This window comes from Coenobita brevimanus, chromosome 110 (assembly GCF_032717465.1).
Source record: "Coenobita brevimanus isolate Jiangsu-jjx chromosome 110, ASM3271746v2, whole genome shotgun sequence".
In the NCBI taxonomy this organism is placed as follows: domain Eukaryota; kingdom Metazoa; phylum Arthropoda; class Malacostraca; order Decapoda; family Coenobitidae; genus Coenobita; species Coenobita brevimanus.
Genome location: NC_137063.1, coordinates 34,660,256 through 34,732,344, shown reverse-complemented (window position 1 = coordinate 34,732,344; position 72,089 = coordinate 34,660,256). Strand labels below are relative to the sequence as shown.

General features: G+C 42.2%; 2 protein-coding genes across 2 annotated transcripts in view; one reads left to right on the top strand and one right to left on the bottom strand.

Annotated features, from left to right (window-relative positions):
* The window catches only part of LOC145417542 (uncharacterized), a 104,761-nt gene extending 98,558 nt beyond the window's left edge, over positions 1-6,203 (bottom strand). Inside the window, exon 1 of the mRNA XM_080286252.1 lies at positions 6,046-6,203. Coding sequence (XP_080142378.1) covers positions 6,046-6,203 — 158 coding nt within the window. The remainder of the gene's footprint in view (positions 1-6,045) is intronic.
* Positions 6,204-41,205: 35,002 nt separating this feature from the next.
* Positions 41,206-58,068, top strand: LOC145417541 (ATP-dependent RNA helicase DHX33-like). The gene is made up of 6 exons (XM_080286250.1): positions 41,206-41,321; positions 41,947-42,193; positions 50,624-52,222; positions 55,879-56,043; positions 56,821-56,957; positions 57,725-58,068. The coding sequence occupies exons 1-6, from the start codon at positions 41,206-41,208 to the stop codon at positions 57,975-57,977; spliced, it is 2,517 nt and encodes an 838-aa protein (XP_080142376.1). The 3' UTR covers positions 57,978-58,068.
* Positions 58,069-72,089: the final 14,021 nt, after the last annotated feature.

Here is a 72,089-nt window from a genome sequence, read left to right as displayed (position 1 = left end):
TAAAAAATCAAAAGAAAAAAAGAGATTTGTTGTGGAATAGATACAGAAGACACAATAGTGAAAGGGCATATAATAATTACAAACAGGCAAGAAACGATTATACAAGAATAAGGAGGAAAGCCAAAAAACAGTTTGAGGAGGATATCATAAATAAAAGCAGCGATCAACCGAAGCTATTTTACAGCTACATCAGAAGCAAAACCAAAGTAAAAGATAAAATACAATCCATTACGGACGAGAGAATCACCTATACACAAGAGAAGGATATTTGTGAAGCACTAAACAAGAATTTCCAATCAGTTTTTACAGAGGAAAACAATTTTGAGAGGGATTATGTGGAACATGCATGCCCACACATACTGCCAGATATACAAACATCAGAAAAAGTAATACAGGAGGAGCTAAGTAAATTAGACAAAGGAAAAGCAAATGGTCTTGATGAAATTTCATGCTGGGTGCTATGTGAATGTGCAAAGCAGTTAAGTAAACCATTATTTTTAATTTTCAAGAAATCCTTGAGTCAAGGTAAACTACCTGATATTTGGAAGAAAGCAAACATTGTTCCCTTATTCAAGAAAGGGAATAGACAAAATCCACTCAACTACCGACCAGTATCACTAACCAGTGTTGTAAGCAAGGTATTAGAAAAGCTTATAAGAAAAGCTTGGGTAAATCATCTAGAACACAATATGATAACAGAGAGACAGCTTGGTTTCAGAAAAGGAAAATCATGTGTTACTAATCTGTTGAGCTACTGTTACAGAGTAACAGACACATTACAGGAAAAAGAAGGATGGGTGGACAGTATCGATTTATATTTCAAGAAAGCATTTGACACAGTACCACACCAAAGACTTTTATGGAAACTGTACCATCAAGGAGGAATTCGAGGCAAACTGTATTGTTGGATGCAAGATTTCCTCATAAAAAGAGAAATGAGAACAGTACTAAGGGGAAATTACTCATCATGGAAAGAAGTGACTGGTGGAGTACCACAGGGCTCAGTGCTGGCACCAATCATGTTTTTAGTGTATATAAATGATATAGACAATAACACTGGAAATGAAAGCTATCTAAATATGTTTGCAGATGATGCAAAAATACAATGGAGAATTACTAACACAGACTCTTGTAAAGAGCTACAAGAAGAATTAAATAAACTTCATGAATGGAGTAATACATGGCAAATGGAATTCAATGTGGACAAGTGTCATGTAATCAAGTTTGGTAAAAGTGGAAAATGATCTGATTGGGATTATACATTAGGAAATACAACTCTACACACATCAGAAAGAGAGAAGGACCTAGGTGTGATTGTCAATAACAGACTATCTCCGGCTGACCACATCAGTGAGAAGGTACGGAACATGTACACACTGCTTGCAAATATGAGAATAAAGTTCACATACATAAATGAAGACATGCTAAGAAAGATAACAACATCATTCATCAGACCAACCCTGGAGTATGCATCAGTAGTCTGGAGTCCTCATCTCAAAAAACACATGGACAAGATTGAAAAAGTTCAAAGGGCCACTACAAGATGGGTACCAAGCTTAAGGGATCTAAGCTATGAAGAAAGACTAAATAAACTGAATCTACCATCACTACAGGAGAGAAGGAAAAGAGGTGACATGATTATGCTATATAAATGCATATCAGGGAAGGAGAAAATAGACATAAATGATTACTTAACCTATGGGGAAGCATCAGCACGAGAACACTGCAAAAAACTGCATAAGAAGAGAGGTGATAAAGACGTAAGGAAATTTAGTTTCCCAAATAGAGCAATTCCTCAGTGGAATGCACTACCAAATGAAATAGTGTGTGCCAAAACAATTCACAAATTTAAGGATATGTACGATAAATATGGTTTAAGACACGGGACAGTACAAGCTTGACTCATTCCTGTAAAGATACAATTAGGTAAGAACACACGTAGTCTATCATTGCCTATCGTTCAACAAGTTCACCATCCATCCTCCTCATGACTCTCCATGAATACCTGAAGATCATCTTATGCCAAATGTAGGTGTTGGCTATTGTCAACCCCTTACCAGCACAGATGTCCACCAAAGCACTACCATTCCCATCTACTGCGGCTGGCACACCACAATGACCAACCACACCATCCACTCGTACATTCCCAACTTTGCCATTCATGTCTCCAATCAAAAACACTCTTTCGCTCCTCTCAAACTTGTCCATACATGCTTCCACATTTGCCCAAAACTCATCTTTCATTCTTGCTACTCGGTCCTCTGTTGGCGCATATGCACATGCAATCGCCCACGCTTGTATACCTACTTTCATCCTCACCCATACAATCCTTGCACCCACTGTTCCATACTCTCTTATATTCTCCTTCCACTTTTTGCTTATCATCAGACATACTCCCTCTCTTGCCCTTTCATTCTCATTAACTCCCGCACATATTCCTAAACAGTATTTCCATTCTCTCACCCTTTCACCTTTCCATTTAGTTTCAGTAAAGCCACATACATCCACTCTTGCATTCTCAAGCACCTGAACAAACTCTCTCTCTTTCACTTCATCATTCACTCCTCTCACATACATATGAAAAAAATGCAACTAATTTCTCAGCCTGGAGATTCTGGCATATGATCAGGTGGGATGCTGCCCACCCACCCCACAGCCCAGTCAGTCCATCAGTGAGGTTTGAGACCTAACATGGGGGTTATGTACACACGATCAAAAAAGTATCGCGCAGGAGGGGTACGATGATATCTGAAATTATCAATATAGCTTGTGTAGTCCCTAGAAAATAAATTAATTATTATCTGAATATGGCTAAAGTAACAATATCAACCATAAATTGTCATATGAAACCTATCTATGACATACTTATGTAAGCATGTTTGAGAACATGGGGGACAATAATCAAACATTTCCAGAGTCCATTGTCCGTGGCATCAAATTGTTTCGGCCCAAATGTGCACCGATACTTTTTTGATTGAGTATAAAGTATGTTGGTCCTCACTCTCATTTAGTCACACACTTTGGAGGGTCCAATAAATAGAGCAGAAAGCTGTACTTGCCAATAAATGAATATACAGAACTATAACATTGGTTTAACATCCACTAAACATGTACCACCACTTCAATGCACTATTTTAGAAATGAAATGCACTTCTAATTTGGAATATAGGAAAACCAATGACAGGATGAACTTCAATGTCCCATTGTGAGCCATTTCAGTGCTAATTAAGGGAGTGGGGGAGCCATTTAAACAAATGGAAACACTCAGACTTCATCCATCAGCAAACAGTAGATCACAAAATTCACTGTTAAAGAGAAGAAACGTTCAATTGTTAAACCAAGCTGACAGCAACTTAGATCAGAGGTATAAATGTTGGGTATATCTCTTGTTGTTACTGATCAATCTCCATCTGTCTGACTGAGCAGACCCACTAATCCCAGGCAGGCATCTGTCCCTGTTGGACCGTCCCATACAATGAACCGATGTTCCCTTGCAGCTAAAGGCACCTCACCACAACAAGGTGCAGGGAATGGTGAGGAAGCTTGGTTCCTGGATGGATGCTGCATTTGCTTCTGTCCTCCCAGATGACATGGATATCACAGCAGGCTCCACTTCACCCCTTAATTTAGTTATATGGTTTCCATCCTGCACTGTAAATAATTTCCTGGATTACAGGAAACCATTAGGCTTGTCAGTCAGTGTAAAGCCACCTGAAGTGGAAAGAAAGATAATAAAAAGTAACGGGAAGGAAAGAGAGAAGTCAGAAGAAAGGAGGACAGACCCAGAGTTAGAATGATAATGGTGATGCATGCGGCAGGCAGCTCATCAAATGAGTGGATGATAGTTGCCATTACCTACTGCATAGGGTGTACCTGTAATTAATGCTTTCATGTTTGGTTTAATATTAAAGTTAACCCTATCAGGTTTCTGGGCAAGGCAGATTATGTCCGTGCTAGGATCGGCCACTCTAAACACTGCCCCACATCTCTGTCACCGAGATATTTTTCTTTGACCACTGTGTGACAGAACATTGGTTTCATGTCATTTTAAGCTGAATACAGTGGTTGTTCTTTATCACAGTATGTTAAAAAAATGGAAAACAAAGAAAATAAAAGGTCAAAATGACAAGCTGAAGTTAGGCAAAAATCAAAAATTTTATACTTGCCACAGAAAAATATTTGGCAAAAAAAAAAAAATAATAAATAATAAATAAATAAATAAAATAAGAAAAAAATAAATATATAAGTCTGATTTAAGCCATGCAAAACTACCATAAACTAGAATGGCACTCAGTAGAGTGCACACCTCCGCCAACGCCTTACCTTGCAGTGTTAAAGAAAGTGAAAAAAAATTCCTGGATCCGCACCAAAATTTAATGAAGGGTATTCTGGGCCAAGGCCCATTCTTCTCCTAAGTTTCATGGAAATTCGTTCTGTAGTTTTTGTGTAATCTTGCTCACCAACCAACCAACAAATGAACAAACAAACAGACAGGGATGAAAACATAACCTCCTTGGAGGAGGTAATAACCTTTATAATGATTTATAGACCATGGTTATTTCTGCATTTTACTGCACAATAAAGCAAAAGCAAAAAGATGCATAATTTTTTATGATTCTTGCCCACATATTCACTTCGCGATCTTTTTCTATGATCAGTCAGCGTAAATACAGTTTTTTAGATAGGATGCTGGTTGTGGTGTTACTCTGAAGCTGAACAGTTGTACTTTACCACAGTATGTTCAAAAAAGGAATACAAAGAAAATAAAAGTCAAAATGACGTGTTGAAGTTAGGTGAAAACCAAAAATTTTATACCTTGTAGAAAAATATTAAGAAAAAAAAATAATAATAATAATACTAAAGATATATAAATCAGGTTTAAACCACGCAGAATGCAAAGACCAAGCATTCCGTGACATCATGCCTGAGTCTCTTTGTTATGATGCGTACATGTGATTTATGGTGAATATTTTACAAAAGTATCTTAAAATGACAAATAAATTAAGTCATCGGAATATCAGAATTTCTGAGATTAGATTTGAGATGAAGCCAAAATGTGTCACCAAAATCTCAAAGAGTTAAGTCAAGTCTTACTTTCACTTTCATGTTCTCTCCCCATTTTCTGTTTCTGTCTCACCCTTAGGCAAAGACTTGTTGTATAAAGTTATATTCTTGCTCAGTTTGTTCATTTTTTGTTTTCCCACAAGCTCCTCTTTTTTCTTTGTGTTCCTCCTTCCTTGGTCTCTCTTTAACCTTGTTTTTCTTTTCTTTCCATCTTCTATCTCCCTTTCTCTCAGCAGCTACAGTGTTTCTTTTCCTATCCTCCTCTTCATCCCTCCTTTCCCCCTCTTTCAAATCTGTCTCCCTTTCTCTCAATACAGTGTATCTCCCCCCTCTCGACTCTTCATCTTCTCCTCTCTTTACCCACCCTTCCTTTTTTATCCTTTATCTCTTTCCCAGTCCTTTTTCTTTTACACACCCATAGGGATAGTCAAATCCAGTCTATGTCCCTAAACTGTCACTCATTCATTGAGTCATTGTACAGGATGGAATCTGGCAAGTCACAACCACAGAGCTTTATGAATGTCACACCTTCACTTCCATCTGAAGTGTGTCTGATGGGTGCATCCAATGATAAATGACACCCTTAAGGATGTGTTGGGGTGGTGGATACGATGTGGGTGGGTGCAGCTCTCAAAGGTAGTCCACTTTTCTTAGTCCCTCTATTGCCTTTCCTAGATTCTTCTTCTTTCTTCCTTCATCACCATCACTTATAAGCATGGAACTACCACATAAAGTCCCTGAGCATGATGCAGATGTTGAAAAAGGCATATACAATCTACCAGATACTGAGAATGAAGTCATGAGCCTTCGCTGCATCCTAGTGGTAGCATCTTTCCCTCCCTACTCCTCTTCACCCTCTCCTCTCTCTCTCCTTCCCTCCCTCCATCCCTCTTTTCACTTCTCCACCTGCTCCTTTCTTCCATTCCTCTTAGTTCCTTCCCTCCCCCCGCTCTAGCTTTCTCTCACCTCATTCTTCCTCACCTGTAGGCACGGATCTGCTGCATAAAGTTCCAGATCATGATGTTGTGGTCAAGCGAGGCGGATACCAGTTGGCGACCACTGGGGCTAAAATTGAGGGCTGTCAGTGCATCCTTGTGGCCCCGGAAGTGCCGCTCCAGTGTAGGGTCCTCACCATTCATGTTTCCTCTTGGGAGATAGAGTTGCTGGAAAGACTGCTGTGTGATTATTGTAATACTGTATTATCCCAATCATCTTAGCTTTAGGCACTTCACTATCTCTATCTATCTATTGCCAGATGCCTCAATCCCGTTTGGGGTGGCCACAAACAAATCGCCTCAAAGTCGCCCTGTCCTCCGCCATTTCACTGCCCTGCTCCCAACTCACACCCCCCTCTCTCATATACCTCTCCACCCCATCCCTCCATCTCATCCTCGGCCTCCCCCTCCCTCTTCCCCCCTCCACCTCACTCACATACACTCTCTTCGTCAGTCTTTCACCCTCCATCCTCTCCACATGGCCAAACCACCTCAGTGTGTTCCTCATAACGCTTCCTATCACATCCACATCAACACCACAATGCTCCTTTATATCCTCATTCATCAGCCTGTCTCTCCAAGTGACTCCACAGGCTCCTCTTAAACTCATTTCCACTGCTCTCACTCTTGAGACTTGTGTCCTTCCAACAATGTCCAAGCTTCACTTCCGTATGTAAGAGTTGGTATCACAATACTGTCATGTAGTAACTTTTTCACTTCCATGCTCACTTCCCTCTTTCTTATCACTGCTTTCAATGAACCAGCAACCTTTCTTCCCTGCTGTACCCTTTCAAGCACTTCACCCTTCAAACCTCCATCCTTACTCATCACACTACCCAAGTACTTAAACATACTCACATTTTCCAATTCCTCACCATCCAACCTCGCTGTACATTCACTGACTTCACCTCTCTCAAAGACCATCACTTTGCTCTTCCCTACATTCACCTTTAGATTCCATTTCTTACACACTCTCCCAAACTCATCCACCAAGCCTTGCAGCTCCCCTTCGTCTTCACTCAACAACACAGTATCATCTGCAAACAACAGCACAGGGAGTTTCCAAACACTATCCTCTCTCACCAGGGCCACTCCAACATCCACTACCCTACCTTGTACCTCTTTTATTACCCCATCCATGTACAGATTGAACAACCATGGAGACATGACACATCCCTGTTTCAAACCAACTTTCAAAGAGAAAAATTCACTTAGTTCACCATCCACACGCACTGCAGCCTTCGCACCATCGTACATACTCTTCACAGCATTCGACAACTTCCCATCTACTCCATATACTCTTAACACTTTCCACAATCCTTGTCTATCCACCCTGTCATATGCTTTCTCCAAATCCATGAAAGCCGCATACAACTTCTTTCCCTTCTCTAGAAACTTTTCCACTAAAGATCTAAGAATGAATATCTGATCTACACAACCTCTTCCCTTCCTAAAGCCTCCCTGTTCTTCTCCAACTATTTTCTCTGTTCTTTCTCTAACTCTGTCAATAAGTATCCTACCATACACTTTTCCTATTATACTAAGAAGACAAATGCCCCTATGATTACTACACACTTCTTTTTCCCCTTTTCCTTTGTACAAGGGAATAATTATACCTGACTTCCAATCCTCCGGGACTTTACCTTCCTCCCAGGCAAATCTGCACATCTTCCACATCCATTCTACTACTATCTCTCCCCCGTGCTTCAGCATTTCACCACACACTCCATCAATTCCTGGGGCTTTCCCCGATTTAACTTTCTTCATTGCTTCCACAACTTCTCTCCTACTGATTTCTTCCTGTCTTCTCACCTCCCTCCTTCTCCCAGCCATTCCCCAGCCACTTATACTCGCATTTCTTCCATCCTCTACGTTCAACAATTCCTTAAAGTGTTCTCTCCATCTGCTCACTTTTTCTCCCTTCTCCACTAGTAATCTACCATTTTTATCTTTCACTCCCCTGCTAACTTCACTTCCACCCTGTCTTACTCTTTTCACCTCTTTCCAGAACATTTTCTTACAGTCCCTCCACTTTACACTCAAATTCCTTTCAAATTCCTCATCCACTCTCTTCTTACTCTCTCTTACTAATCTTTTCACCTCTCTCTTTCTTTCTACATATAACTCTCTCTTCCGCCTCTCAACTTCTTCCACGCCCCTATTTCTCATCCATTCATTGTATGCTTTCTTCTTTTGTGCCACAGCCTGTTTCACCTCTTCAGTCCACCACGCTGTTCCTTGCACCCCCCTCCGTCTTCTCTTCCTTCCACACACCACATCACATGCTGCATATATTTCTTCTGTAAACATCCTACACACACCTTCCACGTCTCCCATCTGCTCCAATTCATATTTGCCCAATCGTTCCTCCACTTCTCTCTTATACTCTGCCTTTTTCTCATCCTCTTGTAACCTTTCCACTCTCCTTGCAACTACAGTACTTCTTCCTCTCGTCTTTCCCTTCTTCTATTCCTCCATCTTACTTGAATTCTAATTCTGGCCACCACCAAGTAGTGGTCAGAAAGTCCACTCCCCCAACCTCTATAAGCTCTTGCATCCATTACACATCTTCACATCCTTTCATCCACACACACATAATCAATCATTGCCTTCCTTTCATTCAGTTCACCACCCACCCTTCTCATCACTCGCCATGTATACCTGTGGATCATTTAATGCCTGAAGAGGGTATTGGCTATCACCAACCCCCTCCCAGCACAAATGTCCACTAACGCACTCCCATTCTCATCTATCTCAGCAGGCACACCCCACTCACCAACTATTCCATCCACCTTCACATTCCCAACTTTACCATTCATATCACCAATCAAAAACACTCACTCATTCCTTCCAAACTTTTCCATGCACACTTCTACATTTGTCCAGAACTCTTCTCTCACTCTTCTAGCACGATCTTGCATTGGCGCACACACACACAATTGCCCACATTTGTATTCCAACTTTCAACTTTACCCACACAATCCTTGAACCAACTGATCCATACTGTCTTATGCTCCTCTTCCATCTTTTACTCACAACTATACATACTCCTTCCTTTGCCCTCTCATTCTCACCTACTCCTGCACATATACTCCATCCATACTCCCATTCTCTCACACTTTCTCCTCTCCATTTTGTTTCAGTTATTCCACATACATCCACTTTCGCACCCTCAAGCACCTGTACAATCTCTCTCTCTTTCACCTCATCATTCGCTCCCCTTACATTCCATGTTCCGATAACCATGTCCTTTGTCCGGTCCTTGGTCGTCATCGTTTAGTCAGTCCTTGTCCGAGGCTTATTGTTTGTTTTTTTAGTTGTTTTTAGGCACTTCACACTTAACTTTATTTTTGAAACCTCCAGACTACGTTACTGGAGAAACTTTTCAAACCAAGAATTAAACACTGTCTTCAGTAACATGAACAACCAGATGTTTGTCTCAATCTGAATAACAGAATCTGGAAATAGTAAAATATAAAATGAAAAATGGACCACAAAAAATACTATAAAAAATGTGCGATCAGAATGAAAGGGACTGTAACTATTGTTGTTGCTCACGCCTAGTCTGTCTGATCGAGCAGATCCATCAACTGCAGGTAAACAACTGTCCCTATGGGGTTGCCACATAGGTTCCCTACATTGCTTATGTTGTTTGCATATTAATATAACATGTGCTGTGCTGTACTCCATTACGTGTGTTATATTGTGTGGGCCTATACTACAAGCTGGACACATGTCATGTGTGATTCCACCCAATCCAAATCTAAGCTGGAAGCTCAGGAGGGCTGGGTAATGCTCTGCTCTATGCCTAGACAGGAATTCAATCAACTCTGAAGACACCCCCAATGAGTAATTGTCAGGGGGAGGGTCTGTAGTATGGCACTGTGATCACGGTGTTGTATTGCCTGCACATGAAATGAGTATGTTTGTATTTCTTCACTGATTGTGTTGGAATATCTGGAGGTGGGATATTGTTGTAGTCTGATAATGTTTGTATGGTGATTGTTTTATGTGCCTATGTGTGTTATGTGTGTCTGTCATACAATGACAGGGGTCCTGTGTATTGAACTCAAAGGAGTAAAGCTGTTTTCTCTACTCCTTTACAATAAGAATGAATTCTTTAAAATTTTATTCTCACTATATCCAGATTACTGTGTTTCATTTCTTATATCAAAGGGGCTTATGACGTTTGTTCATATCCCTTTAACAATCAGACATCTGTCCTATACAAAACAAATTTGTCCAGCAGAAGCAAGAACATAAGAGTGGCTTGAAGTACTGTGCCACTGTGACAGACCTAAATCATTATCCTTGACACACTGTGCATCCTCACTAACCCTTTCACTATCATATAATGATGATGTCATCTTGCCAACATAAAACATTTTTATTCAGCTGAAGGGGTTGATTAGGCTTCATGTAACATATGTAGTGGCTTAAAAAAAAACTGGTTCCAAGATTAACACAACACTTTGAAAGTCATCCTAAAGAAGAGTTAAAGTTGTACTGAATCATCAAAACCCTTCAGTCTTATGACATTTTTCATTTTATTCAGCTCAGGAGCAACTTATAACTGGAAGGGCTACTGATGGTATAGCATTCAGTAATACCTTCACTATAAGAGGTCTCATTTAAGGTAATGAAAATCCTCAAAGCAGAATCAATAAAATACAAAATATGTTATCAGACAGAAGGAGCTTCACCCTTCCTCTGACTCACTGTAATGAATAAACTTCCAGCCAAAACAAATAACAGTCACTAAAGGCAAATGACTGTAAATGTGTTTGTTTTTATGTGTATTGAGTAACCCTAGTCGGTCTGACCAACCTGACCCATCAACCCCAAGCAAACAACCATTCCTGCAGGGCCATCCCATGCAGTGAACTGATTTTCCCTCATGGCAGATAGCGCTTCATTGTGGCAAGGCACAGGGAGGTGTGTGGAGGTTTGGTTCCCAGACAGATGCTGCATTTGCATCTCTCCGCCCAGTTAACAAAGGCACCAAAGTACTGCAGAGTAAATTCTCATATCTGTCGAGGTGAAGAGAGATAATCGAGATATTATAGGTGAGCAGTATGTGAAGAATGATGAAGGAAGGGTATTGGTTACAGTGGGAATATTAAAGATGCACGGAGACAGCATTATAGCCGGTTGTTGAATGAGGAGTTTGACTGGGACAGGGAAGGTTTGGAGCCAGCAGATCCAGTGTTTGGCCAGTGACCTTTGACTGGTGCTGCTTCTATGAGAGAGGCAATAGGCAGGATGCAGATGGGAAAGGCAGCAGGTGTGTCTGGATTGACTGCCGAAATGTTGAAGGCCTCAGGGGATATAGGGGTGAGGTTATTTGATGACCTGATAAATATGATTATCTATCTATCTATCTATTGCCAGATGCCTCAATCCCGTTTGGGGTGGCCACAAACAAATCGCCTCCAAGTCACCCTGTCCCCTGCCATTTCACTGCCCTGCTCCAAACTCACACCCCCCTCTCTCATATACCTCTCCACCCCATCCCTCCATCTCATCCTCGGCCTCCCCCTCCCTCTTCCCCCCTCCACCTCACTCACATACACTCTCTTCGTTAGTCTTTCATCCTCCATCCTCTCCACATGGCCAAACCACCTCAGTGTGTTCCTCATAACGCTTCCTATCACATCCACATCCACACCACAACGCTCCTTTACATCCTCATTTGTCAGCCTGTCTCTCCATGTGACTCCACAGGCTCCTCTTAAATAACTCATTTCCACTGCTCTCACTCTTGACTTGTGTCCTTCCAACAATGTCCAAGCTTCACTTCTGTACGTTAGAGTTGGTATCACAATACTGTCATGTAGTAACTTTTTCACTTCCATGCTCACTTCCCTGTTTCTTATCACTGCTTTCAAAGAACCAGCAACCTTTCTTCCCTGCTGTACCCTTTCAAGCACTTCATCCTCCAAACCTCCATCCTTACTCATCACACTACCCAAATACTTAAACGTACTCACATTTTCCAATTCCTCACCATCCAACCTCGCTGTACATTCACTAACTTCACCTCTCTCAAAGACCATCACTTTACTCTTCCCCACATTCACCTTTAGGTTCCGTTTCTTACACACTCTCTCAAACTCATCCACCAAGCCTTGCAGCTCCCCTTCGTCTTCACTCAACAACACAGTATCATCTGCAAACAGCAGTACAGGGAGTTTCCAAACACTATCCTCTCTCACCAGGGCCACTCCAACATCCACTACCCTACCTTGTACCTCTTTTATTACCCCATCCATGTACAGATTGAACAACCATGGAGACATGACACATCCCTGTTTCAAACCAACTTTCAAAGAGAAAAATTCACTTAGTTCACCATCCACACGCACTGCAGCCTTTGCACCATTGTACATACTCTTCACAGCATTCAACAACTTCCCATCTATTTCATATATTCTTAACACTTTCCACAATCCTTGTCTATCCATCCTGTCATATGCTTTCTCCAAATCCATGAAAGCCGCATACAACTTCTTTCCCTTCTCTAGAAGCTTTTCCACTAAAGATCTAAGAATGAATATCTGATCTACACAACCTCTTCCCTTCCTAAAGCCCCCCTGTTCTTCTCCAACTAATTTCTCTGTTCTTTCTCTAACTCTGTCTATAAGTATCCTACCATACACTTTTCCTATTATACTAAGACGTATATTGTCCCTGATGACTGACTGAAGAGCGTAATTGTAAATGTGTATGAGGGGAGGGATGATGCATTGGAAAGAGGAAATTATATAGGTATAAAGCTTTTAGAACAGATAAGGAAGGTAATGGAGAGAGTTCTAGAAGGTATGATTAGAGAGAGTGAATACTGATGAGATGCAGTTTGGGTTTATGCCAGGCAGGGGGACCGCTGATGCCATACTCACTGTTTGACAGCTTCAGGAAAAATGTATAGGAAAGAAAAGGAAACTGTACTATGTTTTTGTTGATTTGGAGAAGGCCTTTGACAGAGTCCCTAGAGAGGTAGTGAGGTAGACAATGAGAAAGGCTGGGTTGGAGGAGTGGCTGGTTAGGATGGATGGCCATGTGTGTGGGTGCTCACACCCAGGTAGGAGTGAAGGGAGATTTGAGTGATGAGTTTTCCATGAATGTTGGTGTGCATCAGGGGTCAGTTTTGAGTCCCTTGTTGTTTATCATGGTATGTACTTGAAGCCCTCTCATGTGACTTCAGAAATGGACTCCCATGGGAGATGTTATAAGCTGATGATTTGACACTGACTGCAGAGAATGAAAGGGAGGCAGAGGAAAGATTTAGGAAATGGAGAGATGGTATGGGGAACAAGAGCTTAAGAGTTAATGCAAATAAAACAAAAGTGATGATATCTAGGGTTGGTGACAGTACTGTCTGAGAAGAAGGAGAGTCATGTGCGATTTGCCACAAGGGCGTGGGAAGTAATTCCATCTTGTGCAGTGTTTGTGACAAATGGGTGCACAAGAGATGTAGTGGTATCAGAGGTATACTGCGAGATAATGCTGATTTTATGTGTGCGGTATGTCGGGGAGAGCAAGTGGAGATTGTCGGGTGTGAAAGGACTGAACTTGTCAGTGAGTCTCTTGAGTGTGTGGAAGAGTTTTGTTATTTGGAAGACATGTTATGTGCTGGAGGTGGGGCTGAAGCTAGCTCTGTGGCTAGGGTGAGAGTGGTTGGAAAAAGTTCAGAGAGCTGTTGCCTCTCCTGACACTGAGAGGACTCTCCCTACATGCTAAGGTGTCTTTGTATGCTGCATGTGTTAGGAGTGTAATGCTATATGATAGTGAGACCTGGGCAGTAAAGGAAGAGGATATTCGCAGGCTCAACCGTACAAAAATGACAATTATTAGGTGGATGTGCAGTGTGTCTCTGCATGCAAGGCCTGGGGGGGCTGGGGGGCTAGGTTTACAATGGAAGAGTTGAGAGGTAGGATGGAACTGGAGTGTATTGGTGCTGTGATGAGAAGAGGTAGATTGAGATGGTTTGGGCATGTGGAGAGGATGGAGGATGATAACTGGGTGCAGAAAGTCTATCTATCTATCTATCTATAGCCCGACGCCCTAATCCCGCAAAGGGTGGCTGCAGACAAAACGCCTCCAAGTCGCTCTGTCACCCACCATTTGACTACCCTCCCCCCAACTCACCCCCCCATCACATACCTCTCAACTCCATCCTTCCACCTCAGCCTCAGTCTTCCCCTCCCTCTCCCTCCCTCCACCTCACCTACATACACACTCTTAGTCAGTCTTTCATTCTCCATTCTCTCCACATACCCAAACCACCTCATTGTATTTCTCCTAATCTTCTCAACCACATCCAACCCACAACATTTCTTCACTTCTTCATTCGTCAACCTGTCCCTCCATGTCACTCCACATGCTCCTCTCAAGTAACTCATTTCCACTGCTCCCACTCTTGACTTGTTCCCCTCTTACAAGGTGCACGCCTCGCTTCCATATGTCAGGGTAGGGATCACAATACTATCATGCAGTGACTTCTTAACTTCCATACTCACCTCCCTATTTCTCATCACTGCTTTCAGTGAACCAAAAATTTTCCTTCCCTGTTGTACCCTTTGAAGCACTTCTTCCCCAAAAGTACCATCCTTACTCATCACACTATCCAAGTACTTGAATGCACTCACATTCACCATATCCTCACCATCCAACCTCAATGTGCATTTTGTGACTTCATTCCTCTCAAACACCATAATGTTAATACAGTACAGTACTGTAATCCCTTTAAGACCCAGATGCCCAAGACCCAGACATTCTGGGCTTGGGTCCATTAGTCCAAGTCTTAGATTATTCCCTAAGATATCCAGACATTTGGGTCACACACACACACACACACACACACACACACACACACACACACACACACACACACACACACACACAAAACCGATAGGCAATCATCCCTACTCTAAATTTGCCGCATGGTGATGAACAGCTGTGTTTTGGCGTATAGTTCCAGCAACATCTGTTGGAGTGCCCCTACATCCTCCCCATTACCTGCCTACCTACCGTCATGACTGCACGCTCATCGCCATGGCTGCCCATATGCTCGCTTTTGTGAATAAACAGTCAATAAATTGCAATATCTCGCCACTAGACCACATGGGAATTTACAGATTGTGCAGTGTTAAGAAATTAAAATTCAGAGTCCAAAGGATTAAGTGCACAGTGCAACACTGGCATGTTGCAACTGGCATGACACAAATAAGAACAAGCAGTGTTAAACAATTATAATTCACAGTGCAAAGAATTAAATGCAGTGCAACACTGGATTACTGTATAGGTTTCATGTACACCTTCACCACTGTCAGAGCCATAGAAGCGGCGAGTTAAATTTCACGACGGCCACGGACATGTCGTAAGTATGGTACCTTGTACACTGCTAAATATTTTCCTTACTCACTTCTAATTTCTCATTCTCTTGTTCCTTTTCATTTATTTTATGGTTTCTGTCCCTTATTTGTGTGAAAACGGTCTTAAATAGGTGCTGTACATGTCCAGTAGGGAGTTATTTAGGTGGCTTTCAAAGTTAGGTTGGGTTGAGGTCTATAATTACCTGTCCAGGGGCATTTTTCCCAAGTCCCAGACAAGACCAAGTCTCAGACATTGCTTGGGCTCTATTACATCGGATTTTGGAGGGATTGCTGTACTGGGGGTGGAGTTGTGAGGGGTAGACCGAGAAAGACGTGGGACGAAGTCATTAAGTGTGACCTCAGACTTAAAGAACTGAACAGGGAGGCAGATAGAGCAGCATGGACAGCCGCCATTAGGTGACCAAGGCTGACGCATGCAAGCTTGTTGGAGCCTTCATAAATGAAAACGAAACGAAAACATAGCTGCAAATGCCAGCATGCATCATTGTTTATCACAGCAAATGGGGACCTTTTTTTTCTTTTTTAATTTTTTTTTTTAAACTGTGGGATTGTTTTTAGACACCGGGGGGGGGGGGCATTTATACACGGGATCAGCATGGATTCCCCATCATCATCATTGTCCTTATCACTCTAATTCTGAATGATGCCATGAACTGGCATATAGACAAAGAAAATAAAATCTGAAAATGTATACCTGTAAATCTGACACAGTCCTTCCTGTTGTCCTCAAGAACTGTGGTTCTGTGCTTACACCCTGTCTAGGTAAACTCTTTCACCTTTGTCAACTTCTACCACTCCTTCTCGCTGGAAGTTTGCTTTCATTCAGCTTGTTCCAAAGAAGGGTGACCATTCCCAGCCATCTTATTATCGCCCAACACCTTTAACATCTTGTATTTCTAAAGCTTTTAAATCTATTCTTTAAAATAAAAAAAAAAAAAAAAAAAAAAAAAAAAAAAAAAAAAGCATTTTTCCAATCACAACCTTCTTTCCAATCATCAGTATGCGATCCACCAGGGACACTCCACTGTGATCTTCTCACCTTCCTTTCGAAACTGGTGAAAGCTTTGCCACTGCACTTGGCATCTCAAAGGCTTTTGACTGAGTCTGCCACAATATTTTAATTTCCAAACAGCCCTCTTATGGTTTCTATCCTCCTATCTGTGCCTTCATCTCTAACTTCTTTTCTGGGCATTCTATGGCTACTGTTGTGGATGGCTACCATTCCTCTCCTAGAGCTGTCAACAGTGATGTTCCTCAGAGCTCTGTCATATCACCAACTCTCTTCCTTCTATTCATCAATGACATTCTGAGATGTTCACCTAACCCTATCCATTTAAATGATGATGACTCCATCCTTCTACCTTCCATCTACTTCTTGCAGTGTCCATCTCAGAAATTAGTTCAACAAACAAGGGATAAAGCAATGGCACAAGTAATGTCTGACTTGGCTCATATTTCTGACTGAGGTAAAAGTAATCTTGTTTTTTATCCATCCATCCATCATCCAATCCTGTCGCCTCATATGAAGCATATGAACCCAAGTCTAGGCAAGTTGGTCCTGACATTTAAGATGAGAGTGGCCAGCCTCACTCATCCCTGAGTGGCATTATGTGAGCAATAAACCCCAACCACCACTTCGATATAAGCCTACACAGGCTCAACCCGATTGGGGCACCTTAATTACCCACTAAACCACCAGGTGCCATAATTTGGTTATATGGTTACCACCCAGCATAGTAAATGGTTTCCTGGTGTACAGGAAACCATTTGGCTTGTCACTCTGTGTAGTCACCCATAGGCAGAAGGAATAGGAAAGAATGAAGGAAAGAAAGACAGAAGAGGGAGTGTAAAGTCACCCATAGGAACAAAAAAGAGGAAAGAAGGAAGGAAAGAAAGGCAGAAGAGGAAGGATGAAAGACAGGAAAGTGGAGACACCCAAAGCAGCACTACCTTGAGTGAGTGGATGGTGAGCGTAATCTTGTTTTTAATGCATCAAAAACTCATTTCTTACATTTTTCAATCCATTAAAATCTTCTGAAGAAGTATCCTCTGATTTTATACAATATCCAACTCAACCCTTCATCATCTTTGAACATAAGTGGGGTTTCATTCTGTCGGGATTTATCTTGAAAAGATCATATTACCTCTCTCGTAAAATCTGCTTCCAAGAAATTAGGTGTGCTAAGCTGACTCTGTCCCTTCTTTATCTCTGCACAGCTGTTGATTTTATACAGAGGTTTTATTTGCCCCTGTGTAGGTACAACTCTCATGTATGGGGAGGCCCCCTACATACAGCTCTTCTCAACAATGTGGAGTCAAAGGCCTTTCATCTTATTAACTCTGCTCCTCTTACCCCCGTCAACCTCTGTCTCTTCGCCAAACTGTTGAACCTTTTTCTCTTTTCTATTGCTGCTTCAATGGTTGCTGTTTCTCTGGACTGTCTGCTTGCATCCCTCCACCACTAAGGCAGGCACTTAACACCCATCTACCAGGGGGAGGCGGTGGCTCAATCGGTAGAGAGTTGGCCTGCAGTCCTGACGGACCCAGGTTCAAATCCCGCTGAGGCAGGGAACAGTTTAAGGATTTGAATTTCTTAAAATCAGACTTTACTGATCTACCAGAAGACCCGCCGACATGTCGTAAAAATACCCCCGCTAATACCAATACACCAGTCCTGTATGAGACGGCCCTAGCACGTATTCAGTATGGACGGTGGGTGTTAGCGCCGAAGTGGTGACATGTAGAGGTGTGCGTACGTAGGAGGACTACTGGGCCTTGAAAGCAGGCTGTGAAGCCTATGCCCAGAGTCGGTCACATTAAAAAAACAAAAAAAAAAAAAAAAATCTCATCCCTTTTCTGCCCAACTCTCTAATGCAAGAATTAAAAGTTACCTACCCCCAGTCCTTCATGTATGTAACAAGTCAACTCTGGAAATGTTTTCCTCTGTTTGTCTTTCTTACTGCCTATGGTTTCCAGTCTTTCAAATACAGTGTGTCCCAGCATCTCAAAATGAACGGAGCTTGTATTTGCCTCTCTGTTATCTTTTTATTTTTTCTTGATGGGAACAATAATGCAAGCTTGTAGCCTTTGGTTCCTTCTTCCTTACGATAAATAAATCTATCTATTGCCAGACACCTTAATCCCGTATGGGGTGGCCACAAACAAATCACCTCCACGTCGCCCTGTCCCCCGCCATTTCACTGCCCTGCTCCAAACTCACACCCCCCTCTCCCATATACCTCTCCACTCCATCCCTCCATCTTGTCCTCAGCCTCCCCCTCCTTCTCCCCCCTTTCACCTCACTCACATACACTCTCCTCGTCAGTCTCTCACCCTCCATCCTCTCCACATGGCCAAACCACCTCAGTGTGTTCCTCCTAACGCTTCCTATCACATCCACATCCACACCACAATGCTCCTTTATATCCTCATTTGTCAGCCTGTCTCTCCATGTGACTCCACAGGCTCCTCTCAAATAACTTATTTCCATGGCTCTCACTCTTGACTTGTGTCCTTCCAACAACGTCCAAGCTTCACTTCCATATGTTAGAGTTGTTATCACAATACAGTACTGTCATGTAGTACCTTTTTCACTTCCATGCTCACTTCCCTGTTTCTTATCACTGCTCAACCTTTCTTCCTTGTTGTACCCTTTCAAGCATTTCACCCTCCGAACTTCCATCCTTACTCATCACAATCCCCAAGTACTTAAATGTACTCAATAAATAAATAATAAATATAAATAAAATAAATGTTAACAAAATGCATGCCATTCTACTAGTAGATTATAGACTCCATCATTCAATGCCACTGCTTTTTTGTTTCAAAACTGCAACTGGAACCACTCCATTTATGGGGTTTTGGTGGATACTTGCAGCGCAACACCCAGCAACAGCCAGCCATCATGATGGCATTCCATTTTCCTTAGTATCTTCTGTCTCTTTCTTATCCTGATGAAATCTTTCACCTTGCTCTTCACTCAAAGCTCACACATTTTCCAGAAAATAGTCCTAATGAGCACTCAGAAAATGTACTTTGAAACTCGCATTACTACCAAGGGCCATGAATTTTTCCATCATCCTGCTTACTATGCCTCTGTAGTTTGGATCATTATACAGTAATCCCTCGATTATCCAACACAACAGAACCATCACTACACCTGGATGCAGACAAAATCCGGGAACGAAGCAATATCAACCTATACCTTAAATATACATACAGTACTCCTCCTAGCTGTGACAGTGTTCTTCAGTCTATCTGTTATTTAAACATCAAAACACACATAGGAATATCCAATATAATACTAGACACTAGGAAAACAAAGTATAAACAAAAATCCAAAAATAAATGTATGAAGACAATGGTTGCAAAATGAATTTTAATAAAGTACAGTACTGTACAGTACTTACCACCCAGTGAACAGTGGACAGGCATCGTACCCCACTAGCCTCTAACTGGTGTACAGTAATCCTGTGAGGTCTGGTGGCTAAAGTAATCGCTAGTGGTGGCCGTATCTATCTATAGACCGATGCCCAAATCCCGCAAAGGGTGGCTGCAGACAAAACGCCTCCAAGTCGCTCTGTCACCCACCATTTGACTACCCTCCCCCCAACTCACCCCCCCCTCCCTCATATACCTCTCAACTCCATCCCTCCACCTCATCCTCGGTCTACCTCTCCCTCTCCCTCCCTCCACCTCACCTACATACACCCTCTTAGTCAGTCTTTCATTCTCCATTCTCTTCACATGTCCAAACCACCTCAGTGTATTTCTCCTAATCTTCTCAACCACATCCACATCCACCCCACAGCGTTCCTTCACTTCTTCATTCGTCAACCTGTCCCTCCACGTCACTCCACATGCTCCTCTCGAGTAACTCATTTCCACTGCTCTCACTCTTGATTTGTTCCCCTCTTGCAAGGTCCATGCCTCGCTTCCATACGTCAGGGTAGGGATCACAATACTATCATGCAGTGACTTCTTAACTTCCATACTCACCCCCCTATTTCTCATCACTGCTTTCAGTGTACCAACAACCTTTCTTCCCTGCTGTACCCTTTCATGCACTTCATCCCCCAAAGTTCCATCTTACTCATCACACTACCCAAGTACTTGAATGCACTCACATTCTCCATATCCTCACCATCCACCCTCACTGCATACTCTGTGACTTCATTCCTCTCAAACACCATAACTTTACTTTTGTTTACATTAACTTTCAGATTCCTCCTCCTACACACTGTCCCAGATTCATTCACCAAACCTTGCAACTCCCATTCATCTTCACTCAACAGTACTGTATCATCAGCAAACAGCAACACCGGAAGCTTCCAAATCTCACCCTCATTCATTAGAGCCACCCCAACATCCACTGCCCTACCCTGCACCTCCTTTACAACCCCATCCATGTATATATTAAACAGCCATGGAGACATCACACAACCCTGTTTCAGTCCCACACTGAGATCAAAGAACTCACGCAGCTCACCATCCACTCGCACCGTAACCCTCGCTCCCTCGTACAAACTCTTCACAGCACTCAACAATTTCCCCTCTACTCCATATATTCTTAATACCTTCCACATACCTTGCCTATCTATTCTGTCATAAGCTTTCTCCAAGTCCATGAAGGCAGCATACACTTTCCTTCCCTTCTCTAGATACTTCTCCACTAAACATCTTAGAACAAATATCTGATCTACACACCCTTTTCCCTTCCTAAATCCCCCTTGTTCTTCTCCAACTAGCTCCTCTGTCATATGCCTAACCCTATCAATGAGTATTCTACCATATATTTTACCAGTCACACTAAGTAGGCAAATACCTCTATGGTTACCACATACTTCTCTCTCTCCTTTTCCTTTGTATAAAGGAACAATTATACCTGATTTCCAGTCCTCTGGAACCCTTCCCTCATCCCAAGCTAATCTACACAACTTCCATATCCACTCCACAACAATCTCACCCCCATACCTAAGCATTTCACCACACACTCCATCACTTCCTGGGGCCTTTCCTAGCTTAATATTCTTCATCGCTTCCACTACTTCTGCCCTACTGATCTCTTCCTCCCTCCTCTCATCTCTTCTTCTCCCAGTCATTCCCCAACCACTTATACTCGCACTGCTCTCACTCTCCACATTCAACAAATCCTCAAAGTGCTCCTTCCATCTCCTCAGTTTCTCTCCCTTCTCCACCAACAATCTATTATTCCTATCTTTCACTCCCCTACTATTTCCCCTTTCACACTGCCTTACTTTCTTTACCTCCTTCCAAAACAATTTCTTACTCTCCCTCCATTTCACACTCAGATTCCTCCCAAACTCCTCATCCACTTTCTTTTTACTCTTCTTCACCAGTCTCTTAACCTCCCTTCTCCTGCTCACATATACCTCTCTCTTCTCTCTCTCATCTTCTCCCCTACCTCTACTTGCTAACCATTCACTATATGCCTTCTTTTGTTCCACAGCTCGTTTCACCTCATCATTCCACCATGCTGTCCCTTGCACACCCTTGCATCTCCTCCTCACTCCACAAACCGCCTCACACGCTGCACCTATCTCTTCCGTGAATATCTTACATACGTCTTCCACCCCTTCCATCTGCTCTAGCTCATACCTTCCCAGTCTTTCTTCCACTATGCTCTTATACTCTGTCATTTTCTCACTATCTTGCAATTTCTCCACTCTTCTCACAGGAGTTGCTTCCTCCTGTCTTCCCCTTCATCTCCTCAACCACTTTCTTTGCAGCTCTACCTTGGCCATCACTAAGTGATGGTCCGAGACTCCATTCCCCCACCCTCTCCACACTCTTGCATCCAACACTTGTCTTCTCATTCGCTCATCCACACACACGTAGTCTATCATTGCCTTTCGTTCAACAAGTTCACCATCCATCCTCCTCATTACTCTCCATGTATACCAGTGGATCATCTTATGCTGAAAGTAGGTGTTGGCAATTGCCAACCCCTTACAAGCACAGATGTCCACCAAAGCACTTCCATTCCCATCTACGTCAGCTGGCACACCCCACTGACCAACCACTCCATCCACTCGTACATTCCCAACTTTGCCATTCATGTCTCCAATCAACAGCACTCTCTCGCTCCTCTCAAACTTGTCCATACACACTTCTACACTCGCCCAAAACTCATCTTTCACTCTTGCCACTCGATCCTCTGTCGGGGCATACACACATACAATCGCCCACGCTTGTATACCTACTTTCATCCTCACCCATACAATCCTTGCACTCACTGTTCCATACTCTCTTATATTCTCACCAAAATACTGATACTTCTGATACTAACTATTTATCTGCAAGTATCAGTACTGATGACTAGGTATTGATTACTATGAGCACTAAAACAGACTTTCCAATTAACTGATAACGTATTTTCAAAAATACCGTTTCACTGGAAAGTGATGATTTTAAAATTTATTAGTGTACTGAATGGCAGTTTTGGCACTCACGTTCCCCTAAGAGAGTGGCAATATAATTATTTTAACCCGGACTGAGCCCACTGAGTAATTTTATTAAGTTTTTTGGTAGTTCATCGGACTGAAAAAGTATTAATTAACTACCTAGCTATTGGTATCAGTAACTGATACCACCGATACTGGCCAACAAAGTAATCGATATCATATCTAAATTTAATCACTGGTATCACCCATCACTAGTAATCACTTAACAAATGTCAGAAAACTCCTCCTTCTCCAACCATTGGAGTTGGACAACGAGTGATGGGGATATATGGTAACTGCCACTGAAGACAGTGAAGCCACGTCTCTACTGGCCGGCCAAGCGACTCTGACCATTCGGTAGGGAGGCAGACAGCCATTTCTGCTCAGATGGTGGGTTATGTTCCTTTACCAGCCTGCGGTTTGGCTCGAGAGGGGGGACAGGCGACTTTGACCATTCGATGGTGAAGCAGACAGCCTTCCCTGCTCAGCTTGTGGGTTAGAGTCTAATACTCACGCGCAGCAGTTAGCTCTGAGTGCTCCAGGAGGACGGGGGACTTTGACCATTATGTGAGGAGGCAGACAGTCATATTTGCTCAGCTTGTGGGTTAAGGTCTGTATTACTCGAAAGCAGCCAGTAGCATCCAAGTGATCTGGGTGGAAGGGGAACTCTGACCGTTTGGTGAGTAGTTGGAAGGCCACATTTGCAGAGCTTGTGGGTTAAGGTCTGTATTACTCATGCGCGGCCAGTAACATCCGAGTGATTTGGGCGGCTGGGGGACTATGGCTGTTCAGCGGGGAGCCAGATGGCCATATTTGCTCAACTTATGGGTTAAAGTCTATTACCTGCTCTTGGCCAGAGAGGTCGGTCAGCTGCCAAACTGATTTTTTGAATTTGCAGGCTGCCCAACCTGCAATGCCAGAAATTTTATGTTTGAATACGGATTAATAAATCCAGATACCTGTACGGATATAACAGAGTCAAGGCCTAATGTTCGGATACGGAGTGTCCGGATAATCGAGTGATTATTGCAGTTACTTAAAAAGTTTTTTATTATATCCTTCCAGGCAATCCAAGCTTCTCTTTCAGTAGCAAGTAGAGAATATTCAAAATTTGCATCCTTGACAACTTTTATTATATCAGGTCTGACAATATACAGTACACTCTCTCAGCCTGGAATATGATGGCCCTGAAAGCCTCTTGCACAAATACTTGAAACCATCTCCATCCCATGGCCTCATCAGACAAAGTTTTGTATGCAGAGGGGGCAAAAGAAGGGCAAAAGAGCCTGTTTTGGATCAATCAAACATTCTTGTACAACATTCTATGTCCTCGGTGAAAGTTGTCTCCTACTTGACCCCTGTTTGAAACTACGGAAGATTCCTGGCCCTGCTATCTCATTCCCACAAGAAACACGAAAACTTTGGGTAGTCTGATTGTTGTTCAAGCAGCATATAAAGTATCCTTGTTTCCATAAATCATCAAACTGTGGTCTTTGTAATTAATCTTATTCAAAACCATCAGTGTGTTTCATAACTTTCCTTGAGGTGCACTGAATGAGCTACAGGAACAGAAGCATAGGTGTTACCATTGTGTAAAAGAACTGCCTGAAGACTTAATTCTGAAGAATCAACGAACAGTCCCTATCCATTAACACTGTAAATGACACCAAATTCTTTTATTAATAAAGTAGGTTCTGCACAATAAACCAAATCATCTTGTTTCAATTATGGGGAAAAAATCTTTTTCTTGGTTGTGGTACAAGGAGAATGATGTACCAGGTGCTAATAAATAACTGGATTTAAGACTCAAACCTAAAATGTAGTGTGTGGTAATCTATCTGTCTACTGCCAGACACCTTAATCCCATAAGGGGTGGCCACAAACAAATCACTTCCATCCCGCCCTGTCCCCAGCCATTTCACTGCCCTGCTCCCAGCTCACACACCCCACTCATACCTCTCCACCCCATCCCTCCATCTCATCCTTGGCCTCCCCTTCCACCTCACTCACATACACTCTCCTCACCAGTCTCTCACTTTCTATCCTCTCCATATGGCCAAACCACCTCAGTGTGTTTCTCCTAACGCTTCCTATCACATCCACATCCACACCACAATGCTCCTTTACTTCCTCATTTCTCAGTCTGTCTCTCCATGTGACTCCACATGCTCCTCTCAAATAATTCATTTCCACTGCTCTCACTCTTGACTTGTGTCCCTTCAACAACGTCCAAGCTTCACTTCCATACGTTAAAGTTGATATCACAATACTGTCATGTAGTAACTTTTTCACTTCCATGCTCATTTCCCTGATTCTAATCACTGCTTTCAAGGAACCAGCAACCTTCCTTCCTTGTTGTACCCTTTCAAGCACTTCACCCTCCAAACTTCCATCCTTACTCATCACACTACCCAAGTACTTAAATGCACTCACATTTTCCATTTCCTCCTCAACTAACCTCACTGTACATTCACTGACTTCACTTCTCTCGAAGACCATTACTCTACACTTCTCTATATTCACCTTTAGATTCCATTTCTTACACACTTTCCCTAACTCATCCACCAAGCTCTGGAGCTCCCCTTTCTCTTCACTTAACAACACACTATCACATGCAAACAACAGTACAGGAAGTTTCCAAACATTGCCCTCTCTCACTAGGGCTGCTCCAGCATCCAATGCCGTACCTTATATCTCTTTTATAACCCCTTCCTTATACAGATTGAACAACCATAGAGACATGACACATCCCTGTTTCAATCCAACCTTCAAATAGAAAACTTCACTCAGTTCACTACCCACATGCACTGCAGCCTTAGCACCCTCATACATACTCTTCACAGCTTTCAACAACTTCCCATCTACTCCATATATTCTCAATACTTTCCACAATCCTTGTTTATCCAACCTGTCATATGCTTTCTCCAAATCCATGAAGGCCACATACAACTCCTTTCCCTTCTCTAGAAACTTTTCCACTAAAGATCTAAGAATGCATATCTGATCTACACAACCTGTTCCCTTCCTAAAACCTCTGTGTTCTTCTCCAACCAATCCCTCTGTTATTTCCCTAACTCTGTCAATAAGTATCCTACCATATACTTTTCCCATTACACTAAGAAGACAAATGCCTCTAATTACCACATACATCTTTTCCCCCTTTCCTTTATACAGGGGAATAATTATACAGTACCTGACTTCCAATCATCCGGGACTCTACCTTCCAGGCCAATCTGCTTATCTTCCATTCTACTACTATCTTTCTCCCATGTTTCAGCATTTCACCACACACTCCATCAATTCCTGGGGCTTTCCCCATTTTAACTTTCTTCATTGTTTCCACAACTTCCAACCTGCTGATTTCTTTCTCTCTTCTCACATCCCTCTGTCTCCCAGCCATTCAACACCACTTATCCTCACATTACCATACTTTCATTCTCTATGTTCAACAATTCCTTAAAGTGTTCTCTCCATCTGCTCACTTTTCCTCCCTTCTCTACTAGTAATCTACCGTACCATTTTTATCTTTCACTCCCCTACTAACTTCTTTGGCACCCTGTCTAACTCTCTTTACCTCTTTCCAGAACATTTTCTTATATGCTCTCCACTTTTCACTCAAATTCCTTTCAAATTCCTCATCCACTCTCTTCTTACTCTCTCTTCCTAATCTTTTCACCTCTCTCTTCCTCTCTACATATAACTCTCTCTTCCATCTCTCAACTTCTTCCACACCCCTATTTCTCATCCACTCACTATATGCTTTCCTCTTTTATGCCACAGCCTCTCTCACTGATTCATTCCACCATGCTGTTCCCTCTTTCATCTTCTCTTCACGCTACACACCACCTCACATGTTGCACAGATTTCTTCAGCAAATATCTTGCACACACCTTCCACATCCCCCATCTGCTCCAATCCATATTTACCCAATCGCTCCTCTACTTCTCTCCTATATTCTTCCTTTTTTCCATCCTCTTGTAACCTTTCCACCCTCTTTGTATGATCTACTTACTCCTGTCCTTCCCTTCCACTATTTCTCCATTTCATTTGGACATTGATTCTGACCACCACTTGGTGGTGGTCAGACAGCCCACTCCCCCAGGCTCTATATACTCTTGCATCCATTACACACCTTCTCTTCTTGTTGGACAGGAAAAGTATGTGGCAGGACTTACTGACAGAGTTAAGGAAATAACAGAGAAATTGGTTGGAGAAGAAGAGGGAGGGTTTAAGAAGAGAAGAGGTTGTGGAGATCAGATATTCATCCTAAGGTCTTTAGTGGAAAAGTTTCTAGAGAAGGGAAAAAAGTTGTATGCGGCCTTCATGAATTTGAAGAAAGCATATGACACAGTGGATAGACAAGGAATGTGGTATGAGCCAGAAACTGAATGCAAAATGGGTAGGACCATACAAAGTAATAGAAGTGATATGACACTGTTGTACTGAGAACAGCTAAGAAAGTGAAGCCTTGTATGGGAATGGAACAGTGGCTGATCGAACCATCAGTAGTGGTGGAAGATGATGAGGATTGTCAACCTGAGACTTTGGCACCCAGAAACCACAGACCTGTCTGTAGATATACTGAGAATTGTTAAATGTATACTGTACCACTCTCTGGTCCCATATATAAGTTTCATTCTCTCTGTCAAACCCCCGTCACTAATGTTACTTTATTATAAGAAATCCTAGATTTTTTTTTTTATGCAAGAAAGAAGGAATCAAAGGCCAGGGGCCCACAAACAGATCCTTCTAAGAAAAAAACAAAAACAATATGAAAAATAGCCAATTCAAGATCCGTTCATTTCAAGATGCCTGGACACACTGCATTTGAAAGACTGGAGATCATAGGAAGTAGGAAATACAGACAGAGGGAGACAGTTCCAAAGCTGACCTGTTGCAAAAATGAAGGACTGGGAGTAATGGTTAACTCTTGCATAAGAGAGCTGGACAGAAAAGGGATGAGAGGTTGTTGCTAGATGGGTGCTACGTGCCCATCGTAGAGGTGGAGGGATGCATGCAGACAGTTCAGCAGAGCAGTGACCATTGAAGCAGCGACAGAAAAGAGATAAAGATGCAACAGTGCATCGACGAGAGAGGTTGAAGGGTGCCAGTAAGAGGAAGAGACTTAATGAGACGAAAAGCCTTTGATTTCACCCTATTGAGAAGAGCCATATGTGGGGAGCCTCCCCACACATGAGAGTTGTACTCAGTACAGGGGCAAATCAGGATTGTGTGATTCAAATCAAGTGATATTTTAAAAAATACTCATTGATTTAAATCAAGAACTTATTTTTACAGGACAACAATATGGAGAGGAAAAATAAACAAAGAAAACACATCATCTTAGCTGACTATTTAATTTCTGAGCAAAATACAACATACTGAAGCATTTCCTTCTGAATTTTCTTTTACATAACAAAAAGTTCAACATTCTATTTTTCACCAAAAAAAAATAATAATAATAAATAAAAGTAAATTAAATTAACCCAGGAATATTGATGCAAAGCAAAAAAAATGTGTTCGTTTTTTATAATAAAAAACTTTTTCTTTTTTTGGAAAAAAAAAAGTAGGAAAAAAAACTTGTTTTTTTTAAAATAGGCAAAAATATTTCTTTTAAAGGTTATTACAGAAATTTACAGCAATATAAGGGTTCTTTAATCCAATCTAGCTTATGAATTATGTGAAATCATAGATGCTTTTGAAATCATCCATGATATTCCTAAGAATATGCCAAATACTGATGTTTCTGGAACATCAACCGCCCTTTCCTTACCTATGAATACCTATTGGGAAATAAGAAGAGCAATTCTTGTGTGGTCGCACATCTGGGTGGTAACCATATAACCAAACCATACGTGCTCCCTACGTGTCAACAAGTGGGTTGGTGGAGGGTTAGTGCCCCTCCCCGTAAAACAAATAAAGTCAAATGGCCACCCCTTACGGGATTATGGCGTCTGGCAATAGATAGATAGATAGATTCTTGTGTGGTTGCACCTCTAAGACATGTGTTGCCCAATATATTTGTAGTAACGGGACCTGAATGTGGCTATTGTGGGTGCTGTGACTATATTCTTGGGAGGCGAGTTCCAGTTAGTGGATGTTCAGGAAAGTTGACCGCCCTATAGGGGTTAATCCATTCTTACCTAACCTAATCCTAACTTGGGTGTTTCATTTCTTAGATCCTTCCCTCCTCCCTAATATTAACCATCACGAATTTTCAGCACGGGGGAATTCCGTGCATAAAACACCTGGCACCCTCAGCTTTATATCAGCTTAACTTTACAGTACAAGGTTTACTCTTCAGAACTTTAGCAGAGGTCCTGGACAGTGTCAAATGATGACGCTACATAAGCACAGCCACTCTGAATCCACAGAAAACACTAACAATGTTCTGCAAACGTTTCTTACCAGCACTTTTAGACTGAAAACTATCATTCCGTTATTCTAGGGTAACTTCATATCATTTACATGCATAACTTTACTCACACAAATACTATAATGTGCACAGTAAAACGCTTTTTGATGACTGTAACAAATCCTCCTGAATGAATATGACAAATTTTACCAGCCTTACCTTTGTATTGCCGCCCTCAAGATCGTTGGGGAATGAAAAACAGCTGACGTCTGACGGTCTGACGAAGCCTGCAAGTTTTGAAACTCGCGGTTTGTATGTACAGCACCTTGGTTATGAAGCTGAACCACTTACAATGGAAAAGATGTCAATTATTCAGTCATTTGACATAGACCTTAAAAATTTAGAGCATTTTGACGGTAATAAAACATTACATATTTTGCAGTTAATACATCTTCCTTATCATTTTTAGAAACTTATTAGTATAAATCTGATATATCGACATTTAGCAAAATAAGACAATTCTTGGCAATTCGTTAATACCGACACAATTGCATAAATAATCCCTCACAAAATGTAAACACTTCGGACACTGATGCCACGTCTACAACATTGAAAAAGTTACCCGTATAAATTATTACACACATCAGAACACTTATGTATGCGTTGTAAAGTTCAGCGTCATCACACAAAATAAAAAATCCAATAACTCTATCCAATTTAAGGTATATTATTTTTCCATAGGGTTAAAATATATGCTAGGTGTTTGGTAACACTGAATGTGACAACGTGCGAAGGTCGTGGTGAGTTGTCTTACCTCAGGTAATTGATACATGTAATGCAGTCCATTTGCGATGAATATTGAAGATATAGTTCATGGCTGGATACCGAGTTCAATTTCGCCTTGTTTATTTATTATATGCATTATCTTGTGAAGCAGCTTGAAGGGGATTGACCTCATTACTTAATACTGACAGGTCAGGTCTATCTGTTAAACGCCTTAATCCCGTAAGGTATGGCCACAAACAAATCGGCTCCATGTTGCCATGTCCCCCACCCTTTCACTCCCCTTCCCCCAGCAAACACCTTCCTCTCTTATACGATAGGTACCTCTCCATCCTTCCATCTCATCCTTGGCCTCCCCCTCCCTCTCCCCTCCTCCAACTCACGCTCTTCTTGTAAGTCTCTGGCTTTCCACATGGCCAAACCACCTCATTGTATTTCTTCTAATGCTTTCCATTACCGGTATTAATCATTATTTTTGTTAATTGTTTGACAAGGTAATGTGGTGCTGACGAGGAGCCTACACCTAATGGCACTGTGTACCTGTGGTGGAACAACAGAGGAAGGACTGTGGTCCAACCGAGATAGTGCTGTAACCATAAGGGGGTACTGGTCCATTTACACAGTGTATGTACTGTTCTGTACTTATAGAATAGCCCAGCAGTAGCAATTGCCTGCCTTTGTTGATGGGTCTGCTACAGGCTGAAGCAGTAATGATAATGTCACACTGCACACATCATAGCCATCTACAAGGAAGGGAACAGGTATGACCCAGGCAACCACAGGCCTATCAGTCTGACCAGCATGGTCTGTAAGGTAATAGAATTAGTCCTGTGGGAGAAATAATATCACATATGAAGGGGGACATCCTCAACCATGCCAACTTTATGATGGAGGATGTTTGTAGGTTAATGGAGGAACTCAGGGATACATCAGTAACAGGACCAGACAATGTCCACCCAAAAGTACTAAGAGAGTGTGCTACCAAATCTTCCTCACCTTGGATTATTTTTAAGGAGTCCTTCAATACAGGGATGGGTGTGATAAGATATCGAATTGGTGGTCATTTATCAAATTGGCATTTTTAGTATGGTAGGAAAAAAATAATAATTTTTATCACCATTTAGGTTCATGGAGAGTAATGAGGAGGATGGATGGTGAACTTGTTGAACGAAAGGCAATGATAGACTACGTGTGTGTGGATGAGCGAATGAGAAGACAAGTGTTGGATGCAAGGGTGTGGAGAGGGTAGGGGAATGGAGTCTCGGACCATCACTTAGTGATGGCCAAGGTAGAGCTGCAAAGAAAGTGGTTGAGGAGGCGAAGGGGAAAACAGGAGGAAGCAGCTCCTGTGAGAAGAGTGGAGAAATTGCAAGATTGTGAGAAAAGGACAGAGTATAAGAGCATAGTGGAAGAAAGATTGGGAAGGTATGAGCTAGAGCAGATGGAAGGGGTGGAAGAAGTATGTAAGATATTCACGGAAGAGATAAGCGCAGCGTGTGAGGCGGTTTGTGGAGTGAGGAGGAGATGCAAGGGTGTGCAAGGGACAGCATGGTGGAATGATGAGGTGAAACGAGCTGTGGAACAAAAGAAGAAGGCATATGGTGAATGGTTGGCGAGTAAAGGTAGGGGAGAAGATGAGAGAGAGAAGAGAGAGGTATATGTGAGCACAGGAGAAGGGAGGTTAAGAGACTGGTGAAGGAGAGTAAGAAGAAAGTGGATGAAGAGTTTGGGAGGAATCTGAGTGTGAAATGGAGGGAGAGTAAGAAATTGTTTTGGAAGGAGGTAAAGAAAGTAAGGCAGTGTGAAAGGGGAAATAGTAGGGGAGTGAAAGATAGGAATAATAGATTGTTGGTGGAGAAGAGAGAGAAATTGAGGAGATGGAAGGAGCACTTTGAGGATTTGTTGAATGTAGAGAGTGAGAGCAGTGTGAGTATAAGTGGTTGGGGAATGGCTGGGAGAAGAAGAGATGAGAGGAGGGATGAAGAGATCAGTAGGTCGGAAGTAGTGGAAGCGATGAAGAAGATTAAGCTGGGAAAGGCCCCAGGAATTGATGGAGTGTGTGGTGAAATGCTTAGGTATGGGGGTGAGATTGTTGTGGAGTGGATATGGAAGTTGTGTAGATTGGCTTGGGAAGAGGGAAGGGTTCCAGAGGACTGGAAATCAGGTATAATTGTTCCTCTGTACAAAGGAAAAGGCGAGAGGGAAGTATGTGGTAACCATAGGGGTATTTGCCTTCTTAGTGTGACTGGTAAAATATATGGTAGAATACTCATTGATAGGGTTAGGCATATGACAGAGGAGCTAGTTGGAGAAGAACAAGGGGGATTTAGGAAGGGAAAAGGGTGTGTAGATCAGATATTTGTTCTAAGATGTTTAGTGGAGAAGTATCTAGAGAAGGGAAGGAAAGTGTATGCTGCCTTCATGGACTTGGAGAAAGCTTATGACAGAATAGATAGGCAAGGTATGTGGAAGGTATTAAGAATATATGGAGTGGAGGGGAAATTGTTGAGTGCTGTGAAGAGTATGTACGAGGGAGCTAGGGCTACGGTGCGAGTGGATGGTGAGCTGAGTGAGTTCTTTGATCTCAATGTAGGAGTGAAACAGGGGTGTGTAATGTCTCCATGGCTGTTTAATATATATATGGATGGGGTTGTAAAGGAGGTACAAGGTAGGGCAGTGGATGTGGGGGTGGCCTTAATGAATGAGGGTGAGATTTGGAAGCTTCCGGTGTTGCTGTTTGCTGATGATACAGTATTGTTGAGTGAAGATGAATGGGAGTTGCAAGGTTTGGTGAATGAATTTGGGACAGTGTGTAGGAGGAGGAATCTGAAAGTTAATGTAAACAAAAGTAAAGTTATGGTGTTTGAGAGGAATGAAGTCACAGAGTGTGCAGTGAGGTTGGATGGTGAGGATATGGAGAATGTGAGTGCATTCAAGTACTTGGGTAGTGTGATGAGTAAGGATGGAACTTTGGGGGATGAAGTACGTGAAAGGGTACAGCAGGGAAGAAAGGTTGTTGGTACACTGAAAGCAGTGATGAGAAATAGGGAGGTGAGTATGGAAGTTAAGAAGTCACTGCATGATGGTATTGTGATCCCTACCCTGACGTATGGAAGCGAGGCGTGGACATTGCAAGAGGAGAACAAGTCAAGAGTGAGAGCAGTGGAAATGAGTTACTTGAGAGGAGCATGTGGAGTAACGTGGAGGGACAGGTTGACGAATGAAGAAGTGAAGGAACGTTGTGGGGTAAATGTGGATGTGGTTGAAAAGATTAGGAGAAATACACTGAGGTGGTTTGGACATGTGAAGAGAATGGAGAATGAAAGACTGACTAAGAGGGTGTATGTAGGTGAGGTGGAGGGAGGGAGAGGGAGGGGTAGACTGAGGATGAGGTGGAGGGATGGAGTTGAGAGGTATATGAGGGAGGGGGGGGTGAGTTGGGGGGAGGGGAGTCAAATGGTGGGTGACAGAGTGACTTGGAGGCGTTTTGTCTGCGGCCACCCTTTGCGGGATTAGGGCGTCGGGCTATAGATAGATAGATAGAGATAGGTTCATACACACCTAATTATCTGAGATTGGCGGGGGACAGGGCGACTTGGAGGCGATTTGTTTGTGGCCACCCCAGACGGGATTGAGGCATCTGGCAATAGATAGATAGATAGATAGATAGGTAACAATTTTGTGTTTAATATAACTGTTAAAAATTCAGGTTTCAGAGCAAAAACTTGCTGAAGGTAGAGGAAGTGTTTTCCATTTAGCTTGACAACTCACATTCCCAGACTTCTTGTTTGCAAATACATTTATTTGTGCTGTAAACCAATATTAATGCAAAAAAGAAGTCTGTCAAGGTGTGTTGGCCATATAAAGGGGAAATACCTGCTAATTTTAACATGTTTATGCTCTGAATCCTTATTTTTTTTTATTGACAAAGTAAGTACAATTTTTTGACTAGATTTCAGATAATTAGGTGTGTATGAACCTGTATGGTGATAAAAGTTATAATATTTTCCTGTTAAAAGTGCTGATGAGATCCTGATTCAGGAAATGACCTCCGATTCGGTATTTCTTCGCACTGTACAGGGACAATTCTAGCAGATTTGGCTAGGGCTAATACCACACCAGTTTTCAAGAAAGGACACAAAATGAAGCTGTTTAACTACTGTCCTGTAAATCTGACCAGTCCCATGCAAGATGTTAGAAAAAATGTTGAGAATAATACTGCACAGTGATCCCTTGGTTATAGCAGTTTTCTGTAGTAGTAGTTGTTCCCTAGACAGTCTGGCCGAACAGCCCTGAGTCCCTAAGGAAGGCTACAACCGAGACCGGGCTTTCTCACAGAGCTCTCAAGGAGTGTATGTTGTTGGCACAGGTGATTGTGTGCAATGCAGTCATCCATAATGTGCTTAACCCTCCTCAGGTAGACCTTTGTCCACCCTTTTGCCTCAGGTAGACCTGGGTCTACCAGACCCAGATCAGAAACAAGGTCAGAAAACACACTTTTGTTTTATTTATGACAGATCCAAATATGGTATGACATTCTTCAGTGTATATGCAATACAGCCATGTAAATAAACTTAATTTATTAATTCATTATATATTTTTACCAATTTAAAAATAAAAATAAGAATAGGTCCCTTTTTAAATATTCAGGGAAAAAATGAAAACAAAATCCGACTGTACCTTTGTGTGGTGCAACTGGCAGAAGCATCATGGAGCTTCATGCTGTGATGGGGTGCCTGAAGCTGCGATCTTATTTGCAATCAGGGAACAAAATAAAGCACCCTGCTCAGGTAGAGCCGGGTCTCTGAGACTCCCCCCCCCCCCTACACTGGAAACGGAGAAGAGCTCGAAATTGCCCTTTCACCCCTTACATGAGTACAAAAAGTCATGCAGCTACTGCGGGGTACAGGGTTCCCGGGTGTTTAGAAGGTAGTTTACCAAACAAACTGGGGGGGGGGGGTCTCAGAGACCTGGCTCTACCTGAGCAGGGTTAATAGTATGGGGTTCTGTGTTGCATCCTGGACAGGCATCAGTGATGGAGTAATCCAGCCTCTTCTGATACCTCAAGAGGGGCAGATGATCCCCACATCTCTGGCCAGGTGGACCCTGTCCTCATGAGGGAGGTAGGATTTAGAAGGGTAGATATCAGGAGGCAGTACATGCAGCTCTGTTATCTTTGAGTGACTGAATGGAGCGGCAGGTGATTTGAGCATGGATATACTTCAAGAAGTTGGTTTGAGGCAGGCGAGGGGGGAGAGATGACAGTATTTGTGTATGATATTGTGTGCTGGGTCTTGTTTTGATGTTCCTTGGTACATATGGATGTGCTGCCATCTAGCGTAATGGATGGTGTGGGTTTGTGGAGGCTGTAGCAAGAATTTGTGTGCCTTCTGTCTAGATGATCCTTGACTTTGAGGACTTAGGTTTCTTGGTGTAGATTGTCTGTAGAGTGTTCTAGTGTGTTTGAGTGAGGTTAGATACCCAAGCAGGGTTTCCATAGTTCATCACTGAACATATATATTGTTCATATACTGTAGTGGTGGTTTCTTTGTTGTGTCCAAATATTATATTGGCAAGTGACCTTTGGGCATTAAGCCTTTGTGTTAATTTATTTTTAAGGTTTGTGATGTGTTGTTTAAATGACATTGATGTATGTCACACCAAGGCTTTGTGTGTGTGTGTGTGTGTGTGTGTGTGTGTGTGTTTTTCCTCCAGTTTGTGAGAAGGGTCACTGTATATTTGGCTGGGGCTACTGTGAGTCTGTGGTGAACCATTGGTGTAGGGTGTTGAGGTAAGGTTGGAGCAGTTTTTTTTATCACGGCTGGTTAGGAGGGCTGATAGGAGGTTAGTGAGAGATGTTAAAGTTATAGGAAGTGAGGAGTGTGTGCAGCAGCACAAACTGTTGATTTGTTATATGGTGCTTAAAGTACAAGTGATGAAAAAGAGGACTTATATACCTAGGAGGAAAATATGGACGCTGGAAAACCAAGTAGTACGGGATGCCTTCTATAGCGAGATGAGAGTGGTGGCTGAATAGGGAGTTGTAGACAGAGGTGTTAATGAACAGTTTAGAGCCCTCAAGAACAATCTCTGAGAGTTACTGATGTAATATGCGGTTGGACAAGAGGACCACCAAGACATAAAGTAACTTGGTGGTGGGATGAGGGTGCAGAAGCTGCAGTTAAGGAGAAAAGAAGGTTTTTACGGGAATCAACGAAAGGTGGTAGCAAGGACGAATACTTGGCTGCCACGCATAGGGCTAGAAGAGAGGTGTACAGGACAAAGTCTGAGTCACAGAGACTTTTACATGATAACCTAAATCATGGGGAAAGGAAAAATATAATATTTAAGGTGGGAAATCAGATGAAGAGGGATAATTGGGATATTATAGGTGAGCAGTGTGTGAAGAATGATGAAGGAAGGGTAGTGGTGAACAGTGAGGATATTAAAGATGCATGTAGAGAGCATTATAGCCGGTTGTTGAATGAGGAGTTTGACTGGGACAGGGAAGGTTTGGAGCCAGCAGATCCACTGTTTGGCCCTTGGCCTTTGACTGATGCTGCTACTGTCAGTGAGGCTATAGGCAGGATGGTGTTGGAGAAGGCAGCAGGTGTGTCTGGGTTGACTGCCGAAATGTTGAAGGCCTCAGGAGATATAGGGGTGAGGTTAGTCACTGACCTAATAAACATGATTATTTATGAGTGTGTTGTCCCAGATGATTGGCTGAAGACTGTAAATGTGAATGTGTATAAAAGGAAGGTTGATGCCCTGGAAAGAGGAAATTATAGAGGTATAAAGCTTTTAGATCATATAACGAAGGTAATGGAGTGAGTTTCAGAAGGTATGATTAGAGAAAGAGTGAATATTAATGAGATGCAGTGTGGTAATCATAGGGGCATTTGCCTTCTTAGTATAATAGGAAAAGTGTATGGTAGGATACTTATAGACAGAGTTAGAGAAAGAACAGAGAAATTAGTTGGAGAAGAACAGGGAGGCTTTAGGAAGGGAAGAGGTTGTGTAGATCAGATATTCATTCTTAGATCTTTAGTGGAAAAGTTTCTAGAGAAGGGAAAGAAGTTGTATGCGGCTTTCATGGATTTGGAGAAAGCATATGACAGGGTGGATAGACAAGGATTGTGGAAAGTGTTAAGACTATATGGAGTAGATAGGAAGTTGTTGAATGCTGTGAAGAGTATGTACGATGGTGCGAAGGCTGCAGTGCGTGTGGATGGTGAACTAAGTGAATTTTTCTCTTTGAAAGTTGGTTTGAAACAGGGATGTGTCATGTCTCCATGGTTGTTCAATCTGTACATGGATGGGGTAATAAAAGAGGTACAAGGTAGGGTAGTGGATGTTGGAGTGGCCCTGGTGAGAGAGGATAGTGTTTGGAAACTCCCTGTACTGTTGTTTGCAGATGATACTGTGTTGTTGAGTGAAGACGAAGGGGAGCTGCAAGGCTTGGTGGATGAGTTTGAGAGAGTGTGTAAGAAATGGAATCTAAAGGTGAATGTAGGGAAGAGTAAAGTGATGGTCTTTGAGAGAGATGAAGTTAGTGAATGTACAGTGAGGTTGGATGGTGAGGAATTGGAAAATGTGAGCGAGGTTGGATGGTGAGGAATTGGAAAATGTGAGCGAGGTTGGATGGTGAGGAATTGGAAAATGTGAGTACGTTTAAGTACTTGGGTAGTGTGATGAGTAAGGATGGAGGTTTGAAGGGTGAAGTGCTTGAAAGGGTACAGCAGGGAAGAAAGGTTGCTGGTTCTTTGAAAGCAGTGATAAGAAACAGGGAAGTGAGCATGGAAGTGAAAAAGTTACTACATGACAGTATTGTGATACCAACTCTAACGTACGGAAATGAAACTTGGACATTGTTGGAAGGACACAAGTCAAGAGTGAGAGCAGTGGAAATGAGTTATTTAAGAGGAGCCTGTGGAGTCACGTGGAGAGAGAGGCTGACGAATGAGGATATAAAGGAGCGTTGTGGTGTGGATGTGGATGTGATAGGAAGCGTTATGAGGAACACACTGTGGTGGTTTGGCCATGTGGAGAGGATGGAGGGTGAAAGACTGACGAAGAGAGTGTATGTGAGTGAGGTGGAGGGGGGAAGAGGGAAGGGGAGGCCGAGGATGAGATGGAGGGATGGGGTGGAGAGGTATATGAGAGAGGGGGGCGTGAGTTGGGAGCAGGGCAGTGAAATGGCGGGGGACAGGGCTACTTGGAGGCGATTTGTTTGTGGCCACCCCAAACGGAATTGAGGCGTCTGGCAATAGTTTGGGTTTTTGTCAGGTAGGGGGACCACTGATGCCATATTCATTGTTCAACAGCTCCAGCAAAAATTTATTGGTAGGAGAAGGGATCTGTATTTTGTTTTTGTTGATTTGGAGAAGGCCTTTGACAAAGTCCCTAGAGAGGTGGTGAAGTGGGCAATGAAAAAGCTTGGCTTGGAGGAGTGGCTGGTTACTGTGGTTATGGCTACAGGTATGTATGTGGATGCTCGCACCCAGGTAAGTGTGAATGGAGATTTGAGTGATGAGTTTTCCGTGAATGTTGGTGTACATCAGGGGTCAGTTTTGAGTCCCATGTTGTTTATCATGGTACTTGAAGCCCTCTCACATGACTTTAGAAACGCACTCCTGTGGGAGATGTTGTATGCTGATGATTTGGTGTTGATTGCAGAGAACGAAAGGGAGGCGGAGGAGAGGTTTAGGAAGTGGAGAGATGGTTTGGGGCATAAGGGCTTAAGGATAAATGCAGATAAAGCAAAAGTGATGATATCGAGGGTTGGTGGCAGTACTGTCAAAGACAAGGGAGAGTGGCCATGTGCAGTTTGCCACAAGGGCGTGGGAAGTAATTCCATCTTGTGCGGTGTTTGTGATAAAATGGGTGCGCAAGAGATGAAGTGGTATCAGAGGTAGACTGCGAGTTAATGCTGACTTCATGTGTACGGCGTGTCGGGGAGAGCTGGTGGAGATTGTCAGGCGTGAAAGGATTGAACTTGCTGGTGAATCTCTTGAGTGTGTGGAAGAGTTTTGTTATATGGGAGACATGTTGTGTGCTGGAGGTGGGGGTGGAGCTAGCTCTGTGGCTAGGGTGAGAAGTAGTTGGAAGAAGTTCTGGGAGCTCTTGCCTTTCCTGATATTGAGAAGACTCTCCCTACGTGCTAAGGGGTCTTTGTATGCAGCATGTGTTGGGAGTGTAATGCTGTATGGCAGTGAGACCCGGGCAGTAAAAGAGGATATTCGCAGGCTCAGACATACAGAAATGACAATGATTAGGTGGATGTGTAGTGCATCCCTGCGTGCAAGGTCTGGGGGGGCTGGGTTTACGATGGAAGACTTGAGAGATAGGATGGGACTGGAGTGTATTGGTGTTGTGATGAGGAGAGGTAGATTGAGATGGTTTGAACATGTGGAAAGGATGGGGGATGATAATTGGGTGAGGAAAGTGAGAAGTGTTAATATTGGGGATGGGGTTATGAGGGGTAGACCGAGAAAGACATGGGACGATTAAGTGTGACCTCAGAGTTAAGGGACTGAACTGGGAGGCTGCAATGGATTATGCAGCATGGAGAGCCGCCATTAGGTGACCAAGGTCGATGCATACAAGCATGTTGGAGCCTTTAAAAATGAAATGAAATGAAACTAACGAATGGCTAGATGAAAATCTGCACTCCTGCCGTTATCGCTCATTTTGGGGCTAAAAAGGTTTTCTATCAACCACCTGAGCTGATATCTGCTGACAGTGATGGTGCAAAATCTATGGTTTATGATGGCTTTGACAGATTCAAAAATGAGACCATACTCAAGGAGTTAATCCCTGGTGGCGGAGACCACTAAATTTCCACCACTTAGCCTTCGAACCTCTTATCTCAAGTGTGTCTCAGGTCTCTGTGGTAGCTATGTGTTTCTTCCTTATTGTGCCCTATTCATTATTTTCTATTAACCCAACTATGCCACTGTTTTTCTGATACTTACCAGGTATGTCTGTATGTATGTAGGTATTACATTAGTAGGTCTAATTTGTTGTAAAAGGGAAAATTTGGGTTTACAGGTCAGGTGCCCAGTACCAATTGGGATAAATCCCATCAGTTCTCTGCTTTTGTTACTGCACAATTTGTTTTCATGCACCGGGCATAATACCAGTTATGCATGGTAACCAAGGGATCACTGCATAGTCGAACACTTGGATAAGAACAGCATCTGTCAGCTCACCAGCATAGCTTCATTTCCAGGAGGTCATGCCTCACTCAACCCCTTGAGTATTTTGAACAACAGTAGGATGCAGTAGAAGACAAGGACAGAATGGATGCAATGTACCTGGCCTTTAAAAAAAAAAAAAAAAAAAAAAAAAAAAAAAAAAAAAAAAGAGAGAGAGAGAGAGAGAGAGAGAGAGAGAGAGCCTTTGATACTGTCCTCTATCACCAACTGCTGGCATGGCTCAAGGCTGTAGGAATTGAGAGCGGCATAATTTATGGAGATGGATTGAAGCCTCTTTTAAGAACAGGAAACAGAGTTTGCATCAGAGGTGTCCAATCCAAGTGGTTAAATGTCCAGAGTGGCTTTCCCCACAGCAGTATGCTGGGCCCTTTTTTGTTTCTAATCTTCATTAATTACTTATTTGATGACATTCAGTCCAGTGGTAAATTATTTGCAGATGATGAAAAGATTTATAGGAGGATCAAGGACCCACAGGGAATGGAAATTCTCCAAGCAGATTTTCATTGGTTACAGCAGTGAAATGAGAAGTGGCTCCTGTCATTCAGTAAGAATGAATACCGTACCACATGAATGAGACTTCGTTGCAGGTCATAACAGAAGAAAAAGACTTGGACACATGTATCCACAAGCCAATCACCAACATTGCAGATATCCAAGGTCGTAGCTAAGGCCAACTTCATGTTGAGGAGGATAAAAAGAACATTCACTTGCATGGACAAGGTAATATTCCTGGCCCTTTACCTAGCACTAGTCATGTCCCACATGGAGTATGGCGGCAGGCATGGTCCCCATATGAGAGAATGGATTTTGATAAACTGGAAGAAGTCCAAAGGAGGGCTACCAAAACTGGTCCCTGAACTATGTGAATGGTCCTGCCGTGAGAGACTCGCTGCCCTTGGACTCACCACCCTTGAAGCAAGCACTTGAAGTGACATGGTTGAAGTGTGCAAAATACTGAATGGGTTAAAAGATGTAGATAGCAGTCAGTTGGTTGAGAAAGACTCATATTCAGATACTGTGGGACACTGCTGGAAACTCAACAAGCCTAGGTACAGGACCACAGAAAGGAACAACTTCTTTAATGCGAGGGTGATACATCAGTGGAATAAGGTAGTCTGCCAGAGAATGTGGTTAATAGCCCCGATGTAAGTACTTTCATGAAGAGGCATGACTGACATCAGACTGAGTTTATTGAAAGAGGCCCCTTGTCTGTTCATTGTCACTAAGGTATGCAAACAAATATGATCTACTCAGCAAAATGTATTTTGGCTTAATTTCTGGCAGATCAGCAGTGATATTGCTGATTAGGGTCCTCAACAGTTGAACAGATTACATCAGAAATGGGCATTCAGTCAGTGTGGTGCACTGTGGCTTCATGATGACATTCAACAGCATACCTCATAGATGACTGCCAGAAAAAATATCCCATTTTGAAATCAGAGAAAATGATCATGAAAGAACAGGGAAGTTTCTCTTAAGAAGATAGAGACTTACCTGGATAACTTTCGTGGTGGGGTCACAAGGCACCAGGCAAACAAGCAGCCCAATAAAAATGGCACTCAGACCACAATAGCAAGGCACAAAACTAAGTCTTAACAAAGTGGCTAGGCACTGAAGAAGGTTATGGCTAGTTGCGAGAACTGGCACAATGTTCTAAAATAATAACATTAGTAGACATGATAGTGAGAAGCAGCAGACAAGTGTGAGGAATCACAGTGGGTTAAAAGATGAAGATAGCAATCAGTTCTTCCAGTTGGTTAAGAAAGACTCATATTCTGCTGTTAGGGGACACTGTTGGAAGTTCATCAAGCCTAGGTACAGGACCACAGAGAGGAACAACTATGATGAATGTGTGGGTGAGTTTATCCTTGAACAGAGCAAGGAGGGTGCCTCAACTATTTCTGCAGCAAAAGAGTTCCAGGTAGAAATAAAACAACATGAGAAGAAGTGCTTTTGAGCTTCAGTTTAGGAGTGAGGAATGTGACTTTTGCATGGGTAACTGTGAATATCCTGTGGTGCTAGAATAAGTAGATCAGGTTTAACCCGATAGCTGCTGCATACATCATATGAAGAATAGCGTGCGACTGCTTTGTACATCAAATGGTCAAGCTTTTTTTTTTTTTTTTTTTTTTTTTTTTTTTTTTAAGGCATGCTACATTTTTCACCCAAATGTCCATAAATAGCATACCATGGCCAAACTAAGGTAAATAATGAACTCATATTTGGTTTTCCTATTCTTTTCCGTGCACTCTTTCATTTATAAGAGCAAAAATTATTTTTGAGAAAAAAATCCCATTTTTTTGTGCACGGGGAATCAACCACAAAACATAACACCACAGTTAACGGGTTAATAAGGGACAAGTTGTCAAATGTTTTGAAAAAAAAAAAAATCAGATCTCTCCTCAACAACCATCCCTGAAATGGAGAATGTGTACAAACTAGAAAGTCTTGGCATACAAAAATTGGGAAAGACCATTGATTTGTTTTGTCCATTGACGCTACACAGACCCTAGGAATTTGGGGTCACCAGAAACCCAGTGTTCCAGACGGGACACAAATCTAGTATAATACAAATGTCTGATATCAAAAGAAAGGTCATAAACTGGGGAGTGTGATAGAAATTGGATTTCATCAAGTTTATAGTAACACCTCCCACCCTAGCAACAACCTCTCAGACATGAGTATGGAATCTTAGCTGTATATATATCACAACACCTAGACCCTTATGAGAGGTCACTTGATTAATAGAGCTGCCATTTAAGTACAATAGTACTGGTCATTAACACAAGCATCCACAATCTGTCTGTTTATCTATTGCCAGATGTCATAATCTTGCAAGGGGTGGCCACAAACAAATTGCCTCCATGTCTCCCTGTTCCCTGCCATTTCACTGCCCTGCTTCCAGCTTACACCTGCCTCCATCTCATCCTTGGCTTCCCCCTCCCCCCCTTCACATCACTCACATACACTCTCTTTGTTAGTTTCTCGCTCTCCATTCTCTCCACATGGTCAAACCATCTTAGTGTATTTCTCCTAACACTTTCTATTACATCTTCATCCACACCACAACGCTCCTTTGCATCCTCATTTGTCAGTCTCTCTCTCCATGTTACTCCACATGCTTCTCTCAGATAACTCATTTCCCCTGCTCTCACTCTTGATTTGTGTCCTTCCAACAAGGTCCAAGCTTCACTTCCACACATCAGAGTTGGTATCACAATACTGTCATGCAGCAACTTTTTTTCTTCCATGCTCACTTCCATGTTTCTTATAACTGCTTTCAAAGAGCATTCACACCCCATTTAGATGTAAGATGAATACAGGGGCAAACTTTAGTCCTCAGGAGGATGCTGTGGAGACAAGTGTGTCAGTATTTGACTGGAGAGTGCAGGAAATATGATGACAAATCAACAGAATGTTGAGTGTAAAGTTTTAGATCATCTGCAGATATCACGTACAGATATACCTCAGTTTAACGATGCAATTGGTTAAGTAAAAACCCATTGCTAGGTGGGGTATCGTTTATCAGGATAGATTTAACCCTTTAACCGCGGGTATTGTTTTGGTCTGACTGTCCTCTCCCGCGGGGGTTTCAGCCATATGTAAACAAACCTTTAAACCTTAATAACTCTGCACAGAATAAAGCTAGAGAAAAAAATAAGGTACCATTAGAAAGTACTAACCTTCAGCTTTCCATTGATGTAGGTTTCATGACTTTGTTGACTTTCACAGGACGGGCAGTGTCGTTAGAAGTGAGGGGTGTAAAATCACTATTTTTTGCTCACACATCATTACCTTCGCTCATACACCATTACCAAATGCCAACCTTATTCTGATAATAATACTATAAACATATATGAACACTGCACATACGATAAACACCCACTCTGTGTTCACTGAGGCAGGTAAAAGGCACTGTAATTACCTGTACTTCACTGCCACATCAGCGGTGTTGTAATCACTATTTTTCGCTCACACACCATTACCAAATGCCAACCTCATTCTGATAATAATACTATAAACATATATGAACACTGCACATACGATAAACACCCACTCTGTGTTCACTGAGGCAGGTAAAGGCACTGTAATTGCCTGCACTTCACTGCCACATCAGCGGTGTTGTAATCACTATTTTTCGCTCACACACCATTACCAAATGCCAATCACATTCTGATAATAATACTATAAACATATATGAACACTGCACATACGATAAACACCCACTCTGTGTTCACTGAGACAGGTAAAAGGCACTGTAATTGCCTGCACTTCACTGCCACATCAACATGTGTTGTCACTCACACAGCTGGACAGATACTGATGCGCGCTTGGTCAGGGGTGGGGTGGGGGGCCCAGGGGGTGGGAGGTGGGGCCCCAGGGGGGGGGAAGAGGGAGGTGGGGGTCGGCTGGAGTGAAAGAACTTAATAGCTACTCTCCATTGAAACAATTGGCGCACGGAAAAAACGCGGGGTATTCAAAATATTCACAAACATTCGAGAATGACACCCGCAGTTTGGTCCAGTTTTTGCAACGTCATTCTGGAATGACACCCGCGGTTAAAGGGTTAACATGTAAAATATAGGGATGTGTTTTTGAGCCTTGGTGTTCCCCCCCCCCTCCCCACCCCATCTTAAACCCACCCAAATGAGTCCAAGAAAAAGTTTCTAGCTCACCTAAACTCCCAAATAGCTTTAAAACAAGCTAAACTAAGCCTAAAAGCAGTTTATAACTCACCTAAACTCAAAAATAAAATTTGAAAATCATCAAATATAAGTCTGGGAAAAATAAGACTTAGTAAACTGTACCTCAAAATGACAATTTTCACCCCACCTGTGACTAAACACATTAATATAAGTCTAAAAACAGTTTATAAATCAACCTAAACACAAAATTAAACTAAAAAATATCATCAAGTTGGTAAAAACAAAACTAAACCCATCGTTAAACTGGGGTTTGGCCATCGTTAGGAGGGATGTGGTGGTATTTCTACCCCCATCGCTAAGCTGGGGTATTGCATCTAGGGGTATCGTATATCGGGGTATACCTGTACTTACATGTGAGATTACTAATTGTGTTATTTTTATAAAAGCAAAGGATAATAGAGGGCCTAGAACAGAACCCTGAGGCATGCTACTGATAAGTGGTAGGACACTGGCATGCACACCATAAATAGACCTGTATTTGATAATTGGACAGAAAACCCCTAATTCACTGACGGAGATGTCCATTAAATACCATTAGATATCAACTTGTCAGTAAGGGTTAGGTGATGGACTCTGTCAATTTCTTTGGCAAAATCAGCAAGGATAAGGTCAACAATAAAACCTTTATCATAGCATGGGCAATTGTGCGTGTGTGTGTGTGTGTGTGTGTATGCGCCAACACAAGATCGTTCAAGCAGAGTGAAAATGGAGTTCTGGGCAAATGTGGAAGTGTGCATGGAAAAGTTTATGAGGAATGAGAGACTGTTTTTGATTGGAGATATGAATGGAAAAGTAGGGAATGTGAAGGTGGATGGGGTAGTTGGTGAGTGGGGTGTGCCTGCAGAAGTTATTGAGCAGGTCGGTCAGGATCACTTGATGATCGTGATCGTCAGCTTTTACCCTCCCGGAAGGGAGCTGAGAGCTCATATAGTCCGATCTAAGGGCAAGGCTGTGACCTTCACACATGCACACACCCGTCCCCTTGCTCAAGGGGGACAGTAACCACCCACTTCGTCAGTGAAACTTTTCGCAACCTGAGCGAGGCGCGAACTCCCGTCCACCAGTTGGCAAGCGGGAACGTTACCACTGCACCAGCGAGCGATGTTCTAGTGGACATTTCTGTGGGGATGGGGTTGGTGATGGTCAATACCCTCTTTAGGCACAAAATGACCCACAGGCATATGTGGCGAGTGATGAGAAGGATGGGTGGTGAGTTGAATGAGTGGAATGCAATGAGTGATTATGTGTGTGTGGATGACAGAATGAGAAGGTATGTAATGAATGCAGGAGCATACAGAGGTTGGGGAAGTGGACTTTCTGACCATCGCTTGGTGGTGGGGAAAGTCAAGGTACAAATGCATTGTATGAACAGAAGGAGGGAAGGATGGGAGGAAGTAGTCCATACAAGGGTAGGAAGGTTGCATGAGGATGGAAAAACAGCAGAATATAAGAGAGAAGTGGAGGAGCAATTGGTTAAATATGATTTGGAGGGGGAGGTGGAAGGTGTGTGAAAGATATCCATAGAAAAGTCTGTGCAGCATGAGAGATGATATGTGAGGTGAAGAGAATTTGAAAGGGAGTGCAAGGAACAACATGGTGGAATGAAGAGGTGGGACAAGTTGTGGCACAAAAGAAGGAAGCATATAGTGAGTGGATGGGAAGCAGTGATATAGGTAGAGAAGAAGAGAAATATGAAAAGATTAGCTAGTAGGAGAACAAGTAAGAAGAGATTGGATGTGGAATTTGGAAGGAATTTGAGTGTAAAGTGTAGGAAAAGTATGAAAATATTCTACAAGGAGGTAAAGAGAGTTAGACAGAGTGGTAAAGAAGTTAGTAGGGAAATGAAAGATAAAAATGAAAGATTGATAGTGGAGAAAGGAGAAAAAGTGAGCAGATGGAGAGAACACTGTTAGGAACTGTTAAACATAAAGAATGAAAGTAATGAGGGTATAAATGGCTGGGAGAAGGAGGATGGTGAAAAGGGAGGAAGAGATCAAGAGGATGGAAGTAATGGAAGCAATGAAGAAAGTCAATACAGGGAAAGCCCCTGGAATTGATGAAGTGTGTGGTGAAATGATGAAACATGGGGAAGAGAGAGTAGTAGAATGAATATGGAAGATGTGCAGATTGGCATGGGGAGAAGGCAGAGCCCTGGAGGATTGGAAGTCAGGTATAATCATTCCCCTGTACAAAGGAGGCCGAGGATGAGATGGAGGGATGGAGTGGAGAGGTATATGAGAGAGGGGTGTGTGAGCTGGGAGCAGGGCAGTGAAATAGCAGGGGACAGAGCGACATGGAAGCAATTTGTTTGTGGCCACCCATTACGGGATTAAGGCGTCTGGCAATAGATAGACAGATAGATAGACAAAGGAAAAGGGAGAAAAGAAGTGTGTGGTAATCATTTGGGCATTTGTCTTCTTAGTGTAATAGGCAAAGTATAAGGTAGGATACATAGGCCTATTGATAGAGTTAGGTAAATAACAGAGGAAATAGTTGGATAAGAAATGAGAGGTTTTGGGAAGGGAAATGGTTGTGTAGAACAGATATTCATCTTTAGGTCTTTGGTGGAAAAGTATCTAGAGATGGGAAAGAAGTCGTATGTGCCCTTCATGGATTTGGAGAAAGCATATGACAGGGTGGATAGACAAGGAGTTTGGAAAATATTAAGAATATATGGAGTAAATGGGAAGTTGTTGAAAGCCGTGAAGAGTATGTATGAGGATGCTGAGGTTGCAGTGCGTGTAGATAGTGAACTGAATGAATTTTTCTGTCTGAATGTTGGATTGAAACAGGGATGTGTCATGTCTCCATGGTTATTCAGTCAGTATATGGATGGGGTTGTAAAAGAGAAACAAGGAAGAGCAGTGGATGTTGGAGTGGCCCTAATGAGAGAAGGTAGTGCTTAGAAACTTCCTGTATTGTTGTTTCCAGATGATACTGTATTATTAAGTGAAGATGAAGGGAGACTGCAAGGCTTGGTGACTGAGTTTGGGAGGGTGTGTAAGAAACAATCTAGAGGTGAATGTAGGGGGAGTAAAGTTATGGTCTTTGAGAGAAATGAAGTCAGTGAATGTACAATTAGGTTGGATGATAAGGAAATGGAAAATGTGAGTGCATTTAAGTACAGTACTTGGATGGTGTGATGAGTAAGGATGGAAGTTTGGTGGATGAAGTGCTTGAAAGGGTACAACAAGGAAGAAAGGTTGCTGGTTATTTGAAAGCAGTGATAAGAAACAAGGAAGTGAGCATGGAAGTAAAAAAGTCGCGACATAATACCGGTAGTACTGTATTGTGATATCAACTCTAACGTATGGAAGTGAAGCTAAGATCTTGTTGGAAAAATACAAGTCAAGAGTGAGGACAGTGGAAATGAGTTATTTGAGAGATGCATGTGGAATTACATGGAGAGACAGACTGACAAATGAGCAAGCGAAGGAGTGTTGTGGTTTGGATGTGGAAGTGACAGAAAGCATTAGAAGAAATATAGGTATACCCTGGTTTAACGATGCAACTGGTTAGGTAAAAACCCATCGTTAGGTGGGGTATCGTGTATCGGGGTAGTTTTAACGTAAAGTTAAAAGGATGCATTTTTCAGCCTTGGGTTTCCTCACCAACCAAATCCAAAACCCACCCAAATGAGCCCAAAAACAAGTTTAAATCCAATCTAAACCACCTAATAACTGTAAAAGAAGCTAACCTAAGTGTAACACCTGTAAATAACTCACTAAAACCAACAAATAAAATCTGAAAATCGTCAAATATAAGTCTGGAAAAAAATCAAATTTAGTAAACTGTACCACAGAATGACAATGTTCACCCCACCTATGGCTAAAATACATTAATCTAAGCCTAAAAACTGTTTATAAATCAGCCTAAACACAATTTTAGTCTCAAATATCATCAAAATTGGTAAAAAAAATAAAAACCCATCATTAAACTGGGGTTTGGCCATTGTTAGGCGGGATATGGTGGTATTTCTACCCCTATCATTAAGCTGGGGTATCGAATCAAGGGGTATCGTATATTGGGGTATTGCAGGGAGTCCCCGATAGATGAAGCCCCAGTACATGAAAATTCGAAGGTAAGAAAGTGAAAAATATAGGACAAATTCCCCTATACGAAAGGCATATGCTTTGATGATACAAAAAGCGCAACGAGACAATAATTCAAATTTGGCACGTGACCAACCACAGCACCACAATCGTGTGTGACAAGACAAGCAACTGACTTTGCTTTGTCCCAGTCTGTCCTGCTTCCCAGCTGTGTAGTGTGTGCCTTCTGTACTACGAGAATCTTTCGCATTTTGCATCATGTCACCCAAGCGTCCTTCACCTTCATCATCATCTGTGGAGCTTCTAAAGAAGAAGCAACACTGAAGTCTGACACTGGAGCGCAAGCTCGAAATTATCAAGAGGCACGAGGAAGGCCAGGGCGTGAGTGGGATCAGGCCTCACCTATATATACTGTACAGTACTGTTTTCAATTTTTTACTCAGTAATTTGATAAATAAACAACTGCTTAAAGTTCATTTAGCTTTTATTAATATTTCTACTGTAGAATTAAGAGCATACAACCAGCCTAGTACAGTACAGAGTAGTTAGTTGACAGATTTCTAGGGGCTCCTGGAATGCGTCTCCTCATTTTCTTAACATTCTTATGGGGAAAAATGTTTCATTATATGAGAAATCGATATACAAAAGATTTTAAAGTTACCTAACCCTTTCATTTATCGAAGACTCCCTGTACTGTACACTGAGGAGGTTTGGCCATGTGGAAGGGATGGAGAGTGAGAGACTAATGAGGAAAGTGTATGTGAGTGAGGTGGAGGAGGAGAGAGACAGAGGATGAGATGGAGTGATGGAGTGGAGAAGTATATAAGAGAGGAATGTGTGAGCTAGGGGGAGGGCAGTGGAATGGTAGGGGACAGGGCAACATGGAGGCAATTTGTTTGTGGCCACCCCTTACAGGATTGAGGTGTCTGGCAATAGACAGATAGATAGTTCATGATACTAATACAAAAAGATTAATTTTTCTTGATGGACACAATCTTATTTTCATCCTCCCCAATATGTACTCCAGCACTGTCGGCTACAGCAAAAGTTTATACAGTGTAACTGCACCCCCTTTATACAGCAGTTAATGAAATGCTTGTAAATGTGGATTATATGGCTTGCACTTAAAAATTTGCAAGGTTTCTTTACTACATTAAAGCCTTGCAGAGAGAATTCTTGTATGGTATATTACAGATACTGGTACACTATTTTAAATGTAGATGCATATTTTAACCACTACTAAGCAGACTTCATAAGTGTTTCTCCTATGCTGGTGCATGGGTCAGGCAACTCGTGCAGTTTATATTGGGACTTAACATAGGAAAGAGTAAGGTATCACCAGTAGATTTACAGACCCATCTGTGTTTGGCAAACTGTCACTTGGTCCAGCGTTTTGTGGGCCAAACAGACCTTGGTAATTTTAGATCAGAACTATCACACATATAAAGCTAACTTCACATAACCTAATCTGACCTGTCATTAGCTAACCATCCTGTTGTGGGCTGAACTTACTGGTCTGAATGTCCCACGGTTTGAATATACAGTACTGGATACTCACAAGTACTGACTGTACATGAACTTATTCTTTTTCAGATAATGGCTGGTTTTCCAGAACCTCCACCCAAAAAACAAAAATGTGAGGAAAACACAGCACTTAAATCTGGATCAAACAGCCATTCTACCCCTCATAATTCATCCAAGCCAAGTAATGGACATCCAAACAACTCTTCAATAAAAAACAACCCACAGCATCCAAAAGGTTCAACATTTCCCAAATTTAAATCTTTTGAACCTAAACCCCAGCACAGTGACCATTTGAAGGCCCTTCTGAAGCAGCGACGAGCATTGCCCATTTTTCCCACCCGAGCTAAGTTGTTAGAAGAACTCAGGAAGCATGAATTTGTCATTGTAATTGGTGAAACTGGAAGTGGTAAGACAACACAAATTCCTCAGTTTATATATGAAGAGAGATTGCATCGGAAGGGGGGAATCTGTATCACCCAGCCCCGCAGAGTGGCGGCCATGACCATTGCCAAGAGGGTGGCCGAAGAAATGGACACTAACTTAGGTGAACTTGTGGGCTTTTCTGTGCGGTTTGAGGAGGCTGTTTCACAAAGCACGAAGCTGAAGTTTGTGACTGATGGTATGTTAATGAGGGAGGCTATAACAGATCCTTTACTGAGCAAATATAGCTGGGTTATTTTAGACGAGGCTCATGAGCGAACTATTAACACAGATGTTCTCTTTGGCATAGTCAAAGATGCTCAGAAAAGCCGTAAAACAAATGGAAAGGATCCCCTGAAAGTCATTATTATGTCTGCCACTATGGATGTGGACCATTTTAGCAATTATTTTAACAAGTGCCCTGTTTTGTATATAGAAGGAAGGCAGCATCCTATAGAACTGTTTTATGCTAAAGAGAAACAAGATGATTACGTTTTAACTTCCATAAGCACTGTGTTTCAGATACACAAAGAAGCCCCTCCTCAGCATGATGTGTTGGTGTTTTTAACTGGTCAGGAAGAAATTGATTCTGTAGTACATACCATTCGCCAGGTAGCAAAGGATCCCAGCTTAACAGAGTTCCCTAGAATCAGAGTTCATCCCTTGTATGCTGCATTACCTGCCCATCAACAACTGGATGTATTCAGGAAGACTGCTCAAGGAGAAAGGAAGGTGATTGTGAGCACAAACATTGCTGAAACCTCTATAACTATCCCTGGCATCCGCTATGTTGTTGATTCAGGAAGAGCGAAGGTTCGTACCTACCATCCCAGTAGTGGGTTTGATGTGTTGAAAGTCCAGAAAATTTCACAAGCTCAGGCCTGGCAGAGAGCTGGCAGGGCAGGGCGTGAGGCACCAGGTCATTGCTATCGAGGATTGACACGGGACGAATTTGATGCATTACAGCTCAACCCTGTCCCAGAGATTCAGCGGTCAAACTTGGCAAGTGTGATTCTTCAGCTCTTGGCCATTGGAATCAAGAATATTTTGACCTTTGACTTCATTGACAAACCTGATCCAGGGAACGTTAGTCAGGCCATTGAGCAGCTGATACTGCTTGGAGCAGTCACAATGCAGGCAGACACACTACACCTAACAGAGGCAGGCAAGAAGATGGCCCAGTTTCCTCTCGAGCCACGCTATGCTAAAGTCATTCTTAGTGGACCAGAGTTTGGATGTACAGATGAGGTGAGTTGTTTATGGTCTTTTATAGTCCATTCGCCTTAATTTGGCAAAGATTTACATTGTTTTGCAGCTATTTCCCGTAGCTCAGTGACAGATTAAAACAATACGGTGGCTCTACAGTCATTCCATACCACTTCTTTGTGACTAGGACCATATTCTATTTCTCTCTTTTTAACAGCTCAGCAATGAAAGTGGAAAGATGGAAGTATTACACCAAATTAAAGTGGACAGAGGATAGTCAAGTGCATATCTGTGTTTTGTTCATGCTTCATTTTACAGTTCCAGTTACTGTAGTACAGTAAAACCTCGATATAACAGACTTCAGTAGACCAGAATTTGCTTTAATCGGACTCGAGGCGCTACTGGACTAAATTCCTATACAGTATATCGGAAGAAGTCCGGTAAAGCCAGAAGCAGTCTGGACTGCCTGACCACTTGAGCTATGTTCACCACAATAAAAGACATGTTTATCAGTGTACAGTACAGTATTATTATATATATTATACCATCTGATTAATGTAGTGAAGTTATAACGCAATACAGTACCTCAGTGGTAGTTAAAATAGCTTAAAAACTGTTCATGCGATCTGGAATAATGTCTAATATATCAGAAAAAGTCCAGATTAGCAGGGGGAAGTCCGGATGTCGCTTTTATCAGAATTTCGCATTTTTTGGAATGGTTTGGGCCCCAATTAGTCCGTTATAGTGAGGTCATACTGTATTATGCAGTTGCATTGTGTGATACATTGTATTAGAAATTTCATTATACAGTACTGTACTGTATACAGTAATTCCTCTACTATCCGATGTAATAGAGCCAAAGGCATGTCCGGAAAGTGGTCCCATCCGGAAAGTGGGCCCCTAGCTCCTGGACTGGTACTTCAGGACCCTAACCCAGCCTAACTCTGAAAGCCACCTAAATAACTCCCTACCAGACATGCATAGCACCTATTTAAACCTATTTAAGACCCTATTCACACCAATAATAGACATAAAGCATGAAATAAATGAAAAGGAACCAAAGAATGAGGAATTAGAAGTGACTGTACCTCAGCCAGGGTACTTACAGCACGTTTGTTGCCGGCTTTTCTAAGGTTTTGGCAGTGGTGAAAATCCTCTTGAAGCACGTACAGTAATCCAGTGTTGTGCTGCACTTAGTTCTTTGCACCGTGAGTTTTAGTTGTTTAACACTGCACATTGTTCTTAACTGCACCACGCCAATTTCAGCCGCCAGTTTCAGCCACCAATTTGCACTCCACAGTTAATCCTTTGCACTCTAAATTCTAATTTCTTAACACTGCACAACACTGTAAATTCCCATGTGGTCTAATGGCAAGGTATTGCAGTTTATTCACTGTTTATTCACAAAAAATGAGCACGTGTGGCTTCCATTGCGATAGGCATCTACTCGCCATCGAAGTTAGGCAGTAACTGTTGGGAGTGTTGGTGATGGGGAAACAGAGTTGCCAGATTGCAACAGCCACATTACCATACTCCTCAATTTTCATTACCAAATTTAACTTTTCATTACCAAATTCGTAAAGCTAGCATTTATTCTTCACTAATTATTTATACAAGTGGAAATACATGTATCACTCTTCTCATAATTAACAGCATGCTGATTATTTTCACACTATGTTGGCTAGCAGATTAATCAGAGAGAGCAAACAATCCACCATCTTCATCTTGTATATCCTCATACATGTGAAAAATTTTTTTGGTAATGCATTATTCTGATTCATTACCAAACGAATTTTTCATTACCAAATTGGACCACATTTGGTAATGAAAAATTCCAAATGGCAACCCTTACAGGGGAGGGGGGAGGAAGGAAAGGGTGAAGGGGCCGTGGCGTAAACCAGCTGTTCAGTGCCGCGCGGCAATTTCAAATTATGAGTGGGGAAAAATTTGGATTTGGGGGGGGATTTTCTCCTTTTATTGGCCATTTTTGGGTTCCAAAGGTCCAGGCCCACAATGTCCGGTAAGTGGGGTGTCTGGAAAGTGGGCGTCCAGAAAGTACGGGGATTACTGAGGTATTATTATTACCCATCCCCGCCCCAGAGGAGCTCAGGGACAGGCATTGTTTTCACTTGGTTTGTCTGTTTATCTGTCTGTCTGTCTGTCTGTTAAAAACTTTATACAAAAACTGTGGTGCAATTTTCACTAAAATTACAAGGATGATGGGCTATGACCTTCTGATCACCTGATTAACCCCTTACCCGCGGGGATGGCTGGACCACACCGTGCCCCTCCCGTGGGGATAGCAGGAAATCTAGACAATACATGAAAAATTAGCTACTTCCAGGTCAATGGAAGTAGCTAGGCAGGGGAGGGGGTAAGGGAGGGGAGGTGGGGAGGCAAGGCAAACACAGAAAAATGGCTAAATTGGTAATACTGGATGCGAGTACTAGAGGTATTAGCAGCGCTGCCTGTAGCTACACACTGGCAGTACTGATAGATGATACAAGACTGCACATGAAAGCCTGGGCGATTTAAAAAATACCAGGATCACAGAAGTGACGCCCCTCGGTATGGTACTTATGTAACGAGTGTCATGGTAGTGATGGCCCTTGGGTAAGGGGTTAAATACATTTTTTGGGTCTACAGCCTGGGCCTTAGCCCAATTTGGTCCAAAATTTAACCCCTTACCCGCTTGCTGTCACTACCGTGACGCTTGTTACATACAGTAAGTACCATACCACGGGGCGTCACTTCTGTGATCCAGGGATTTTTAAAATCACCCAGGTTTTCAAGTGCAGTCTTGTATCATCTATTAGTACTGCCAGTGTGTAGCTATAGGCAGCACTGCTAGTACCGCATCCAGTGTTACCAATTTAGCCATTTTTCTGTGGTTGCCTCGCCTCCCCACCTCCCCTCCCTTACACCCTCCCCCGCCTTGCTACAGCCTGGCTGCGCAACACAACTCCCGGACTTTTTTTCATTCACTTTTTCCATTTAAATATGCCGTATGCCCTATTTTCATAATAAAAAATAAATAAAAAAAAGGAAAAGGCTAATTGATACTGCCATTAGCCATGAAGTAGCCAGTTTATCACCTGGCAGCACCCCACATGCACTTGGTCGTTAATTTTCCCTATTCATTACCCACTGAAATGTCCCTTATGACCTATTCTCATACTAAAAAAATATATATAAAAAAAGGGAAAAGGCTGAGTGATACTTCCATTGACCTGGAAGTGGCTAGTTTATCGTGTATTGTCTAGATTTCTTGCTATCCCTGCAGGAGGGGCACGGCGTGGTCCAGCCATCCCCACAGGTAAGGGGTAAAAAAAAAAAATTGTTTTTTCACCATAACTCCTTTCAAATTTGTCATATCGACATGAAACCAAAACCTAATGGTGCATCTTTCCAATCTGCATCCTATAACATGCCTCACTACATTAGGGAGTCACCTCCCAGTTTGCAGTAGGAGGGGTCAGTGTCAGGTGGGTCAGGCATAAAATTTCAAATGGGAATAAAATCGTCAATTTTCACCTGACTTTCTCCAAATTTGATAGGTGACATCTTTGACTAGATATCCTGTTGTGTTTATACGTCAGCACTAATATGACTGCCAGGGGATGGGTTTGCTGTTCCTCGGCACAGCTTCTTGTTTTTTCAGTTTTATTTTTTGCATCAGTGAACTGGTATTTTTGTAGGTACTGTCAGTAATAGCAGCTCTGTCAAGTGAGTCAATCTTCATCAATCCAAGTGGCAAGAAAGAGGCAGCAGTTAATGCAAGACGAAAATTCTCCTCAGTAGAAGGCGATCATGTCACAATCCTCAAGATTGTCCGTGCCTTCAAGGCTTCAAAGTGTAGCAAGGTTAGTTTTGAACATAAAAATTATTTTATTTTTCCTTACAATTAAATGTAAGACTTAACTGAATTGTAGATCAGCCTGTGTCAGTACTATATTTAGATCCTGACTAACTGGTGAAGGTCATGAAGCATCATGGGTTATACATCTCTTTACATCACTATGGGCATCGATGAGGACCCTACACATTTTGGTACTGTGTACCCTGGGTGGAGGGAAACAGCTGCATTGTTGACCTAGGAGCCAAACCTTCTCATATATCCCTGCATCTTGTCATGGGGAGGACCCTTTTCTGACTGGTAAGGCACAGTCTACCACATGGGAGTGCCAGTTCCATGCACCGTACAGTATGTACTGTACTGTACCTATAGGATGAACCCATAGAATCAGTTGCTTACCTGTGGTTGATGGGTCTGCTTGGCCAGACAGACCAAGGTTAAGCAACATCATCTCCCCATATTGCAGTACGTACATTTTGATTTTTCCCAGGAATAGGAAAGAAAGCATACTACCCATTTACAGTACATGATTTTGTTCTGTACAGAGAGGGGAAAAAGTAGGAGCTGGAATCCCAGCCCCTATTTCCCATGCACAGGATTATGATAGACTTCATGGCTAGCATTTGTATTGCAAGCAGGCATGCACCCTCGACTAAAAGATTGCAGTAAATTAGACTTGTGGCTTCCTGTCATCTTTGAGTTATTTCTTGAGAGAGATGAGGGAGCTTTGCTTTTGGATCTCTTCACCCAGTGTGAATATGTTCAAGCTTCCTAATGTTGCCAGGTTTGGTGCCATGAGAATTTCCTGAACTATCGCAACCTCACCTATGCTTTGGATGTACGCAAACAATTGGCTCAAGTCTGTGAACGCTGTAGAATCACCATGGTTTCCTGTCAGCAGGATTTGGATGCAGTGCGAAGGTATTCAAACTTCAAAATCTTTTAACTCTGTTTCCAGTAATGTATTGCAGTGAGGAGTGAATAAATGTACAGTAGTTATAACCTTTTTCACTTGGCACCATGATGATAGATTCTCCTAGTTTTTAAATATCCCTGTCTTGTTTCTGATACCCATCCCTTTTTATTTACAGAAATCGGATTATAATGATAGCGATGATGATTTTTAAAATTGTAATAATAATCCAGCTATTTTTAGTAAGTGATACATTCATCACATTCCAAGCACAGGTACACAACAGTAAAATCTTTTGCATGTTAAAGTAAATAAAGTGTCATAAGTATGTTTACAGCAAAAATGGTAATACTATACATCATACCTCCAGTCAATAAGTGCATTATCCCATTGCTCTATACTCAGTTTTTTATTGAGGCGAAGATGCACTTGACAGATTGGTGATGATTGGCTGAATGCAATGTTACTTCATAATCTCTTTATTATTATTTGACAACATATATCTGATGCGGAAATTTGGGTTAATAAACGTTATTCAGACGTGTTGCATTCAGCCAGTCGTCACCGACCTATCAAGTGCATCTTCGCCTCAAGAATTTTCAGTGTTGTTTAGTTTCCCCTCTATCTTGTTTTTCTATATCCTTAATTTCTGGATCCCGCCTTTCCCCATCCTAAAGTTGGAAAAAATGTTAAGCTGGTGATGATGAGGTGGAAGAGAAGGAGGGATGATAATAAGGATGATGATTTGTAAACCATGTAACCTTTCCCGTATCAGATGCCTGGTAACGGGTCTCTTCACCAACGTGTCAGAACTTCAACTAGATGGCCGCTACCTAACCCTGGAGGCTAAGCAGGAAGCAGTGCTCCACCCCACATCAGTGCTATTTGGTGGCAAACCTGCATATGTTCTCTTCACTGAGTTGGTGCACACTGGACGCACATACATGCACACCAACACTCCTGTTGATGCTCAGTGGCTCTATGATGTTGCACCAGAATACTTCAGGAAGCGTCATATCAAAATATGAACCTTTACTGGTAATTAAATTCATGTGACTATGAATTGACATATGTTGTAGGTGGGGATGCCCACCATCCACTCACTTTGTGTAGTGACTCTACACTGAGTAACAAGCTAGATGGTTTGTTAACTCACTTTGTGTAGTGACTTTACACTGAGTAACAAGCCAGGTGGTTTGTTATAGCTGAGAAAACCATCTACTACATTGAGTGGTAACCATGTAACCAAGTGGATGTCTGGTGATCTAGTGAGTTACATCCACCCATACTGGATCATGAAGGTTTATATGTGATGGGTGTTTGGGGTTTATTGCTCATATAATGCCACTCTGGGGAAATCGGCTGGTCACTCTTGCCTTAAGTGTCAGACTAAGTAGCTTAACCCCAGGCACCTACAGTATGCTCATTATGGACAATAAAGGATTAGATGAAATTTAAACTGAAAATTAAACACAGCTGACACTGTACAGCAATGTGATAGTTTTATACAGTGTAAATATGACACTATCAGGACATAATGTCATTTTTGATACTCAAATACAGTACTGTATATCATTACAGAACAGTTTACAGTATTAACACACTCACTCTGATGATGTATTCTGCATTTTATTCTGGCTGCCCCTAGGCAATTTTACCCAGCTTAGGAGAGCCTTTTGGTACTGAAGAGGTCAATGAAGGCAGTCCAGTTGTTTGAAAAGACCCCCTTAAGCTAACTAAGATTGTCAAAGGTAGCAAGAATAAAATCCATCATGGGAGAGGAGCTGTTGTGTATTATCATCATCCTGTCTTCCTTTCCATATCTATTAAAAAATTTTCATACCACCACCGAACAATTTTATTTGGCTTAGGAGTGACCTTACTGTATATAGTGCAGGGTTGAAGAATGGTGTATTATATTGGTAACCCTTACATCAAAAGTACAGGTACAACACCAATTTTCCAGCATTGGACGGTCTAGCACCTCTTCTAATCCAGACGAATTACTAGAGGGCATGTGAAATTCCTGCACCCACCAAAATTGTTTATCAGGCAGCCACAGAAAGGGTTGAGTGTAGTGCTTGCTCACTTGGAATGCTTATACAGTACTACATGTCATGGTGGTGATCTTATATTTTGTCCATTTCTCATCTCATTTTACTTACATTTAAACCAAGCTATAGCTTCTCAGAAGGATGCAATATGGTGATGTCAGGTGTAATCACCACTCTTTTCCAATACAGTCAGACCTCCTTGATCATGGCCAATTGGTCCATCATACTACTACAGTGATGAAACCGTTCAGTAACCAAGTAAAGCGGTGAATGGGAATAAATCTTAATTGGTTCAGGGCCTGCAAGTTCACATTCACCTTTTTGCCTGATACTCAAAAACTAACCCCTAAAAGAATTGGAGGTACAGTAAAAGCTCAATTAACTGGCATTTGACGCATCGGCACATCCATATAACCGGAAAGCAAATTCGATCCGGCATGGGGTCGAAAATATTCTGAATACCAGTTGTCCCCCTATAATTCTTGATTAGTTCTGTACAGTACAGGGTAAAGTAATGTATGCAGCTAAGTTTTCAAAATTATTTTGGCCTGTAACATATGCTAAATTTTTCTTTAATTTTTGGTAATGTTTGCTGGTTTGTGTTCAGTTCTGTACAATTTCTCTTGCCGTCTTTTCGTGTGTATTGTAGTGTACACTCACAATCACTAATTTCTGCTCAGGAGTGCTGACTTCATACCCCGCATACCCAGGGAAGACGGGAAGGGGGGACGAAACGAGCTCCACCCGCCTCTACCTCAGCTCCCAACCCTCCCCCATATCCCTACCCCTCCCAGCCCACCACTCATCATTCTTAACTGGCAGTTACATCTCAAGCTGACCTCATACTTTACACTCATAGTCACATTACTAATACACAAATATAATACACTAGGATATGTAATAAGTATTCAGTATGTCTATGAACATGTTGCAGCAAGAAATTAATGCATTATAACATTGACAATAAAACAAAAACGTTAACAACGGCCATCCCAGGCCGCATGCGTTGGGTGTTTGCATGCGTCCGTATCTGTGCCTGCGTGTTTGGGTGTGTTTGTCTGTGTTTTTCAGTGTGTGTGTGTGTGTGTGTGTGTGTGTGTATTTACCTATTTGTAGTATACAGGAATTGAGCAATGTTCGTGTTGTCCTGTCTCCATATCCACATTTATCAAGTCTACCTTTACACACATGAATGTTTTTCTCATGCACCACCTCTTTGTCTAAGTCGTTCCAAATATTTAAGAATATACCTAATTGTGATATACACGGAATGTACTATGCTCGTGGGTTTCCGTCGCTGTTTCTCAGTAAGTCGAATTTAATTTTAAACTCGTTTAAGTTTTTAGACTGGACGATCTCTTTGTCCAGGCTATTCCATAAGTCTATACTTCTGTAAGGAAAGCTATATTTCTTGATATCCTTCAAGCAGCTTGACTTTTTCAATTTCATTCCATGTCCTCTTGTTGCTCTCTTATCCCATACAAACAGATCTTCTTTGTCAATTTTATCTACTCCCACCATGGTCCTGAACACCGCAATCATGTCTCCCCTCTTTCTCCTTTCCTCTAACGAAAGCAAATCCAGTTTTTCCAGCCTCTCTCTGTATGACAGGTCTGTCAGACTGGGGACCATCTTGGTTGCTGTTCTTTGTATTCTCTCAATCTTGTTTATATCTTTCTTTTTGTGTGGGGACCACACTACCGCTGCATATTCTAACCTGGGGCGGATCATGACCACTATCAATTTTTTCATCATTTCCTCATCCATATAATGAAATGCTACTCTTATGTTAGTCAAGAGCTTATAAGTCTCTCCAACTATCTTGTTAATGTGCTTTTCTGGTGACAAACTATCTTGGACCAGCACTCCCAAATCTTTCTCTTCTCTCCTTTTTGTGATTAATTCATTACCCAAAAAATAATTCAGTGATGGTCTCCTGGTACTTTTACCCATTTCCAATATTTTACATTTCTTTACATTAAATTTCATTTCCCACGTCCGGCTCCAATTGTGTATCCTATCCAAATCCTCCTGCAGTATTTTACAATCCTCCTCAACCTCTATCTTCCTCAAGATCTTTACATCATCAGCAAACAGACTCGCATAACTGTTCACTCCATCTACCATATCATTTACGTAAATGAGGAACATTACTGGCGCCAACACTGAGCCTTGAGGGACTCCACTTGTTACTTCCCTCCATCCAGACATCTTTTCCTTTATTACTGTCCTCATTTGTCTGTCTCTCAAAAAGTCTCTCATCCATTCCAGAAGTTTCCCCTTTAGTCCTCCTATATATTCTAGTTTCCACATTAGTCTCTTATGAGGAACTGTACCTTGTCAAAGGCCTTCTCTAAGTCTTAAGTACACACAATCCACCCAACCATCTCTCTCCTGTACCACATCAATCGCTCTTGAGTAAAAGCTCAACAAGTTTGAAACACATGACCTTCCACTTCTGAATCCAAACTGACATTCAGCCAAAATATTCATCTCTTCCAGATATTTTATCCATCTGTCTTTCAGGATTCTCTCACACAATTTTGCGACCATGCTGGTTAGAGACACTGGTCTATAATTCAGGGGTTCTTCCCTGTTTCCTCCCTTGTAAATTGGTACCACATTTGCCCTCTTCCATTCTTTTGGCACTTTCCCCTCTTCCAGTGAGCATACAATTAAGCTGTGAATTTTATCCGCCAGTTGTTCTCTGCATTCCTTCAGTACCCAATTAGAAATTCCATCAGGTCCTGGGGCTTTCCTTACATCTTGAGTTTCCAGTAATTTATACACTTCCTGCACCTCCACTTTTATATCTTTCATCACCGGAACATTTCTAATCACTCCCTCCCCTTCCACAAGCTCCTTTTCTTTAGTGAAAACTGACTGGAAACGTTTGTTCATTATTTCTGCTTGCATTGCCGCATCCTGAAAGACCTCTCCATCTACTTTCAGCTTGGTGATTCCTTCCTTTTGTTTCAGTTTGCCATTAACAAATCTATAAAACAGTTTGGGTTCATCCTTGCATTTGTCAATTATACCTTTTTCAAAATTCCTTTCTTCTTCCCTACGTATTCTTGTGTATTCGTTTCTTGTTCTTTTATATTCTTCCTTTGTTCTGTCGTTACCTCTCTTTCTCCAATTGTTCCACGCCTTATCTCTGTCTTTTTTGGCTATCATACACCTTCTGTTAAACCACTCTTTTTTCCTGTTTTCTTTCCCTCTTACTCTTGGTACAAATTTTTCCACTCCCAAATTATAGAGGTCTAGAAAGATATCCCACTTCCTCTGTATCTCTCTTGTTTCTCTGAATTTTCTCCAATCCGCATTTTCAAAAAAGTTTCTCAATCCTGTAAAATTTGCTTTGCCAAAGTTGTATCTTCCCTGTCTATGAAGCTCGTCTCTTGGCTCGACGTTTCCTATTAACATCTGGAACTCAATGACCACGTGATCACTTTTTCCCAAAGGACAGAGATATTCCAATGATTCTATTACATCGGGTTCTTTGGTGAACAGTAAATCTAACCTTGCTGGTGTGTCCTCACCTCGAAACCGTGTCTCTTCTTTGACCCACTGCGTCATCACATTATTCATTATTATATTTAATAACATAGTGCCCCACGAATCCTCGCCGCCTCCCGAGTACCATTCCTCCCAGTTCACCTCTTTACAATTAAAGTCACCCACCAAAATTATATTATTGCTTTTCTCAATTATTTTTTGCAAGTAGCTAGCCATATCTGACAACATCTCATGGTATTCGTCATCCTTCCATGCTCTCGTCTTTGGGGGAACATACACTACCGCCATATCTCTCTTAACATTCTCTCCAGTTTCTAATTTCATATATATCACTTCAGCCCTGCCTTCTCCCATTTCCACAGTATCTACATTTATGTTGTTCTTCACTGCTATCATCACTCCTCCTCCCTTTTTTTCTTTTCTGTCTTTTCTCCACAGTTTGTATTTACCATCTCCCAAATGGACATCAATATCTTCTCTTAATTTGGTCTCTACAAAGCACATGACATCAGGTTCATGTTCTCTCAAGAAATCATTAATTTCGATCCTTGTCGATATGAAACCATCAACATTAGTATATATCACCTTCAAATTATTTTTGACATTATTAATACCCTCTTCTCTCCTACTCTCTGTCCGTACCACTTCCTCAACTTCTGATCTTTCACAACCATCCCCCCTAGTTTCCTTCACTTGTATTTCCTTAAATACCATTTCCTTACTTTCATATCCAATACTCTCCAAAAAAAAGTATTACGTTCTTCCTCTGTCCTCTGTGTGTGTGTGTGTGTGTGTTTGCAATGCAGTGCACCCAACACAGGAGGCCTGAGGTGGCTGTTGATAATGTTTTTGTTTTACGGTCAATGTCATAATGCATCATTTTCTTGCTGCAACATGTTGATAGTTATATTCTTTTAACATATCCTAATGTTCCTTGTTTGTATTAGTAGTCGGACCAAGAGTGTTAAGCATGAAATCAGCTTGAGATGTAACTGCTAGTTAAGTATGACAGGTGGGGTGGAAGTTGGGTAGTGGTATGGGGGATGGTTGGGAGCTGGGGTAGTGGCGGGTGGAGCTTGTTTCTTCTGCCTTCCCCTCTTCCCTGGGTATTCTGAGGTAGGAAGGGGGCACCCCTGGGCAGATATTAGTGAGCGTGAGTGTACCTGTACTGTATCTTAACTGTACTGTATCTAATACTGAATAATGTACTTTATGAAATAGTCCCAAGTTTGGTGCTATTTCATTTGTTTGACCTCCCAGAAAATTTCTAAGAGTAACATTCAATTATCCAGAAAATTCCATATACAGAATTGAAGAATCCCCATGCATTCCAGTTAATCGAGCTTTTACTGTAGTACATCAGTGTTTACACCAATTCTGCTACTCAGTCGTGAACCAGGTGACCCTATCTATCTATCTATTGCCAGACCCTTTTCTCTCTTATTTCTCATAACTAACTTTGTGAGCCAGCATTGTTATCACTGGATTTTGTCTGTGAGTACAAAATTCTTACAATTAACCATTCCAAATCATCAATTTCTGTTGCTGCAAGCATTATACTTATCAAAGTTCTCATTCATTTAGTTCAGTTTACTTTAAATACTAGATCACCACATTGGTTTATTCTTAATTACTACCACAGTCAAATCAAAAGGTTATTTCCATCATTGGTATCTACTGAGACACTTAATAAGTGAGTGTGGTATAAATATAGCTTTATTATGTTTCAGGGTTGTTTGTGTGTAGATGCCAAGAGGCACGCCATTATCATAGTAACTGATATATAGCTACTTATAGTCCTTCCAAAAATCGAGATCGTTTGGGCGTTGTCCCTCACGGGAATTCCCCTTCGCGCGACGCTGCCGAATCGGTACCAAAAACACACCTCTCTGTCTCATGTCAGCTATTTACTACTTCTAAATGCCGCTTCCGCCCAATAGAGAGGGGCCCGAACCTGGGAATAGCGCCCCAAGAGGCTGCCCTATCAGTGGGTGTATAATGGCGGGATAGTTGCAGTGCCAAGACGTGCTTGGAGAGTGTCCCTGCAGCTGTCCTGGCAGGGTGCCCCGAGGCCACTACCACAGCCACTGGTAAGCTGGTGGGCTAGGGGTCCCAGATCCATTGCCTGGACTGTGCAGTGAGTGGGACCTGTGCTGTGTCTGTCCCCATTTATTAATACTGAAGATGACAAAACAAAATAAGTTTCAAAGCAAACCTGAGGACAGTAAATCAGCCATGGGGATGAGGGTGGGTTCATGGAATGTGGGAAGTTTGAGGGGAAGAGCAGGGGAAGTCGCTGAGGCATTCAGTAGGAGGTGGGTGGATGTGGCGTGTTTGCAGGAAGTCCGGTACAGGGGTGGATCAGCCAGAAAGATTGTTGGGAAGGACTGTTGCTATAAGTTGTTTTGGCAGGGGGGGACAGACGGATATGGAGGTGTTGGTGTGATGGTTGCGGAGAAATGGGTGGAATATGTTATGAATGTTTGGAGAGTAAGCGATAGGATATTGGTAGTGAAAATTCTGTTGGGAAGAAAGATAGCTGTGATTATATCGGCATATGCTCCACAGGCAGGATTGGATGAATCAGAGAAAGATAGATTTTGGTATGATTTAATACGTGTAGTGGGTGGTATACGGGATGATGAGATAGTGATTTTGGGAGGGGACTTAAATGGTCATGTAGGTGAAGCAGCACAAGGTTATGAAGGAGTGCATGGGGGATGTGCATATGGTCTGAGGAATGCAGAAGGGGAAAGGATACTCGAGTTTGGGGAGGCAACGGACATGATTGTGTGCAACACATATTTTAGGAAAAAGAGACAGTAAGTTAATTACGTATGAGTCTGGGGGAAATAGCAGTCAGATAGATTATTTTCTGGTTAGGAGGGCCGATAGGAGGTTAGTGAGGGATGTTAAAGTTATAGGAAGTGAGGAGTGTGTGCAGCAGCACAAACTATTGATTTGTGATATGGTGCTTAAAGAACAAGTGATGAAAAAGAGGACTTATGTACCTAGGAGGAAAATATGGAAGCTGAAAAACCAAGTAGTAAGGGATGCCTTCTATAGCGAGTTGAGGAGAGTGGTGGCTGAACAGGGAGCTGTAGACAGAGGTGTTAATGAACAGTACAGAGCCATCAAGAACAATTTCTTGAGAGTTAATGATGTAACATGCGGCTGGACAAGAGGACCACCAAGACATAAAGTAACTTGGTGATGGGATGAGGGTGTAGAAGCTGCAATTGAGGAGAAAAGAAGGCTTTTCCGGGAATGGAAGAAGGGTGGTAGCAAAGAGGAATATTTGGCTGCCAAGCGTGGGGCTAGGAGAGAGGTATACAGGGCAAAGTCTGAGTCACAGAGACAATTACTTGATAACCTAAATCATGGGGAAAGGAAAAATATATTTAGGGTGGCAGGTCAGGTGAAGAGGGATAATCGGGATATCATAGGTGAGCAGTGTGTGAAAAATGATGAAGGAAGGGTAGTGGTGAACAGTGAGGATATTAAAGATGCATGGAGAGAGCATTATAACTGGTTGTTGAATGAGGAGTTTGACTGGGACACGGAAGGTTTGGAGCCAGCAGATCCAGTGTCTGGCCCTTGGCCTTTGATTGATACTGCTACTGTGAGTAAGGCAATAGGCAGGATGAGGGTGGGGAAGGCAGCAGGTGTGTCTGGGTTGACTGCCGAAATGTTGAAGGCCTCAGGCGATGTAGGGGTGAGTTTAGTCACTGACCTGATAAATAGGATTATTTATGAGTGTGTTGTCCCAGATGATTGGCTGAAGAGTGTAATTGTAAATGTGTATAAAGGGAAGGGTGATGCCCTGGAAAGAGGAAATTATAGAGGTATAAAGCTTTTAGATCAGATAATGAAGGTAATGGAGAGAGTTTTAGAAGGTATGATTAGAGAAAGAGTGAATATTGATGAGATGCAGTTTGGGTTTATGCCAGGTAGGGGGACCACTGATGCCATATTCATTGTTCGACAGCTTCAGGAAAAATATATCGGTAGGAGAAGGGATCTTTATTTTGTTTTTGTTGATTTGGAAAAGGCCTTTGACAGAGTCCCTAGAGAGGTGGTGAAGTGGGCAATGAGAAAGCTTGGCTTGGAGGAGTGGCTGGTTGGGGTGGTTGTGGCCATGTATGTGGGTGCTCACACCCAGGTGAGAGTGAATGGAGATTTGAGTGATGAGTTTTCCGTGAATGTTGGTGTGCATCAGGGGTCAGTTTTGAGTCCCATGTTGTTTATCATGGTACTTGAAGCCCTTTCACGTGACTTTAGAAACGGACTCTCGTGGGAGTTGTTGTATGCTGATGATTTGGTGTTGATTGCAGAGAATGAAAGGGAGACGGAGGATAGGTTTAGGAAGTGGAGAGATGGTATGGGGCAAAAGGGTTTAATGGTAAATGCAGATAAAACAAAAGTGATGATATCTAGGGTTGGTGGCGGTACTGTCAAAGACGAGGGAGAGTGGCCATGTGCAGTTTGCCACAAGGGCGTGGGAAGTAATTCCATCTTGTGCAGTGTGTGTGATAAATGGGTGCATAAGAGATGTAGTGGTATCAGAGGTAGACTGCGAGATAATGCTGATTTTATGTGTACGGCGTGCCGGGGTGAGCAGGTGGAGATCGTCAGACGTGAAAGGATTGAACTTGCTGGTGAATCTCTTGAGTGTGTGGAAGAGTTTTGTTATTTGGGAGACATGTTGTGTGCTGGAGGTGGGGCTGGAGCTAGCTCTGTGGCTAGGGTGAGAAGTGGTTGGAAGAAGTTCAGGGAGCTCTTGCCTCTCCTGACATTGAGAGGGCTCTCCCTACGTGCTAAGGGGTCTTTGTATGCAGCATGTGTTAGGAGTGCAATGCTGTATGGCAGTGAGACCTGGGCAGTGAAGAAGGAAGACATTCGCCGGCTCAGACGTACAGAAATGACAATGATTAGGTGGATGTGCAGTGCGTCCCTGCGTCCAAGGCCTGGAGGGGCTGGGTTTACAATGGAAGAGTTGAGAGGTAGGATGGGACTGGAGTGTATTGGTGTTGTGATGAGGAGAGGTAGATTGAGGTGGTTTGGACATGTGGAGAGGATGGGGGATGATAATTGGGTGAGGAAGGTGAGAAGTGTTAATATTGGGGGTGGGGTTATTAGGGGTAGACCGAGAAAGACATGGGACGAGGTCATTAAGTGTGACCTTAGGGTTAAGGGGCTGAACAGGGAGGCTGCAATGGATCGTGCATCGTGGAGAGCCGCCATTAGGTGACCAAGGCCAACACATGCAAGCATGTTGGAGCCTTTAAAAACGAAATGAAATGAAATTTATTTACAGTACATATATATATAATTCTCTATTAAGGCTATACAGTGTAAGAAAATGCCTATTGTTTTTAATAATAACAATGACTTTTTATAAATACCTCAAAACTTGGCAACGTTGCTTTCCAACGATGTCACACTTGTTGGTGGGTCAGTGAGGGTAGGTCAGGTGTCAATCCGCAGGTCACTTTCTCTGACCGCCATTAAAAGATAAGCTCCTTATACTTGCCCTCGTCTGCTCCACAGTCGAGAAAAAGAACTTATTTACAGCATAAATAAGTATTTTTTAGAAAAGCAGGCAAACAGAGGACCTATAATTCATAAAACTGTATAGACTTTTTACAGAAATAAATCTCCATAAAATGTTGATTTTATATGCAGAGAGAGAGAGACAGACAGACAGACAGTCAGGAGGTTTTTCCTCAAATTCTAATAATTCATAATACTGTACAGACTTCATAGAAATGAACCTCCATATAATGGTCATTTTATATGTAGAGAGAGAGAGAGGTAATGAGCTGGGAGTGAGGGTTGTCCCTTGAAGTTTGTCTCTAATCTGATAATTGGCACTGATGAAACTGTGGCAACGTCGCATGTAGGGGAATTCCCATGAGGGACAATGCCCAAACGATCTCGATATTTTGGAAGGACTATAGTGACCTGCACTGATTGTCTGTCCGTTCATCTATGTTTTTACTCACCTGTCTGATTAGAATTGTGTATTAACAGCCATTTGGAGGGATTTAATGATGTTAAACTTTTTTATTATGCTAAAAATACAATAAACCAGCATTTTCTTTTTTTTATGCAAGGAAGAAGGAACCGAAGGCCAAGAGCCCGCTAACTGTTCCTTCCAAGAAAAAAAACAAAAACAATACAAAGAGCCAAATTCAAGACCCGTTCATTTTGAGATGCCTGGACACACTGCATTTGAAAGACTGGAGATCATAGGAGGTAGGAAATACAGACAGAGGGAGACAATTCCAAAGTTGACCTGTTGCATAAATGAAGGACTGGGAGTAACTGTTAACTCATGGATTAGAGAGCTGGACAGAAAAGGGATGAGAGTTTGTTGCTAGACAGGTGCTACATGCCTGTCGTAGAGGTGGAGGGATGCAAGCAAACAGTTCAGAGGAGCAGTGACCATTAATGTAGCAATAGAAAAGAGATAAAGCTGCAACAGTGCAGCGAAGAGACAGAGGTTGAAGAGAGCCAGTAAGAGGAGGAGAATTAATGAGACGAAAAGCCTTTGACTCCACCCTATTGAGAAGAGATGTACGTGGGGAGCCTCCCCACACATGAGAGTTGTACTCTACACAAGGGTGAATAAAACCCTTGTATAAAGTCAACAACTGTGGAGGGGTAAAGAAGGTACGGAGTCGACTTAGCACACCTAATCTCTTGGAAGCACATTTTACAAGAGATGCAATATGATCTTTCCAAGATAAGTCCCGAGTGAATGAAACCCCAAGCATGTTCAAGGATGATGCAGGATTGAACTGGATATTATTAAATATTAATGGGTACTCCATTGGAAGATTTTGTCGGGTTAATAGGTGTAAGAACTGAGTCTTTGATGCATTAAAAACAACAAGATTATTTTTACCCCAGTCAGAAATGCGAGTCAAGTCAGACATTAGGTGTGCCATAGCCTCATCCCTTGTTTGTTGAAGTAACTGTTGAGATGGACGTTGCAGGAACGGAATGGAAAGGTGAAGGGTGGAATCATCACCGTACGAGTGGATAGGGTTTGATGTACAGCTTAGAAGGTCTATGATGAATAAAAGGAAGAGAGTTGGTGATAGGACAGAGCCCTGAGGAACACCACTGTTGATAGATCTAGGAGAAGAACGATGACCGTCTACAACAGTGGATATAGAACGACCAGAAAGGAAGCTATAGATGAAGGCACAGATAGAAGGATAGAAACTGTAAGAGAGCAGTTAGGAAATTAAAGATTTATGCTAGACTCAATCGAAAGCCTTTGAGATGTCAAGTGCAATGGCAAAGCTTTCCCCAAAGTCCCAAAAGGAGGATGACCAGGAGTCTGAAAGATAGATGAGAAGATCGCCAGTGGAGTGTCCTAGACAGAACCCATACTGACGATCAGAAAGAAGGTTGTGATAGGAAAGATGCTTTAAAATTTTTCTGTTAAGAATTTACTCAAAAACTTTCAAGACACAGGATGTTAAAGCAATTGGACGATAGTTGGAGGGTTGGGAATGGTCACCCATCTTTGGGACTGGCTGAATGAGAGCAAACTTCCAGCAAGAAGGAAAGGTACAAGTTGATAGACAAAGGCGAAAGAGTTTACATAGGCAGGGTGTAAGCACAGAAGCACAGTTCTTGAGGACAACAGGAGGGACTCCATCAGGCCCATATGCCTTGTTAGTACTAAGGCCAGTGATGGCAGAAAGCACATTAGCTGAAGAAATTTGAATGTCAGCCATGAGGAAGTCAGAGGGGGAAGGGATGGAGGAACAGCACCAGAATCGTCTAATGTGGAATTGGAGAAGAAATAGCTACAGAGCCAGTAGAAGAAATAGCTACAGAGCCATCAGAATAGAATAGAGGAGGAAAGGATGATGAGGTAAAGTTGTTAGAAAGGTTTTTGGCAAGGTGCCAGAAGGAGCAGGAAGAATTCAAGTTGGAGAGTTGAGAGCATTTAGTACGGATGATGATATTTTTAGCAGAGCAAAGAACAGACTTAGCATGATTCCGAGCAGAAACATAAAAAAGATGTGATTCAGGGGTGGGTTGGCTCTGGTACTTTTTATAGGCCCTCTCCTTGTTGTGGACAGCATTAGAACAAGCGTGATTAAACCAAGGCTTTCCTGCATTAGTCAGAGGATTATGAGAAGGGAACATTTGCTTCCATGCCAGAGAGAATGTGCAAGGCACACTCAGATGGCTCCCGGCCATGGAAGCATTAATCATGCCAGGGAAAATCAAAGTAGTTCTGCCTGAAGGCCTCCCAATCCGCAGCTCCATAGTGTCACAGTCAACGTTTCTTTGGAGGGTCCACAGGCCGTACCGGAGCGATAGAACAGGTTAAGGTAATAAGGTCGTGATCAGAGGAGCCCAACAGAGGAGAAAGATTGACAGTGTAAGCAGAAGGATTAGTTGTAAGGAAGAGGTCAAGCATGTTTGAGCTCTCTCCAAGGCAGTCAGGGATATGGGTAAAATGGACAGTGATGTTCTTGTGGGGATGTTGTGTGACATGCAGTACTGGTTTGTACACTGCTTATACGGTAATATAAAGAAGCAATGAGGAATACGGAAATTCTGTGCAGACAGATTCGAAGAAACAAATAAACATTAGATAAGCTATTGAAGATGGTAAGAGTACTGAGCATGATCTAGTGATGATGAAATGGTTTCAGTAGCATCTAGCGAAGTAGACTTGTCAGGTAACTTGTTAATGAATCAGATGCAGTTGTTCCAGAAAGGAATTAGAACATGAGTGAGATAATGAAGGACAGTGGGTCAGAGGTGTATTGTTGAATTATTACACATGACCTCCATTGGTCCCTGTTAAAAGGGAGAAATGAATTCCCTCGAGCTAGACAATCGATCATATAGCCCAATTAGGTGACGGGAGAGTCCTACCATCTCTCCCAGCGGAGCAGCTACCTGGGCTGGGTGCGAACTCTTGACCCTTCAGTCTCGAGTCAGACACTCTACCACTGAGCCACCCTGCCCCCATGGCCCCTGTTGAATTATGACATATATCATCACCCTCATAAAGAAACTGCCTAAGTCATTTTTTCAACTTTTCAGGAAATCAAGAAAAACGTGTCTCATTTTCTTAACTTTTAAACGACTTAGGCAGAAACTTGAGATGCATTATAGACCGCTTACACCCTAGACCCGGCAAAGGCAGCTATACCAATAGGTGCTCCACGTGATGAAGAATTGATTTAGGCAAAAATTCAGAAATCGCCGAAAAATGACTTAGGCAATTTCTTTATGAGGGTGACGATCTGTAGATTATGTTAGTCTGGCAAAATGGTTCATCCAACAAGGCTCTGGAACCAAAAGTGCCGGAAAATTTGGTGGTGTACCCGTAATAATAATAATAATAATAATAATAATGATATTAATAATAATAATAAATCCAAAGCAAGATAAAATCATTTGTTGTTAGTGCATCCATCCATCCATCATCCAATCCTGCATTGCCCCATGAGGAACGTAGGAGCCCGGGGCTAGGCAGTTGATCTCGACATTTAAGATGAGAGCGACCAGCCTCACTCATCCCTG

What these genes read in the sequence shown, in the direction of transcription:
- LOC145417541 (XM_080286250.1), top strand. Translation starts at nt 41,206, where the DNA reads ATGGTTGAAGTGTGCAAAATACTGAATGGGTTAAAAGATGTAGATAGC. An exon ending in CTGCAGCAAAAGAGTTCCAG is followed by an intron (nt 42,194 to 50,623) that starts GTAGAAATAAAA and finishes ATTCTTTTTCAG; the next exon opens with ATAATGGCTGGTTTTCCAGA. An exon ending in GATTTGGATGCAGTGCGAAG is followed by an intron (nt 56,958 to 57,724) that starts GTATTCAAACTT and finishes TTCCCGTATCAG; the next exon opens with ATGCCTGGTAACGGGTCTCT.